Below are 72,089 nucleotides of genomic sequence, written 5' to 3' on the forward strand. Positions count from 1 at the left end.
TTTCTTAAGTGTGTGCCAAATTCGTGACTCAAGTATTCTCCCTCATGATCTGATCGCAAGAACTTGATTTTCCTATCACGTTGATTCTCAACCTCACTCTGAAATTCCTTGAACTTTTCAAAGGTCTCAGACTTGTGTTTCATTAAGTAGACATACCCACATCTACTCAAGTCATCAGTGAGGGTGAGAACATAACGATAGCCATCGCGAGCCTCAACACTCATTGGACCGCACACATCAGTATGTATGATTTCCAATAAGTTGGTTGCTCGCTCCATTGTTCCTGAGAACGGTGTCTTGGTCATTTTACCCATGAGGCATGGTTCGCACGTGTCAAATGATTCGTAATCAAGAGACTCTAAAAGTCCATCTGCATGGAGCTTCTTCATGCGTTTGACACCTATGTGACCAAGGCGGCAGTGCCACAAGTATGTGGGACTATCATTATCAACCTTACATCTTTTGGTATTCACACTATGAATATGTGTAGCATTACGCTCGAGATTCATTAAGAATAAACCATTCACCATCGGAGCATGACCATAAAACATATCTCTCATATAAATAGAACAACCATTATTCTCGGATTTAAATGAGTAGCCATCTCGTATTAAACGAGATCCTGATACAATGTTCATGCTCAAAGCTGGCACTAAATAACAATTATTGAGGTTTAAAACTAATCCCGTAGGTAAATGTAGAGGTAGCATGCCGACGGCGATCACATCGACCTTGGAACCATTCCCGACGCGCATTGTCACCTCGTCCTTCGCCAGTCTCCGTTTATTCCGCAGCTCCTGCTTTGAGTTACAAATGTGAGCAACCGCACCGGTATCAAATACCCAGGAGCTACTACGAGTACTGGTAAGGTACACATCAATTACATGTATATCACATATACCTTTCGTGATGCCGGCCTTCTTGTCCGCTAAGTATTTGGGGCAGTTCCGCTTCCAGTGACCATTTCCCTTGCAATAAAAACACTCAGTCTCGGGCTTGGGTCCATTCTTTGGCTTCTTCCCGGCAGCTTGCTTACCGGGCGCGGCAACTCCCTTGCCGTCCTTCTTGAAGTTCTTCTTACCCTTGCCTTTCTTGAACTTAGTGGTTTTATTCACCATCAACACTTGATGTTCCTTTTTGACTTCTACCTCTGCTGATTTCAGCATTGAATATACCTCAGGAATGGTCTTTTCCATCCCCTGCATATTGAAGTTCATCACAAAGCTCTTGTAGCTCGGTGGAAGCGACTGAAGGATTCTGTCAATGACCGCGTCATCCGGGAGATTAACTCCTAGTTGAGTCAAGCGGTTATGCAACCCAGACATTTTGAGTATGTGCTCACTGACAGAACTATTTTCCTCCATCTTACAGCTGAAGAACTTGTCGGAGACTTCATATCTCTCAACCCGGGCATGAGCTTGAAAACCATTTTCAGCTCTTCGAACATCTCATATGCTCCGTGTCTCTCAAAACGCTTCTGGAGCCCCGGTTCTAAGCTGTAAAGCATGCCGCACTGAACGAGGGAGTAATCATCAGCATGTGTCTGCCAAGCGTTCATAATGTCTTGGTTCTGTGGGACGGGTGCGTCACCTAGCGGTGCTTCTAGGACATAATCTTTCTTGGCAGCTATGAGGATGATCCTCAGGTTCCGGACCCAGTCCGTATAGTTGCTGTCATCGTCTTTCAGCTTGGTTTTCTCTAGGAACGCGTTGAAGTTGAGGACAACGTGGGCCATTTGATCTACAAGACATATTGTAAAGATTTTAGACTAAGTTCATGATAATTAAGTTCATCTAATCAAATTATTCAATGAACTCCCACTAAGATAGACATCCCTCCAGTCATCTAAGTATAACATGATCCGAGTTAACTAGGCCGTGTCCGATCATCACGTGAGACGGACTAGTCAACATCGGTGAACATCTTCATGTTGATCGTATCTTCTATACGACTCATGCTCGACCTTTCGGTCTTCTGTGTTCCGAGGCCATGTCTGTACATGCTAGGCTCGTCAAGTCAACCTAAGTGTATTGCGTGTGTAAATCTGGCTTACACCCGTTGTATTCGAACGTTAGAATCTATCACACCCGATCATCACGTGGTGCTTCGAAACAACGGACCTTCGCAATGGTGCGCAGTTAGGGGGAACACTTTCTTGAATTTTTTTACGAGGGATCATCTTATTTAAGCTACCGTTGTTCTAAGCAAATAAGATGTAAAACATGATAAACATCACATGCAATCAAATAGTGACATGATATGGCCAATATCATTTGCTCCTTTGATCTCCATCTTCGGGGCTCCATGATCATCGTTGTCACCGGCATGACACCATGATCTCCATCATCATGATCTCCATCATCATGTCTTCTTGAAGTTGTCTCGTCATCTATTACTTCTACTACTATGGCTAACGCTTTAGCAATAAAGTAAAGTAATTACATGACGTTTATGTTGACACGCAGGTCATAAATAAATAAAGACAACTCCTATGGCTCCTGCCGGTTGTCATACTCATCGACATGCAAGTCGTGATTCCTATTAAAAGAACATGATCATCTCATACATCACATATATCATTGATCACATCCTTTGGCCATATCATATCACAAAACACTTGCTGCAAAAACAAGTTAGACGTCCTCTAATTGTTATTGCAAGTTTTTTGCGTGGCTGCTATAGATTTCTAGCAAGAGCGTTTCTTACCTACGCCAAAACCATAACGTGAATTGCCAATTTCTATTTACCCTTCATAAGGACCCTGTTCATCGAATCCGACCCGACTAAAGTGGGAGAGACAGACACCCGCCAGCCACCTTATGCAACTAGTGCATGTCAGTCCGTGGAACCGGTCTCACATAAACGTACGTGTAAGGTTGGTCTGGGCCGCTTCATCCCACGATGCCGCCGAATCAAGATAAGACTAGTAACGACAAGTAAATTGACAATATCGACGCCCACAACTACTTTGTGTTCTACTCGTGCATAGTAACTATGCATAGACCTAGCTCTGATACCACTGTTGGGGAACGTAGCAGAATTTTTAAAAAAATTCTACGCATCACCAAGATCAATCTATGGAGTCATCTAGCAACGAGGGAGAGAGGAGTGCATCTACATACCCTTGTATATCACGAGCAGAAGCGTTCAAGAGAACAGGGTTGATGGAGTCGTACTCGACGTGATCCAAATCACCGAAGATCCTAGCGCCGAACGGACGGCACCTCCGCGTTCAACACAAGTACGGAGCGAGGACATCTCCCGCGCCTTGATCCAGCAAGGAGGAGGGAGAGGTTGAGGAAGAGGGCTCCAACAGCAGCACGACGGCATGGTGGTGATGAAGTTGCAGTACTCCGGCAGGGCTTCGCCAAACTCTTATGGAGGAGGAGAGGTGTTGGGGAGGGGAGGGGATGCGCCTTGGATGTCGTGTGCTGCCCTCCCCTCACCCCTCTATTTATAGGGGAAGGGGGAAGGGGCCCGGCCCCCTCTAGATGAGATCTAGAGGGGGGGCGGCGGCCAAGGGGAGGGGGCTTGCCCCCCAAGCAAGGGGGCGCCCCCCTTAGGGTTTCCCCCAACCCTAGGCGCATGGGACCTAGGGGGGTGTGGCGCCCCAGCCCACTTGGGCTGGTCCCTTCTCCATACAGACCATAAGGCCCTCCGGAAGAGGTGGCCCCTCCCGGTGGACCCCCGGAACCCCTCCGGTGGCCCCGGTACAATACCGATATGCCCCCGAACCTTTCCGGCGACCGTATGACAACTTCCCATATATAAATCTTTACCTCCAGACCATTCCGGAACTCCTCGTGACATCCGGGATCTCATCCGGGACGCCGAACAACATTCGATAATCACATACAAGTCTTCCTAACAACCCTAGCGTCACCGAACCTTAAGTGTGTAGACCCTACGGGTTCGGGAGACATGCAGACATGACCGAGACGACTCTCCGGTCAATAACCAACAGCGGGATCTGGATACCCATGTTGGCTCCCACATGCTCCACGATGATCTCATTGGATGAACCACGATGTCGAGGATTCAATCAATCCGTATACAATTCCCTTTGTCAATCGGTACGTTACTTGCCCGAGACTCGATCGTCGGTATCCCAATACCTTGTTCAGTCTCGTTACCGGCAAGTCACTTTACTCGTACCATAATGCATGATCTCGTGATCAACCACTTGATCACATTGAGCTCGTTATGATGATGCATTACTGAGTGGGCCCAGAGATACCTCTCCGTCATACGGAGTGACAAATCACAGTCTCGATTCGTGCCAACCCAACAGACACTTTCGGAGATACCTGTAATGTACCTTTATAGTCACCCAGTTACGTTGTGACGTTTGGCACACCTAAGGCACTCCTACGGTATCCGGGAGTTGCACAATCTCATGGTCTAAGGAAATGATACTTGACATTCAGAAAAGCTACGGCAAACGAACTACACGATCTTTGAGCTAAGCTTAGGATTGGGTCTTGTCCATCACATCATTCTCCTAATGATGTGATCCCGTTATCAATGACATCCAATGTCCATAGTCAGGAAACCATGACTATCTTTTGATCAACGAGCTAGTCAACTAGAGGCTCACTAGGGACGTGTTGTGGTCTATGTATTCACACATGTATTACAATTTTCGGATAACACGATTATAGCATGAACAATAGACAATTATCATGAACAAAGAAATATAATAATAACCATTTTATTATTGCCTCTAGGGCATATCTCCAACACCCACTTGAGCCACGCCGCAGGCAGGCAAGTCTTGGGACCCCCGTTCCCAGAACGCCGACAGTGGTGAGGTCCTCAAAGACGGCCCAAGTCTTGACGACTCGGAGCTTGACGTCGACGATTTGGGCGGGCGGAAGGCCAAGGATGCACCCATCAGGGGTGACGTGATCACTCTCAACGCGGAGGAAGGCACGCATCGCCGTGAAGTCGCCGGCATTGAGGCAGCGGTTGTCGACGCAGCAGAGCACCCCAAAGTGGTCGAACACGAAGTTGGCGCCTTAGGGGTTCCACAGCTCGAGCGGGTAGTTCTTGGCCTCGATCTCCACCAAGTGGTCATAGCACGTCGTGGCCCGATTGTCGGTCTCCTCCGGATGGAGGAGAGTGATGTTGACGCCGGCGAACTTGGCGGGGAAGTGAGCCATGGTCAGCTCACGGTCCTCATGGGAGTCGAAGACAAGATGGGCAGCACACCCCGTCGAAGCCGCGAAGTAGAAGCTTGTAACGCCGGCGTAGAACTCGACGGCGTGGCGGATGAGGTCGTACGGCTCCGACATGACGTCGTCAAGGTGGGCGAAACAGAAGTGCCCAACGTCGTGGAGGAGGCCGGAGGGGACGAAGATATCCGAATACGTAGAGTGCGCGCGGCCAGGTGAGGAGGCCGAGGACGAAGCAGACGATGGAGGGCGAACTGGCCCACGGATGCCAGAAGCCGCGTCCGGCACCGTGTCGTCCCTGCCAGCGGCAGAGACGTGGCTCGGGCGCGGGGATCCACGCTAGGACGGTGGTGCGGAGTCATCGTCTGACGTTGCAGAGCGAGGCAAACGTGGCGAGGTGGTGAGGGGTTGCAGCAGGGTGAGGCGGTGAGAGCCGATGACGAGGACGTTGGGGTTGTCGTCAGCCATGGGAGGGTTTCGGTGGAGGAGACGAAGGCGTTGGAGGGCTAGGGGAGGTTGGAGGTGCACTGGTAGCTGCGATGGCCAGAACCACCACAGCGAGAGCAGCGGATGGGATCGCGGCAAGCTTGGACTAGGTGGTCTGGAGCGAGGCAACGAAAACACAGAGGTCTAGAACGGATGCGGGGTGGAGAGGTGAGGTGAGGTCGCTGATAAAGGGCCAGGGGAACGGAGGACGCGGAGGGCGAGCGGGGGCTGGGAGCGGAGCGCCGCTGCATTTTTTGGGGAGAGAGCAGCACGTCGCGAAAGGAGGGAGCAGGTACTGGCGCCACGGCGATGGGACTTGGCTCGGGGAGCGGGGATGAGGGCGAAGAGGTGAGCGGCGAGCTCTCGAGTGGGTTTGGGATAGGGCTTTCATAGGGTGGGCAAAGCGCAGGGCAGCGGTTCACGGCGTTTCGCTTATGGGCCAAGGTCGCAATGAGGGTGAGCTCATAGGCTGGGTCTACACAGGAGGGGGAGGTAGTTTGGTTTGCCATTAATGCTAGCAGAGGTGAAGGACGGGGAGGTACATCGCATGCTTGCCTGCCAGGTAAGGAGGGGGACGCGAGCGAAGCGAGTGGCAGAGAGGCATTGGGAGGCGGGAGCGGGATCCCGCACCTGTTTTTCTTTTCAAGCCAAGAAGAAGCAACAAGCAACAGAAGGAGCGAGCGAGTACTATTTGGGCCTCGCCCATGCGTGCGATATTGGGACTATTCAGTGCTTAAAGTCTTGAAGAGACTGTAATTTCTATGCAGATCCTATTTGCCGCTCTCTCTACTGCAAATTGTCGCTCAAATGCAATGGAACTAGCGATGGACCGACCCAATTAGGCAAGCCCAGCTTGTCTAAGAGTCTGAAGCCAAGCTTTGTTCTACCTATGAGTACATGCTTAGGGGGTTACGTTGGCAGGTTTTAATTTAAGATTAGTGCACGGGCTCCCCCTGAAATTCAGGGGATTGATGCGGGTAAATTCGATCCAAGCTGCATGACGCATGGGAGTCTAAAGCGAAACTTTGTTATACCTACGGGTGTTTACGTGCTGAGAGGGGTTATGGGGTGCTTCGGCATGTTTTAATTGAAGAATTAGTGAAGCACGGGCTCACACTGAAATTTAGAGGGATATTTTCTTAGTGGGCTTTCTCCCACTCAGCTGCATTTTTTATATATTTTTCCTTTTATGGTCTTTCATTTCTATTTATAGTTGTTTTTTCTATTTTTAAATACTTTCAGTTTGTGAACATTTTATAAAATTCATAAATATATTTTAAACCCAAATAAATCTGAAATATCTGAAGAATTTTTGAACTACTTATACATTTCTACATCCGAGAATATTTATAAATTTGATAACATTATTTTTCAAATTCATGAAGATTTTCTAGTTCATGGATATTTTTAGAATTCGAGATCTTCTATAAGTACATGAACTTCTTTTAATCCAAGAATATGTTTTATATCCATGAATATTTTTTAGATACATGAACATATCTAGGAACATTACTTAAATTAGTAAATGTTTTGGAATACATGCACATTTGTAACTCAAGATTGTTTTCAAAATTCCGAAATATTTGCAAGTTTTCTTTAGATTTTTTTTATTTGTAAACTTTTGTAAAATTTCCTACACGTTTTTTAATATCACATTAATTGATTTTCATATTCTTCGAAACAAAACCTATGCAGGTTTTCTAGAGAAAATGAAAAGATTTATAAGTTTTGTTAGAATTTATTATTTGTAAAAAAATCCTATATTTTTGTTATCACATTAATATAATTTTCAAATATGTTGAAGCAAAACCCACAGTCGGGTTTTCAAGAGAAAATGACTAGAAAATTTTACGTACAATAGTCTACTAATCCAACTGAATGGATATTGTTCAGCAGGAAGGGCTCCACGACGCGTCAAAGTGGACTGGACTAGAAGTTGACTTCTAGGTGATTGCGCAACAACTGATTCTTAGTCCATTCTTGTAAGATGCTAGGACAATGCTCCTGCATTGCAATACGATATAAATATTATAGTATGTTAGCTTGTGATTTACCTGCTTTATTAATATGATTGTGTACACAAATATTTATCAAATCCAGCTCGGGATTTACCTTATATTTTAGGGAAACGCTTACTTTTGCCCGACTGTCGCGTGCGTGCCGCGCATAGAGTGGGACCAGGCACCGATGCCCTCTCTTTCTTATCCTCACGCGACCGAAGCTAGCCATCCATTCCCACGCGTTGACCTCTTTCTATCCGCATCCCTATCCCTGATGAATCTCGCTGGCAGTTATTTCTTCTCCAAATTCGGCGAGAGTCCTAGAGACTCGCAACAGCTCCTCTCCGACTGCAGCCACTGCGCCGCCATCGCAGCAGGCCCTCATCTCTGCTTCGCAGCACCGTGCAAGCAACGTTGGAGATAATTGCATCTATAGTCCTCGTACTTGCTGGCCACGTCTAACTCAGTCCTGAAACTTGCGTATTGCTTCAATACGATCCCGGTACATGAAAATACATAATCAATACGGTCCCTGAGGTTGAAACGTCCTAACTCTACACGTCACATACCTATCTCGTATTTCTGTAGTGAAGGCCACGTCTGTATGTGGCCCATATGTCAGTGGGCCGAGTGGGCCAAGAAATAAAATGAAAAAAAAACGAAGGGGCGATTCGAACCCATGAGCTCTGCCCAACCACTGCCCGAGCCAGCCACTGGCACGTAAGCATATCACTGTTTCTTTAAAAAATTATATGTGAATTTTAAAATATTCATGAGTTTTTATTTTCAAAAATGTTCATCGATTCACAAAATGTTCATGATTATAAAGTAAATCGTTGTGTCTACAACAAATGTATGTAATAAAACTTGTTGATGAGTTCCAAAAAACATGTGTGCAGTTTCAAAAAAAAATCACTAACTTGTAAAGAGTTCATGAATTTAGAAAATGTTCACAACTTCAAAAATATCGTGAATATATTGGGAGTGCATCTCCTCACATATATATAGGGAGTACAACTTAGAAAACTCCAAAAACATGTTCACAATTTGTACAGTAGACTAAATATATATGCATCTCGTCACATACCGCACACACACACACTTAGTATTCATGAATTGATTTTTCTATGTTCATTGATTCAAAAAATGCTCATGATTCGAAAGTAAAAGTTTGTATATACAAAAAATTCCTTGAATTTATGAAAATATTCAAGAAAATGCTTGGGATTTAGAAAATATATTTTGTAAATTAAAAAAATGTTCACTGGTTCAAAAAACATATTGATGAATTAAAAAAATGTTCATCACAGAAAGAATGTTTCTTAATTTCAAAAGCTATACAGGAATTAAACAAAAATGTTCACCTATGCAAAAAAACTTGATCACGAGTTCCAAAAAAATATGTAAGCCATTTATAAAAGTATTCACGAATTTGTTAAAATTTCATGAATTAAGAAAAATTTCGTAACTTCAAAAATATGGTGAACATTTTTTCAATTCGATAAACAAATTTAAATTCGAAAAACGTTCAGCCCAATTTTTAAAAAGGTGGACCGCCTTTGGAAAAATAATGAATTAAATTTTTTTCGCAATTTCAAAACTTCTGTATGCAATGGGCTCGGGGGGGGGGGGGTGGTGGTGGTTACGCACCAGGTTGCTCACGCCAATTTTTTTTTTTTGAGAAGGCGTGGGCGCGTGCTCACGCCAAATAGGAGACTGCAAAAAAATGAACAGAAACGAAAAACCAGAACACACAGAAGACAGCTGGGCCTGAGCTACAAAGCAAAAGAAACAGGCCTGTACAGCCCAAAGAAATACTGTGAATACCTAATTATATCTCTTCTAAAAAATATAAATAGATTTTTTTATAAAAGATTTGATCAAAGTCAAAGTTTATTAACTTTGACTGAGGTCTTAAAAAAATATTTTAGATGCATCGTGAAATTAATTTTCATACCATGTAGTTTTAGTATTATAGATGTTGATATTTTTTCCTACAAAATTGATCAAACTCTACAAAATTTGACTTTGATCAAATCTTATATGAAGACTAAAAAGAAACGAAGAGAGCACCCGGAGCAGTGTATATTAACTATCGGCGCGGCGCTAGTATCTTCCACTTCCCATGCAAGTACAGTGGCACTAAGATAGATAGGGACCTGGACGCGGCCGTACCGAGCCTCGACAGGCTAACATGGGACGGGAGAGCGCGCGGGACTTTTCTAAGCCAACCCATCGTCGGTCAGTCAGAGAGAGATAGAGAGAGAGGGACAGGACAGCAGCGAGCGGCAGGGGCGGCCATATGCACGCCGGTGATCGTGGGCCCAACAAACGTCGCATTAGCAGGGAGCCCCAATGATTTTGTTTGCTCGCCGCTTGGAGCCTTGTTTACGCGGCCGACGTGTGGCGGCTCCTCCGTCGTGCGCGCGTCCGTCCGGCCGGAGACTTGTGCTTGCAATTACACCTGCGTAGTATGCATGGAGACAGACGCACAGGCGCACAGCGCGAGCAGCGTTCGTGAGACCCACTCCGTGGCCACGTACGTGGTAGTAGTAGGAGTACGATGTGGGAAAGAAATGATGGTGGTGCTTTGGGTTTGGGGTACTTGAGACGCGGGGCCCGACCGGCCGGGAGGTGTGGGAATTAACAAGATCTCGTGGTGGTAGAGCACATGCCCTGACCAATCATCAGGGCCTTAATTCGATCCGCCTTGCGCTCCCTTTGTTTGTTTAGCTTCCCTGCTTTCGTGTCCTGTGCCGCGTCTTTGGTTAAACTGGCCTCACCGAGGAGTCCTGTGGGCCTGTGTGCGGTAGTACAGTACCACAAGAAAAGAAAAGGGTCGTGGGCTCCTCCAAAGTTGCAGGCAGCCGCGGTTAATTTATTACTGCGACGTCCTGTGCATGAGCAGAGCCCAGCGGGATCCATCGAGTATACTACTATTCCGTCGGGATATGCGCCGCGCCGCGCAGGATCGATGGAGACCCGACCCTTGTCGAGCACTCGGTGAAAACAAAACAGGCGTCGTCGGCAGGCCCCCAGCCCAGGCCCCGGAAAATTACCTTTTTGTCCTTGTTTTCTCTCAGGATCCGGCTGCCGGACTGGGGGGCAGATGGACCGGCGCGCCGCGGGAGAGCACGGCGGGCGTCAGCAGTACAGCCGGTGGCAACGGTGCGGCGGCCGGCACGTCACCGCCTGCTGCACGGCGCGCGCCGCTCGTTTGACCGGCCACCGACGATGGTCGCCGGCACGCGCACGTTTTGGGCGCGGCAGGGGCAGCCCGGGAAAGCACCTGCCCTGCTGCCGTCCCAGATTGTTTTTTTGGCATAGATAGAGGAAGAACCGTCCGACACGACACGTACAGTATTGTTTACGCGTGCGGCTTGTGCTGCCAAATCTCTCCCTTTTCCCACCGAACACGCTTTCTGAAATTCGCCGATGCGTTGCGTACGTACGGCCTGTGCTGCCAAAGTGGTATAGTGGTATTTTACTAAAACCTGACGAATCCAAGTTAAAATTTTGGCCGCATTCGGGTTGCCTCCGAAGGTCGTCGGTGCGCATGTCTCCTCTAGCGTTTTGCTTGCCACGACCTGGCCGTTGTGGCGAGAGGTACACGTCTTGTTTTTCTTTTCTTTTTTTGTGCTGGTCTTGTCCACCACACCCAGCAGTACGCTCACGGACGCAGCTACCGCTACCAACAGCCATGGTGTTTGACTTCGTTTTTTATTTTTATTTTTATTTTTTTGCGGGTGACTTCGTTTTTTGGTACTCCTATAATGCCATGTCTTTTGACTTACTCGAAGTCACGTTCAGTGTGCATGGACAATGTATGTACCCTGTGTTTGACTTAAAATGGATTTAAAAGATGAATACGATTACACATTCACTTCCCGTTAGTACGTTGGGATGCACTCTCTACCCACACGTCGACGCCCGGCTATGGACGCTGAAATTTTTGCAGAGACATGCGGATCCGCTTCGTTAGAGCATTTCTAGCCTTTCCTCTGTTATTATTTAATACCTCTGCGCCAAAATGTAAGAAGTTTTTGTAGTTAAATTTGAACTGGAAAATATCTTGCAATTTGGTATGGAAGGGAGTACCTTATTACAAAAATTCGTACGAAATTTACATCCATTTAGCCCTCTCGTATACCTATGATCATTAAAAAAAAACTTTTAATCACATTTGTGCATATTTTTGCTCTGAAAAGATGTAGTTTTGACATCTTCTGTTTTCTCACGCGACTCTCACTCACTCTCTCTCTCTCTCAGCCGCGTCCGTCCATCGATGCCCACCTCACCGCTAGCCACCTCCGGCCTACCTCGTCGCACGTGCCCATCTCCTAAGACCCACCTTCATCTCTCATTCTCTTCAGCTAGATTCCGGTGATTTTTTTAGTTATTCGTCTTCCCTGTCCCCTCCGGCCATGGCGGCGCTCCTCCTCGTTGTCCCCGGCCACAAGCACAACAACACAAGATGCGAAAAGAGTGCCTAACGAGGAGTAATTGGGTACAAACGAGAAACATCACAAAGAACACATGGTCATCGACTGCCATCACCAATTACCATCAATCCCTGCGTTCCAGACCACACCATCATGCCACTAGGAGAAGGAGGAGAACATGAACTCATTCAGAATAAGAAGTGTCCAAACCGTGTCCAGTAGAGGATGATTTTTGCCGATTTTCTTGACTCATTTCTCACAAGCGTATGTCGCGCTTATTGAGCATCTATCAAATTATTTTTGCATGTCATCTACCTTAGGCCCTAGTTTTATTTTTCAAAGTGAGGCAGAAACCATTTCCCTCTACATCAGTAAGATGCATACCTCCTTAATTATTAATTAGAGTACAAAACAATGGCAATGAAGGCTCTTTAATTATTAATTAGAGTACAAAACAATGGCAATGAAGGCTCCTTAATTATTAATTAGAGTACAAAACAATGGCAATGAAGGCTGAGCCATTACAAGGTATGAAAATAACACCTACAACTAGGTCAACTTCTTTCGCATCAACACCGTTAAGAAGGGATAAACATCTTCGCACCACCATCACCATGTCCGGCTGTAGATGGAATGAGCAAATATTTTCATCCTGGTTGTCGAGATCAATCAATGAAGACCAGCACACAACAAGTAGACACTGACTTCAACAAGGTAGGGCGCAAGTTTATCGTTGCTGAGCCTGAGTAACATGAAGTGGTGTCTCAATCAACTTCTTGATGATAGATCGTTAAATAGTCGCATCCGCCATTACTCCACGCCAGGCCAAAAAGATACTAGCAGATTGGTGGGGCATCTTCCCACCTTGGACCACCGTCATGGATGTCAATGGGCGCCAATTTTTTTGCGTGCATCTAGTCGATGCCACTCCACACCGGTTTGAGTTGCACTGTAGAATCCACCATACCATTGGAGCCTTGCCCCGGTACTAGATGATAACAAGGAACTGTCATTGCACCCCTCACTCATTAGCGTCAGACATTTCTGTTGATGCCACCAACCTTGAAGTGCCCCTTCTCAAGGCACCTGAAGTGCTTGTCCTTCTTCTCCAGCGAGACCTCCTTGCAAGCGGTGGAACGCGGTGCGGTGCGTGCGCCTGCCAGATCCAACCCATGTCGATGGCTCCACACGGTCTTCCTCACGGCTCGTCCGTTTATCCCCACCCCAACCCCGCCAGGATTGTGCCAAAACCCCGCCGATCCACGTGGGTTTCGCCCTTGCCGGGGTTGGATCCCGGTCAGTCATATAGGTGTGTTCGGTTAAAGTCGGCGGAGGTCTAACCCCGGCCTATACCCTCCGAAACCACTGGGTTTTCGCCGGGGAAAAAACGTCTCCTCCCATCCCGTGGAACCAAAACTTGCCCGACGAACAAAACGATACAGACAAGAAAAGGAGTCCTATATGAATTTGTAGGACTAGGGATTTTGGGGATTAACCGAATAAATCTAAAGTGACAGGGATTAGAAGGAAATGGAATAATGGGGATTGGGTGAGGGGGTGGGTGTCACCAAACCCCTGCGTGGATTGAATCCACTAGGGGGTTGAATCTCCATCAACCGAACAAGGCCTCAAGGGGTGGGGCTGCTCCGAGTCCGTCGCCCGACGGACAGACTCGACCTCCTGAAGCGGCGCCGACGACCCCTCCATGCGTGCCCGCACTTCGGGCTCGTCTGAATCCGCAGACAAGCCCTTGCTCATGTGGTGGGACGACGAGGTGACTGATCGGGGGCTAGCGACCATGGAGGCAAACAGAAGAGGTAGGGGGTGGACAAGGGTGGCCGCCGCTACCGTAGTGACAAGGGCGGGGAAGGTGGACGCCGGCATCGGATTGACACACGAGGAGGGAGGTGGGCAAAGGGAGAAGAGTGTGCGATGAAACGAGCTCCGAGCCTCTGACTGCGCAATTTTTTGTTATATACAAGAAAAAAAAGATGAACCGTACCTCCCTCCTTCCTACCGACACGCCCCCACGGCATGACGCGCACCGAGGGACGGCCGGCCGCCACGTCTTGCCCACATTTATTCCCTCCCCCGGTCGTCCCGTCCCGGCTTCCCACCCCCAAAATAAGACGGTGTTCAAACCCCCAAATCCCACACCGGCCGCCACCAAAAGCTCCGCCATTCCCATTCCCATTCCCAGCCTCTCCCCCTAAACCTTCCCTCCCGAGTCCGACCCGTCGATCCGCTTCTCCCGCCCCGGTTCCGCCCCTGTCGCGCGCGCCGGCGGGGATTTCGAGGCCGGTGCGGCGGCGGCGCTGGCCCTCGGCTGCGAATCCGGTGTCGGCGCGGCGAAGGCGCGTCGTGCGCGGGCGCCTGCTGCTGCAATGAGGCGGCGCTCCGTGCTGCCGTCCCACCACGACGACGCGGAGAAGGGCGGCGGGAAGCCGCCGCAGTCGCGCCTCTGCTTCCTCGCCACGCTCTGCGTCATGTTCTGGGTCCTCATCTTCTACTTCCACTTCTCCGTCCTCGCCCCCGACCCCGACGCGCGGCCCGTCGCCGTCGCCACCCAGGCCCGCATTGCCCACGACCACCTCCCGGACCGCGTCTCCAACCACGACGGCCTTCTCCGCGCCCCGCCCGCCGTCGTCGGCATGGAGGAGGCGCCCGCGGCCGTCGTCGAGAAGGAGGATGTGCCTGTGGCTGTCGTCGGCAAGGAGGAGGTGCCCGCGGCCGTCGTCGGCGAGGAGGAGGTGCCCGCGGCCGTCGTCGGCATGGAGGAGGCGCCCGCGGCCGTCGCCGAGAAGGAGGAGGCGCCCCCGAAGGAGTACCCGTTCCAGCGGGCGCTCAAGACGGCGGAGAACGCGAGCGACCCGTGCGGCGGCCGGTACATCTACGTGCACGAGCTGCCGCCGCGCTTCAACGAGGACATGCTCCGGGAGTGCCACAGCCTCAGCGTCTGGACCAACATGTGCAAGTTCATGAGCAACGACGGTCTCGGCCCGCCGCTGAGCAACGAGGACGGTGTTTTCTCCAACACCGGCTGGTATGCCACCAACCAGTTCGCCGTCGATGTCATCTTTGGCAACCGGATGAAGCAGTACGAGTGCCTCACCAAGGACTCGTCCATCGCCGCGGCGGTGTTCGTGCCCTTCTATGCCGGGTTCGATGTCTCAAGGTATCTCTGGGGGTATAACACTACGATGAGGGACGCCGGGCCGCATGATCTGGTGGATTGGTTGAGGAAGAGGCCTGAGTGGAATGTGATGGGTGGGCGTGACCATTTCTTGGTTGGGGGAAGGATCGCATGGGATTTCAGGCGGTTGACGGACGAAGAATCTGACTGGGGCAACAAGCTGCTGTTCATGCCGGCTGCGAAGAATATGTCAATGCTGGTGGTGGAGTCAAGCCCATGGAATGCCAATGATTTTGCGGTGCCATATCCGACTTATTTCCACCCTGCCAAAGACGAAGATGTTTTCCTTTGGCAAGACCGAATGAGGAGCCTGGAGAGGCCGTGGCTGTTCTCATTCGCAGGGGCTCCTCGTCCTGGTGATCCAATGTCTATCAGAGGGCAGCTCATTGATCAGTGCAGGACATCAAGTTTCTGTAAACTGTTGGAGTGTGACCTTGGAGAGAGCAAGTGCCACTCCCCAAGCGCAATCATGAAGATGTTCCAGAGCTCTTTGTTCTGTTTGCAGCCCCAGGGTGATTCCTATACTAGAAGATCTGCCTTCGACTCAATGTTGGCTGGCTGCATACCTGTTTTCTTCCATCCTGGTTCAGCATATGTCCAGTATACATGGCATCTTCCGAAGAATTATACGAGTTACTCTGTCTTCATCCCTGAAGGTGGCGTCCGTGATGGAAATGTCAGTGTTGAGGAGATCCTAAGAAGTATCCATCCAGATGTTGTCAAGCAGATGAGGGAAGAGGTTATCAATCTCATACCAAAGGTGATATATGCTGATCCAAGGTCGAAACTGGAAACGCTGAAGGACGCGTTTGATGTTTCGGTTTCGGCAATCATCAACAAAGTGACGCAATTGAGAAAAGATATCATCTCAGATAGCGAAGATAAAGATTTTATTGAAGAGAATAGCTGGAAGTATGAACTGTTAGAAGGAGGACAGCGGACAATCGGACCTCACGAGTGGGATCCATTCTTCTCGAAGCCCAAGCCCAAAGACATGGGTGCAGATTCTGGTAATTCATCAGCTGAAGCGGCCAAGAATTCTTGGAAAATCGAACGAGGAGACCAGAATTAGACCGCACAACTGACTGCTCCTAGAGATGAGCAAAACAGCTATCCTAGCTGACGGTGCTCTGATGCAAATCCGCGGTAAAGAATCCTTAGATGCTGTAGCCTTGGTGATCATGTATCTTGTTGATGATCCAGCCCCTGCAGCCGGTGTAAGAAACGTTACCACCAAAAGTCCTTGAGAAAATATGGCACATGGCCTTTGCTTTGCCTCTACAGATATACTTTCTCATACTAGAATTTTCATTTGTTTTGTTTGCCCAATAACGCTATGTAAATCCTTGCAAGATCTAGTGGTATATCAAATTTTGTTGCTGTCCTGTTTTCAGCATTCTGTTTGTTTTATCACTCTGGCCGCATGACTTGGAATTTACTGCATACACCATCTTTTTACATGCCCAATTTAGCAAGGAACTGGGACTCTCGGGCTGACAAGTGGCCGGATCGAGCCTAGCTCCATCATTGTCAATGTGTTCCTGTTCATGGTGATGTAACCTGTCTGCCTGGATCATGTGAGAAGTAAATGTGGCCATGTGGGACTAGTTTCCTCTTCACCTGTTTGCAAACCAAGGAAGAGCTCTGCCATTGTTGTGATCTCACTGTCCTGTTTCCTCATATCGTGATTTCATTTCATCAGGCTGTGGAAATCAGAGCTCCTGTGCCATTATTGAGAGAAGAGGGAGCTGATTTCACCAAGATACAGTAATGTGGCAGTCGGCAGCGTCTTCCTGAAACAACAAGATGAGCATACATGTGGTGGATTGATGATTCTCCAGAGTCCGAAGGATGAGACGAAACAGAACCGGCTGCTCCTTAATACCAGGTATATGCTTGCTCTCTGAAGCCCCTCCTTGCTGCTAAAAGTTAGAATTGACGATTGAAAATACCAGTAACGCGCCTTTTAGTCTGAAAGTCTATTTATATAATGCAGTTTTCCTTCCCCCTTGTCTCTTGTTCTGCATAGTACTACTACTGTGTATTTTTTGACGGCGTGGAGAGTGGTCCTTGCTGACATAAATGGGGAACAGATTTGATATTAGGTCAGCATATGGTACCACGGGCTATGCTACCGAACTAACCATGACCTATACTCAATTTTCAAAAGAAAAAGAAAAACCCATGACTTGGAACTGGCAGGAAATCCGGGTGTCCTTGTCTTTGGAGCGGAAATTGAGGCCTTCGTCATGTGGAAAACAATCCAAGTTGCTGTCAAAGTCCCCCAAGGCCAGCCACGTCCATCTCCGCGACAGCAGCAACAGGGAGCGAAAGCGGGTGGTACTGCGCTGCACGTCCGCGGATGAACTTGGGCAGTCTGGCGTGAAAAAGCGCGGCACCGTCCCGGCCTTTGGGATCTCGGAGTTGGGTCCATTTTGCAAGCAAAGCGACGGTGGTGTCGCCTCCAAGCAGGGAATCCAATCCGTTCCAATCATGGGTGGGAGGTCGTGGCATGGAAGCGCGGGGTTTATTTATTATACTCGGTGGCGAAGCTTTTGAGCCGTAATCTTCTTTTGTTTTAAGCTTCCGAGCCTGATGAGATGATTATGACAAAGCTGCTGATGCTACTCATGTCGTTTTGGAACAGTCATATGGGACGGAGGGAGTAACGTTTAGCTGATATGAAATCGTAAGCTTGGATCTACTACCTCCGTCCATGCAAAAATAAATAAATAAATTCTACTACCTCTGTCTGGGGTTTGTTAGTCATCATCATATTTTGGATCAAAATTTTACCAGATATAGTATTTGGCTATCAAAATGTTAATGCATGTCACCAGAAATTATATTGTTTGATTCGTGTTTGAACGTAAATTTTGAGTGCTATTACTTTTGTTATGTATAACTTGTATTTTTATTACTTCCTCTGTTCACTTTTATAAGACCTTGAAGACATTTCAGACAATGTGCAAAACAGACTATTTTGAGTTGTCTGAAATGACTTACAAAAGTGAACGGAGGGAGTAGTTAAAATCATGATCTAAACTACGAGGGGTCTAGTAAACTAGGACGGAGGTAGTTATAGATCTAATCCCTTTCAGCTCCGTCGGCCAGCCCACGGAATCTCCTCCCCTCTGCCTGACGCTCTGGCGTGCCTTGGTTCTGGCTTTTGGTTTAGGTTAGCTTATTTTCTTGCAAGGGCGATGTTCAGGCAGATGGTGGCGTCTCACCTTCAAGTTAGTCTTTCGGGTTTCGATCCTTCTCGAGGTTGTCCGTCAGAACAGATTTGATGGAGCTTTGACGTAGTTTTCTGTCGTCTCTTTGGAGCGGTGAGGTTAGTATATCGCCTTGCATTCACGATGACGACATATGCTGTAAGGCGCTCCAGAACGATTCAAGGGTTCAACAACAACGACTGCGGCTCCAGGACGTTGGGACATGTCACATGTGCACGAAGACTTTTTGGCTGTCATCGACAAGGCCATAGTTTAGGAAAATGTGGACCCAAAAAGCTCTTCAACAATTTCATAAACATGTAAAAAAGATTATAGGATCCCGTATAATCTTGGCAACTTCTCCTGTATAATCTTCGAAACTTCTCCTCTATAAAATTTACGGGATTCAGTACAATCTCCAAAACTTCCCCTTCATCTACAGGAACATGGCCAATGTGTGGTGGGGCGGGACGCCCCTGGTTTTTCTATTTCGCATTTTTGCCTTTTGTTTTTCCTTTTCTCTTCTTTAAAATAATCTAGGATTTCAGAAAAGTTCCAAACTTTTAAAAATGGTAATTTAAAAAAATATTTGAGAAATCATGAAATTTTTGTGAATTCAACAAATGTAATGATTTTGAAAATAATGGGAAAATCATAAAATGTTCATAGATTCAAAAATATGTTTGTGTTTTTTTGCATATTTGAAAAATGATCATGAATTTGGAAAATGTTTGTGAGTTCAAAAATTGTTCATGAATTTTTGAAAATGTTCACAAGTTCAGATTTTTTTCAGAATTTCCAGGAAAGTTCATTGATTAAAAAAATTGTTCTTCATAAAAACAGAAAAATATTTGTCAATTTTTAATAATTGTTTCCATATTAAAAAAATTCACGAGTTTCAGAAAAATGTTTACAATTTCAAAAATTATTCATGAATTTGTATGTTTTTTGGTGAATTCGAAAACTGTACATGATTCGTAAAAAAAATCTCGCCGCATGTTTATTCATTTTTTCTAGGGCTTGTTGAGTTGTTCCCTCACCACAACCCCTTTGGACCAGTTTGTGCTATGTATGTGTGTGTGTGTGTGCGGTGAGAACCTTGTTGGACCTTGTGGGCGAAAGTCTTTTCCGGTAAATCTTCATGAATTTAAAAAACGTCCATGTTATCATAAATAATGTTTGAGAATTCTAAAACTGTTCATGATTTGAAAAAATGCTCACAAATTCATAAGATATACACAAAATGAATAAAAAATAAAATAAATAAAAGAAGAAAAAACTAACATGAAATAAAACGAAAATACTAAAAGAAAGAAAGAAGGAATATGAAAAAAAAGGAGAAAACGAAGATGAAAAGGCAGAAAACCCACGAAAGAAAGCACAAAAGAAGGGTCTCTAAAACCATCCCAAAACCGAAAAGCTAGTTGGACCGGCTACGCAACGAAGGAGGAGAGGGTACTCGTTTGGTGGTGGCTGGCCTATTTGACGCATGCACGCGTTTTTTTCTGCGGGTTGTTTTGATTTGGTTTTTCTTTTTTTCCTTCTTTCGTTTTTCTTTTTCTTCTTTGAGATTTTGGTTCCCTTTTTTTCGTCTCCACATGTATTAATTTTTATTTATGTTTTTGCAATATAGAGTGAACATTTGTCTAATATACGATGAACATTATTTCAAATATGGCGAACATTTTACGTTTTTTGTGTACATTGATCACTTTTTAATGTACGGTGAACTTTTTTCAATTATAAGGAACATTTTAATAACACACCAAAATATTTTATTATACATTGAACTTTTTATATACACCAAACATAAAATAACACATACGTAACAAATTTTGTTTAAAATACTTTTTTCTATTTTTTAATAGGTTATAAAAATATCTAGCTCCTAAAAAATATCAACCGGGTTTTTAAGCTAAGACTCCCCTGTTTGACGCCCACGGGCGTCATACATAAGCTCTCGTCCGAGAGCAGTGTCTGAAAGTAGACCATAAATCGCCCACAAAAACTTTTCGAGCAATTCATACAAAAGGATTCCTAAGAAATTATTTTGGTTCAAAAAGCAAATTTCGGTCTATTTGATGGTACGGCGGCACGATGGTGGTGGTTCGACTAACTCAAAACTAACATAGCCTCTATCAGGAAGTCACTGACGCCGTGCATTCATATCACGCGTGGTTACTTGGGGTCGGATAGTTTCTGCTTCTTTCTAGGGCGTGATACGTACAGCTCGTTTGTTCTCACATTTTCTTGCGGCCCACTACTTCTTTGCCTTCTTCTGCAAACAGAGCAGATTCACAATCATGAGAAGACCATCCTACTTTCTTCAGTATACAGCAGCAGCAGCCCACACTCGAAAATAGGAATTTCATAGGAATTCTAGAGGATAGGATTTCTTATAGGATTTTTTCCTTTAGAGCCCTTTGGTTCATAGGAATGGATTCTTATTCCTACATAGGATTGGTTCCTATCCTCCACATTTTATAGGAAAATAAAAATGAGCCTAGACTCAGGCCTCTTTTGGTTCATAGGATAGGATTATCATAGGAATAGGAATTTTGTAGGAAATGAGATGGTATGTATCTCAAATCCTATGAATAGGAATAGGAAACGAGATGTCATTTGGTTGACACCAAAGGAATTTTTCCATTGAGTCTAGGCTCATTTTTATTTTCCTATGAAATGTGGAGGATAGGAACCAATCCTATGTAGGAATAGGAATCTATTCCTATGAACCAAAGGGCTCTAAAGGAAAAAATTCTATAAGAATCCTATCCTCTAAAATTCCTATGAAATTCCTCCAAACCAAAGGAGGCCTTAATGGAAAAATTCCTTTGGTGTCAACCAAATGACATCTCGTTTCCTATTCCTACTTATAGGATTTGAGATATATATCATCTCATTTTCTACAAAATTCCTATTCCTACGATAATCCTATCCTATGAACCAAAAGAGGCCTAAAAATGGTTGGACAAGATTTTGTAGCAAAGGTAGAACGAAAGTGGTGCTACCTTTGAGGGCATGGCCACCATATCAGCAACCTCGTTATCGCCACTGGTGGCCATGGCAGACTCAGATGAACCTGCAGTGCTCCCCTGAAACAAAAACAACCAGTGCTTAGTAACTAATACTACAAGAAAAGGTGGATCATACTGACAGAAAGAAAACACAAAAGGGAAACCTAACCTTTGGGGGAATAGATGCAGCTTCTCTCGTTCTTTTGTTTCCATCCACTTTCTTCGATTGCTTGTCCGGCTTCTCTTGAAGTTTCTTTGTCGACTTCTTTTTGTCACTTAGAGAATGCTTGCCATTCTCAAGTTCAATATCAGTCTACAGTATACATAATGACAAGATATTATTAATCAAACAGTAGGTAAAGAAGCCAACATTTTCAGTTGCAACTGCTACAATACAATACCCACACAGTACAAGGAAAAATCTACATAGCACGTGGGTTGTTGATTCTACTAATTCAAGTAGCACGTTGTGAACTGCACTGATCTTAGAAATTAACATGGAATGAATTATATGGCCAGCTGCACTGCTGTAGGATGGCCAGCTCGAATGAAATCATGAAGACTGCTAACCACCATAGCAGTTCATGAATTGGTGAAAAATCAGCATACCAAAAACTGTAAAACAACTGCAATAGCATGCTCTAGAAACCAAAAATAGATTGAGTCACACCTTGCTAGGCTGCTGTGGAGATGGAAAGGGTGTGTACGGCTTCTTCAGTTTGATATTCTCCCTAGAAAACAGCAAGCAACGCGCAGGCATAAGACGCAACACCAACTTTTCAGTATGAAATACGGTGCAAAATTCCTTACTTCTCATACTCTGGTAGAATCCTGCCCCAGCTTTCATTAGTCAGGGCAGGTGTTTTAGCCGGCTCACGTTCTTTTTTGAGTTCCTGATTAGTTAACAAAAACTGGTAAGTAATTTTAGGCAACAGGCATACACCTTATAACAAAACACATGTGGTAAAACCAAATCAGTCACCTGAATGTGATCCAGTGGACCCTTTATGTTATTCATGCAATCCTCTGCAATCTTTCTGACTTGTTTTAGTCCCCTTCCGTCGAGGGAACCCATGGCAGCAACAGTATTTCCCTTTCATGATAGTCAATATTTAAGCATAAAGAGTAAAAGGTAGTACACCTATAAATCTGTACTGTAACTTTGATGAAGTACTAAGGTTGAAATTATGGAAAAACCTGAACTAAGATGTAGCAGCCAGTCAAATTCTCTATGGCCTGTAGTGCACAAAACAAACATGTGAACACAGGAGTACATTAAAGGAGACACAACCACAGGACAAGAACCATATGAGAGTGATACCTTAAGGGTAGACATATTAGGTCCTAACAGACGCTCTCTCCGTTCAGAAAACCTTTTCTGTACATGGCACATTATTATTGGACTGAGTAAAAGCTAAATTCATCAAGAGCGGCAAAAGAGAATGATCTAAGGTGTAATTTAAGAAATCACCATAATCTAAATCACACTAAAAACAGAAATATTACTCCCTCCATCCCATAATGTAAAAAGTTTTCGCAAACTATGTTAGCTTGCAAAAACATCTTATATTATTGGACGGAGGGAGTAGATTGTAGAATACAAAACGAGTATTTTTATATTTGGATTCATGAAACTGTTATCGAGGAAACAGAGTATACAACACATGCAATTATGCAACTAGGTGGAACACAGTATTATCTCCAGTAAATCTATAAAATGTGAGAGCATATGTGAAAAAGACAACACTGACCTTGTAAATTACCCTAAGTAATGTAATTTAGGGGTGTCATCATAAAAATGGACAAAACAAAGTAAAAAATAAATACAACACACAGTGCATATAAGAGATGAAAAACTTCCTAACACAATTACATTGTACTCCCTCTGTTCAAAAATATTAGATTGTAGAATATCTTATAATAGTGAATGGAAGGAGTAGTAGGTAATTCTGAAACAACAAAATGCAATTAAGCATCCAGAGTCAGGAGAAAAGGGAATAGCTAAAGGTTATCTAATGTCTAATATATAATTATTTGATTAGTTCTACAACCTACTTTGACAATTAAAAATTTCTTTACATTGTTCTTCTTGTTGAAATATTTGATAGCTAGCAGAGAACCACAGCAGCAATAATCATGGTAAAGTCAAAGCATTCTGTGCAACTGCACAGAGCTGAAGTTCAAGAATGAAAGAGCCTTACCCTATTCCGTACGAGGTCACCAATCTTAATAATATCGCAGGTCATATCATCATTGAGTATTTTAATCGCCTGCAAAAAATTAGTACAGGTTTAATTTGGGATGAACAACTCCCGGAAAAAATATGATCAAGGTGTCGGTGTCAGGGACTCTAGAATAAGAATGGCACATTTAATACATATAAGGGAATGTTCTTTTTTTCATTATAGGGTACTCAAATTCTCATCCGTTAGATATTTGCCCAATGATGCCGCCCGCGAGTTAAACAAAAACCTCCATAATACATATATACATTGACACATGTCAGACAGAGTTGCACAGAAGCTGAAGGGCTCGATCGATGAGCAACAAAGGATATGCTTGTGTACCTGATGTACAGGGACACTCCGCGACAGGAGTCTGGTCAGGTCCCTGGCCTTGACAACAATGTAGGGGTCCCTGGTCTTCCTGGTGGTCGAAACCGTCATGGATCCCTCACTCTGCACACGCACGTATGTACAACATCATGGGACTGACTGATCCCAAAATTTGGATATTAATTATCTATCTATTGCTTGAGAAAAAGGCCCAAACAAGTGATCAGCGTACCAAACTGAGCTTGCAGGAGACCCCTTGCTCCTTGAGCGCGCCCTTGACGACCGGCCACGCCTCCAGCAGAGACTCCTCTGCACCCGAACAAACAAACAAACAAACAGGGCACCTCAGCGATCAAATACGCTTCAATTCCATTGAATCGCAGGAGGGGGAAGGGGGGAGAGGGTCGATCGGTCGCATGCCTCTGTCTTTGGCGAAGGTGGTGGAGAAGGAGGTGGTTTCGAGCAGGGGGCCCTCGTTCGGGGAGGGCTCGAGCTTCTCCGCCTTCAAGCGGTCGGTGCTGCCGGGGCCATCCTCGTCCCAAGGCTTCCCCTTCCGACGCTGATTCTCCTCCTCCGTCGCCGCCGCCGCCGCATTGGTTCCGCCCTCCGACGCCATACCGGAGATGCTAGATTAGCTAGGGTTTAGCTGGATCTCGAGGGATTGGAGCGCGAGGAGGCGGTGTGGGTTTGGCAAGCCAGGACGAATTTGAGGCGGTGTGCGTGTTTTTTTCTTCTTCTTTTCATCATTGAGATCAAGCGTGTTTGTTTTTGGTGTGCTGGGCTGGGCAAATGTGATGGATTGGGCCTTTCGGCTCACAAGTTCGGTGGACAGTGCTGATTTTGGGTTTGTTTGGTTTATACCTAGAGGGCATATGGGCCGGGGTCAGTAATCTGTTTTTTCTTCCTTTTTTTTCCTTTTCCCCTTTTCTGTGGGGTGCCCTCGACACAAATATCCCCTCAAGTAAGATGTTTTAACCTTTTTTTTTCGAATTGGATGTACATATATAAACATGATTTAGTGTGCTTGTTTTCTTATTTCGGTCCGTATGTAGTCCATATTTAAATATCCAAAACAATTATGATATTGAATGAAGGGAGTAGTTTTTATGAGACACATGAACACTTTTTTTTAATATGTGAACATTGATTTTAAAACATTACCGTCAGTTCAAGATGTATGTACACTTCTTTTTATATAGCAGTTTTTAAATATGTAAACATTTTTTAAAATACACATCAATGTTTATCTTCGTATGCGTGAGTATGCTTAGTTCAACACATGGACATTTTTTCACATACAGAGAATTTTTTAAATGAATATTTTTTATGAACATGAGAACTTTTTTAAAAAAACGAACAGTTTTATAAAACTAATATATTTTCAAAAACTATTTTATAAAAGATGCACCTTAATCAGCTCATTAAAAACTGAGGCGGTGTGCGTGTTTTTTTCTTCTTCTTTTCATTGAGATCTTTTTTAGGGAATTTTTCATTGAGATCAAGCGTGTTTGTTTTTGGTGTGCTGGGCAAATGTGATGGATTGGGCCTTTCGGCTCACAAGTTCGGTGGACAGTGCTGATTTTGGGTTTGTTTGGTTTATACCTAGAGGGCATATGGGCCGGGGTCAGTAATCTGTTTTTTCTTCCTTTTTTTTTCCTTTTCCCCTTTTCTGTGGGGTGCCCTCGACACAAATATCCCCTCAAGTAAGATGTTTTAACCTTTTTTTTCGAATTGGATGTACGTATATAACATGATTTAGTGTGCTTGTTTTCTTATTTCGGTCCGTATGTAGTCCATATTAAAATATCCAAAACAATTATGATAGTGAATGAAGGGAGTAGTTTTTATGAGACACATGAACACTTTTTTTTAATATGTGAACATTGATTTTAAAACATTACCGTCAGTTCAACATGTATGGACACTTATTTTTATATAGCAGTTTTTAAATATGTAAACATTTTTTAAAATACACATCAATGTTTATCTTCATATGCGTGAGTATGCTTAGTTCAACACATGGACATTTTTTCACGTACAGAGCATTTTTTAAATGAACATTTTTATGAACATGGGAACTTTTTTTTAAATGAACAGTTTTATAAATATATTTTCAAAAACTATTTTATAAAAGATGCACCTTAACCAGCGCATTAAAAGCCGAGGCACAAGGGAATGAGAGCACCAACGCGTGTGCGGTAGGGTAGCCAACATGCAGGTGGGGAAACTGCGATAGTGCACGGGTGAAAACGAGGTAGTGACGCGTTTGCACACTGTTTATGTTTATCCACCCATATGTGATAGTACATATACATCACAGACGGTCATTTCTTTGGAATCATGTGAACAACACCGCACACGACTTTTAAAAACCCGTGTGTGATGGACCCAATCATTGGGCATTGTGAATTTCTGTTAGCTATGCACAAGACATGGCACACAGTTATTCTTCATATTGCGCGAGATGAGTTAGCCATCGTGGGGGGTTTGTTTTTGAGGCACACGGTTCTATTTTCCAACTATGTGTGATGTCGTCATCCCACACAGTTTCACGTTGTCATGTGCAACTGGGAGGCTGAATGATACTAATCTACACTAGTGATTGGGATGTAGTTTGGCAAAATGAAATGCACATAAGAACAACATCATGCGAAATATAAATGTGCCCCATAGAAATATAAAGACCCATAAAATCCTTTATGGAGATTGTTATAGCCGAAAGGGGCAGATTGTTTGGAACAAAACAATAACTTGTGTTGATTATAGGGTCTAAGATTCTGCCAATATGCACAACAAAAATCTATAAAAAGTATAGTCTGGTTTAGAACTGAACATATGTTCCAATGGAGAGACAAGGTTTATCTCTTTAAACACACACACACACACACACACACACACACACGAGAAAAGCCATGTCTAAACTTTAAAGGGCATGGACGCATGTACAAGAAGTGATAACCCAACTTCAACAATGAGGTAATGTTAACGTTTATTTGAACCATTTTGTTGGTATATGGACAAGAGATGTGATATGAGCAATATCAAAACGTTGAAAGAAAGGATCAAGTTTTTGATTACCCCCGACAATTAGTTTGCAGAGAGAGATTTTTTCGGTCATAGATTCTCCCATCATACTCCCTATGTCTCATAATGTAAGACATTTTTTTGACACTAATGTAGTGTCAAAAAAATTTCCTAGATTATGGGACATAGGGAGTAGTTTCCAAACTCTTGAAATTTCTTAAAAGCAAAAAAGGAGGCAAATCCAATAGAATTTTCTATAGTCATAGTTGAGACTCACGTAATGTTTATTTCCATTAATAGATTTAATGGTCGGAACCCAAACATTGATATGCAAGTTCTAAAGGAGCATTCGAACAATTTGAAGAATTTCCATAAGGGAGTTGATGACTTTCAGCCTTTTGACAAACATCACAAACCAAATATTCATTCCAATTTTGATGAAAACTCTAAACTGCTAGTCCTAATCACTTTCTGAACATGCCAATGTGACATGGAAGGCTTGGTGACACCATAGGCAATCTTGTGAGGGGTGCTCAGTGAGATTCTAGAGGATAGAGATCACTCCTAGTGTTGGAAATATGCCCTAGAGGCAATAATAAAATGGTTATTATTATATTTCTTTGTTCATGATAATTGTCTATTGTTCATGCTATAATTGTGTTATCCGGAAATCGTAATACATGTGTGAATACATAGACCACAACACGTCCCTAGTGAGCCTCTAGTTGACTAGCTTGTTGATCAAAAGATAGTCATGGTTTCCTGACTATGGACATTGGATGTCATTGATAACGGGATCACATCATTAGGAGAATGATGTGATGGACAAGACCCAATCCTAAGCATAGCTCAAAGATCGTGTAGTTCGTTTGCTATAGCTTTTCCGAATGTCAAGTATCATTTCCTTAGACCATGAGATTGTGCAACTCCCGGATACCGTAGGAGTGCTTTGGGTGTGCCAAACGTCACAACGTAACTGGGTGACTATAAAGGTACACTACAGGTATCTCCGAAAGTGTCTGTTGGGTTGGCACAAATCGAGACTGGGATTTGTCACTCTGTATGACGGAGAGGTATCTCTAGGCCCACTCGGTAATGCATCATCATAATGAGCTCAATGCGATCAAGTGGTTGATCACGGGATCATGCATTACGGTACGAGTAAAGTGACTTGCTGGTAACGAGATTGAACGAGGTATTGGGATACCGACGATCGAGTCTCGGGCAAGTAACGTACCGATTGACAAAGGGAATTGTATACGGATTGATTGAATCCTCGACATCGTGGTTCATCCGATGAGATCATCGAGGAGCATGTGGGAGCCAACATGGGTATCCAGATCCCGCTATTAGTTATTGACCGGAGAGTCGTCTCGGTCATGTCTGCGTGTCTCCCGAACCCGTAGGGTCTACACACTTAAGGTTCGGTGATGCTAGGGTTGTTGATATATTAGTATACGGTAACCCAAAAGTTGTTCGGAGTCCCGGATGAGATCCCGAACGTCACGAGGAGTTCCGGAATGGTACGAAGGTGAAGATTTATATATAAGAAGTCAAGTTTCGGCCATCGGGAAAGTTTCGGGGGTACTCGGTATTGTACCGGGACCATCGGAAGGGTCCCGGGGGTCCACCGGGTGGGGCCACCTATCCCGGAGGGCCCCATGGGCGGAAGTGGGAGGGGAACCAGCCCCTAGTGGGCTGGTGCGCCCCCCTTGGGCCTCTCCCTGCGCCTAGGGTTGGAAACCCTAGGGGTGGGGGCGCCCCACTTGGCTTGGGGGCAAGCCACCCCCTTGGCCGCCGCCCCCCCTTGGAGATTGGATCTCCTAGGGCCGGCGCCCCCCCTAGGGACCCTATATATAGTGGGGGGAGGGAGGGCAGCCGCACCCTAGCCCCTGGCCTCTCCCTCTCCCTCCCGTGACACTCCTCCCTCTCCCTGTGCTTGGCGAAGCCCTGCCGAGATCACCGTTGCTTCCACCACCACGCCGTCGTGCTGCTGGATCTTCATCAACCTCTCCTTCCCCCTTGCTGGATCAAGTTGGAGGAGACGTCTTCCCAACCGTACGTGTGTTGAACGCGGAGGTGTCGTCCGTTCGGCGCTAGGTCATCGGTGATTTGGATCACACGAGTACGACTCCATCAACCCCGTTCTCTTGAACGCTTCCGCGCGCGATCTACAAGGGTATGTAGATGCACTCCTTTCTCCCTCGTTGCTAGATGACTCCATAGATTGATCTTGGTGATGCGTAGAAAATTTTAAAATTCTGCTACGTTCCCCAACACCTAGCCCTTCCCTTGAGAAGAACTTTCCCCGACTCCTCATCCTTAAGACAAAATAATTTCGTGTAAAGTTCAAGAAAGAAATTATTGTGTGTGACAAAGCGATTTGTGGATAGGATATTTTTTGGTTGCACAAGGAAAATAAGAGAACATTTTAAGACGCGATGTTTAGCAAGATGAAGGAATCATAGAGTTGTTGGGGAACGTAGTAATTTCAAAAAAAATTCTACGCACACGCAAGATCATGGTGATGCATAGCAACGAGGGGAGAGTATGATCTACGTACCCTTTGTAGATCGCAACGGAAGCGTTGACACAACGTAGAGGAAGTAGTCGTACGTCTTCTTCCCGATCCGACCGATCCAAGCACCGTTACTCCGGCACCTCCGAGTTCTTAGCACACGTACAGCTCGATGACGATCCCCGGGCTCCGATCCAGCAAAGCGTCGGGGAAGAGTTTCGTTAGCACGACGGCGTGGTGACGATCTTGATGTTCTACCGACGCAGGGCTTCGCCTAAGCACTACAACGATATTATCGAGGTGGAATATGGTGGCAGGGGGCACCGCACACGGCTAAGGAACGATCTCAATGATCAACTTGTGTGTCTAGAGGTGCCCCCTGCCTCTGTATATAAAGGAGCCAAGGGGGAGGGGTGCGTCCAGCCCTATGGAGGCGCAGGAGGAGTCCCACTCGTACCGGGAGTAGGACTCCCCCCCCAATCCTATTCCAACTAGGACTCCCAAGGGGGAAAGAGGGAGAGGGGTGGCCGGCCACCTCTCCTAGTCCTAATAGGACTAGGGGAGGGGGGAGGCGCGCAGCCCTTATGGGAAGCCCTTTCACCTTTCCACTAAGGCCCATTAAGGCCCATATGACTCCCGGGGGGTTCCGGTAACCTCCCGGTAATCCGGTAAAATCCTGATTTCACCCGGAACACTTTCGATGTCCAAACATAGGCTTCCAATATATCAATCTTTATGTCTCGACCATTTCGAGACTCCTCGTCATGTCCGTGATCACATCCGGGACTCCGAAACAACCTTCGGTACATCAAAATGCATAAACTCATAACAATTGTCATCATAACGTTAAGCGTGCGGACCCTACGGTTCGAGAACAATGTAGACATGACCGAGACACGTCTCCGGTCAATAACCAATAGCGGGACCTGGATGCCCATATTGGCTCCTACATATTCTACGAAGATCTTTATCGGTCAGACCGCATAACAACATACGTTGTTCCCTTTGTCATCGGTATGTTACTTGCCCGAGATTCGATCGTCGGTATCCAATACCTAGTTCAATCTCGTTACCGGCAAGTCTCTTTACTCGTTCCGTAATACATCATCTCACAACTACCATATTAGTTGTAATGCTTGCAAGGCTTATGTGATGTGCATTACCGAGAGGGCCCAGAGATACCCCTCCGACAATCGGAGTGACAAAACCTAATCTCGAAATACGCCAACCCAACATGTACCATTGGAGACACCTGTAGTACTCCTTTATAATCACCCAGTTACGTTGTGACGTTTGGTAGTACCCAAAGTGTTCCTCCGGTAAACGGGAGTTGCATAATCTCATAGTTATAGGAACATGTATAAGTCATGAAGAAAGCAATAGCAACATACTAAACGATCGGGTGCTAAGCTAATGGAATGGGTCATGTCAATCAGATCATTCAACTAATGATGTGACCTCGTTAATCAAATAACAACTCATTGTTCATGGTTAGGAAACATAACTATCTTTGATTAACGAGCTAGTCAAGTAGAGGCATACTAGTGACACTTTGTTTGTCTATGTATTCACACATGTATTATGTTTCCGGTTAATACAATTCTAGCATGAATAATAAACATTTATCATGATTATAAGGAAATAAATAATAACTTTATTATTGCCTCTAGGGCATATTTCCTTCAGTCTCCCACTTGCACTAGAGTCAATAATCTAGATTACACTGTAATGATTCTAACACCCATGGAGTCTTGGTGCTGATCATGTTTTGCTCGTGGAAGAGGCTTAGTCAACGGGTCTGCAACATTCAGATCCGTATGTATCTTGCATATCTCTATGTCTCCCACCTGGACTAGATCCCAGATGGAGTTGAAGCGTCTCTTGATGTGCTTGGTCCTTTTGTGAAATCTGGATTCCTTTGCCAAGGCAATTGCACCAGTATTGTCACAAAAGATTTTCATTGGACCCGATGTACTAGGTATGACACCTAGATCGGATATGAACTCCTTCATCCAGACTCCTTCGTTCGCTGCTTCCGAAGCAGCTATGAACTCCGCTTCACATGTAGATCCCGCTACGAAGCTTTGTTTAGAACTGCACCAACTGACAGCTCCACCGTTCAATGTAAACACGTATCCGGTTTGCGATTTAGAATCCTCCGGATCAGTGTCAAAGCTTGCATCAACGTAACCTTTTACGGTGAGCTCTTTGTCACCTCCATATACGAGAAACATATCCTTAGTCCTTTTCAGGTATTTCAGGATGTTCTTGACCGCTGTCCAGTGATCCACTCCTGGATTACTTTGGTACCTCCCTGCTAAACTTATAGCAAGGCACACATCAGGTCTGGTACACAGCATTGCATACATGATAGATCCTATGGCTGAAGCATAGGGAACATCTTTCATTTTCTCTCTATCTTCTGCAGTGGTCGGGCATTGAGTCTTACTCAACTTCATACCTTGTAACACAGGCAAGAACCCTTTCTTTGCTTGATCCATTTTGAACTTCTTCAAAATCTTGTCAAGGTATGTGCTTTGTGAAAGTCCAATTAAGCGTCTTGATCTATCTCTATAGATCTTTATGCCTAATATGTAAGCAGCTTCACCGAGGTCTTTCATTGAAAAACTCTTATTCAAGTATCCCTTTATGCTATCCAGAAATTCTATATCATTTCCAATCAATAATATGTCATCCACATATAATATCAGAAATTCTACAGAGCTCCCACTCATTTTCTTATAAATACAGGCTTCTCCGAAAGTCTGTATAAACCCAAATGCTTTGATCACACTATCAAAACGTTTATTCCAACTCCGAGAAGCTTGCACCAGTCCATAAATGGATCGCTGGAGCTTGCACACTTTGTTAGCTCCCTTTGGATCGACAAAACCTTCCGGTTGCATCATATACAACTCTTCTTCCAGAAATCCATTCAGGAATGCAGTTTTGACATCCATCTGCCAAATTTCATAATCATAAAATGCGGCAATTGCTAACATGATTCGGACAGACTTAAGCATCGCTACAGGTGAGAAGGTCTCATCGTAGTCAATCCCTTGAACTTGCCGAAACCCTTTTGCGACAAGTCGAGCTTTGTAGACAGTAATATTACCGTCGACGTCAGTCTTCTTCTTGAAGATCCATTTATTCTCAATTGCTTGCCGATCATTGGGCAAGTCAACCAAAGTCCATACTTTGTTCTCATGCATGGATCCCATCTCGGATTTCATGGCTTCAAGCCATTTTGCGGAATCTGGGCTCACCATCGCTTCTTCATAGTTCGTAGGTTCATCATGATCTAGTAGCATGACTTCCAGAACAGGATTACCGTACCACTCTGGTGCGGATCTCACTCTGGTTGATCTACGAGGTTCAGTAGTATCTTGTTCTGAAGTTTCATGATCATTATCATTAGCTTCCTCACTAATTGGTGTAGGTGTCACAGAAATAGTTTTCTGTGATGCACTACTTTCCAATAAGGGAGCAGGTACAGTTACCTCGTCAAGTTCTACTTTCCTCCCACTCACTTCTTTCGAGAGAAACTCCTTCTCTAGAAAGGATCCATTCTTAGCAACGAATGTCTTGCCTTCGGATCTGTGATAGAAGGTGTACCCAACAGTCTCCTTTGGGTATCCTATGAAGACACATTTCTCCGATTTGGGTTCGAGCTTATCAGGTTGAAGCTTTTTCACATAAGCATCGCAGCCCCAAACTTTAAGAAACGACAACTTTGGTTTCTTGCCAAACCATAGTTCATACGGCGTCGTCTCAACGGATGTTGACGATGCCCTATTTAACGTGAATGCGGCCGTCTCTAAAGCATAACCCCAAAACGATAGCGGTAAATCTGTAAGAGACATCATAGATCGCACCATATCTAGTAAAGTATGATTACGACGTTCGGACACACCATTACGCTGTGGTGTTCCGGGTGGCGTGAGTTGCGAAACTATTCCACAGTTTTTCAAATACACCAAACTCGTAACTCAAATATTCTCCTCCACGATCAGATCGTAGAAACTTTATTTTCTTGTTACGATGATTTTCAACTTCACTCTGAAATTCTTTGAACTTTTCAAATGTTTTAGACTTATGTTTCATTAAGTAGATATACCCATATCTGCTTAAATCATCTGTGAAGGTGAGAAAATAACGATATCCGCCACGAGCCTCAATATTCATCGGACCACATACATCGGTATGTATGATTTCCAACAAATATGTTGCTCTCTCCATAGTACCGGAGAACGGTGTTTTAGTCATCTTGCCCATGAGGCACGGTTCACAAGTACCAAGTGATTCATAATCAAGTGGTTCCAAAAGTCCATCAGTATGGAGTTTCTTCATGCGCTTTACACCGATATGACCTAAACGACAGTGCCACAAATAAGTTGCACTTTCATTATCAACTCTGCATCTTTTGGCTTCAACATTATGAATATGTGTATTACTACTATCGAGATTCAATAAGAATAGACCACTCTTCAAGGGTGCATGACCATAAAAGATATTACTCATATAAATAGAACAACCATTATTCTCTGATTTAAATGAATAACCGTCTCACATTAAACAAGATCCAGATATAATGTTCATGCTCAACGCTGGCACCAAATAACAATTATTTAGGTCTAATATTAATCCCGAAGGTAGATGTAGAGGTAGCGTGCCGACCGCGATCACATCGACTTTGGAACCGTTTCCCACGCGCATCGTCACCTCGTCCTTTGCCAGTGCCCGCTTATCCCGTAGTCCCTGTTTCGAGTTGCAAATATTAGCAACAGAACCAGTATCAAATACCCAGGTGCTACTGCGAGCTCTAGTAAGGTACACATCAATAACATGTATATCACATATACCTTTGTTCACCTTGCCATCCTTCTTATCCGCCAAATACTTGGGGCAGTTCCGCTTCCAGTGACCAGTCTGCTTGCAGTAGAAGCACTCAGTTTCAGGCTTAGGTCCAGACTTGGGTTTCTTCTCCTGAGTAGCAACTTGCTTGTTGTTCTTCTTGAAGTTCCCCTTTTTCTTCCCTTTGCCCTTTTTCTTGAAACTAGTGGTCTTGTTAACCATCAACACTTGATGCTCCTTCTTGATTTCTACCTCCGCAGCTTTTAGCATTGCGAAGAGCTCGGGAATAGTCTTGTTCATCCCTTGCATATTATAGTTCATCACGAAGCTCTTGTAGCTTGGTGGAGTGATTGGAGAATTCTGTCAATGACGCAATCATCTGGAAGATTAACTCCCAATTGAATCAAGTGATTATTATACCCAGACATTTTGAGTATATGCTCACTGACAGAACTGTTCTCCTCCATCTTGCAGCTATAGAACTTATTGGAGATTTCATATCTCTCAATCCGGGCATTTGCTTGAAATATTAACTTCAACTCCTGGAACATCTCATATGCTCCATGACGTTCAAAACGTCGTTGAAGTCCCGATTCTAAGCCGTAAAGCATGGCACACTGAACTATCGAGTAGTCATCAGCTTTGCTCTGCCAGACGTTCATAACATCTGGAGTTGCTCCTGCAGCAGGCCTGGCACCCAGCGGTGCTTCCAGGACGTAATTCTTCTGAGCAGCAATGAGGATAATCCTCAAGTTACGGACCCAGTCCGTATAATTGCTACCATCATCTTTCAACTTTGCTTTCTCAAGAAACACATTAAAATTCAACGGAACAACAGCACGAGCCATCTATCTACAATCAACATAAACAAGCAAGATACTATCAGGTACTAAGTTCATGATAAGTTTAAGTTCAATTAATCAAATTACTTAAGAACTCCCACTTAGATAGACATCCCTCTAATCTTCTAAGTGATTACGTGATCCAAATCAACTAAACCATAACCGATCATCACGTGAGATGGAGTAGTTTTCAATGGTGAACATCGTTATGTTGATCATATCTACTATATGATTCACGCTCGACCTTTCGGTCTCCGTGTTCCGAGGCCATATCTGCATATGCTAGGCTCGTCAAGTTTAACCTGAGTATTCTGCGTGTGCAAAACTGGCTTGCACCCGTTGTAGATGGACGTAGAGCTTATCACACCCGATCATCACGTGGTGTCTGGGCATGACGAACTTTGGCAACGGTGCATACTCAGGGAGAACACTTCTTGATAATTTAGTGAGAGATCATCTTATAATGCTACCGTCAATCAAAGCAAGATAAGATGCATAAAAAGATAAACATCACATGCAATCAATATAAGTGATATGATATGGCCATCATCATCTTGTGCTTGTGATCTCCATCTCCGAAGCACCGTCATGATCACCATCGTCACCGGCGCGACACCTTGATCTCCATCGTAGCATCGTTGTCGTCTCGCCAATCTTATGCTTCCACGACTATCACTACCGTTTAGTAATAAAGTAAAGCATTACATCGTGATTGCATTGCATACAATAAAGCGACAACCATATGGCTCCTGCCAGTTGCCGATAACTTGGTTACAAAACATGATCATCTCATACAATAAAATTCAGCATCATGCCTTGACCATATCACATCACAACATGCCCTGCAAAAACAAGTTAGACGTCCTCTACTTTGTTGTTGCATGTTTTACGTGGCTGCTACGGGCTTAAGCAAGAACCAATCTCACCTACGCATCAAAACCACAACGATAGTTTGTCAAATAGACTCCGTTTTAACCTTCGCAAGGACCGAGCGTAGCCATACTCGGTTCAACTAAAGTTGGAGAGACAGTCGCCCGCAAGCCATCTATGTGCAAAGCACGTCGAGGGAACCGGTCTCGCGTAAGCGTACGCGTAAGGTTGGTCCGGGTCGTCTCGTCCAACAATACCGCCGAACCAAAGTATGACATGCTGGTAGGCGGTATGACTTGTATCGTCCACAACTCACTTGTGTTCTACTCGTGCAAATAACATCAAACCATAAACATGAGGCTCGGATGCCACTGTTGGGGAACGTAGTAATTTCAAAAAATTTCCTACGCACACGCAAGATCATGGTGATGCATAGTAACGAGGGGATAGTATGATCTACTACCCTTTGTAGATCGCAACGGAAGCGTTGACACAACGTAGAGGAAGTAGTCGTACGTCTTCTTCCCGATCCGACCGATCCAAGCACCGTTACTCCGGCACCTCCGAGTTCTTAGCACACGTACAGCTCGATGACGATCCCCGGGCTCCGATCCAGCAAAGCGTCGGGGAAGAGTTTCGTCAGCACGACGGCGTGGTGACGATCTTGATGTTCTACCGACGCAGGGCTTCGCCTAAGCACTACAACGATATTATCGAGGTGGAATATGGTGGCAGGGGGCACCGCACACGGCTAAGGAACGATCTCAATGATCAACTTGTGTGTCTAGAGGTGCCCCCTGCCTCCGTATATAAAGGAGCCAAGGGGGAGGGGTGCGGCCAGCCCTATGGAGGCGCAGGAGGAGTCCTACTCCTACCGGGAGTAGGACTCCCCCCCCAATCCTATTCCAACTAGGACTCCCAAGGGGGAAAGAGGGAGAGGGGTGGCCGGCCACCTCTCCTAGTCCTAATAGGACTAGGGGAGGGGGGAGGCGCGCAGCCCTTATGGGCAGCCCTTTCACCTTTCCACTAAGGCCCATTAAGGCCCATATGACTCCCGGGGGGTTCCGGTAACCTCCCGGTAATCCGGTAAAATCCTGATTTCACCCGGAACACTTCCGATGTCCAAACATAGGCTTCCAATATATCAATCTTTATGTCTCGACCATTTCGAGACTCCTCGTCATGTCCGTGATCACATCCGGGACTCCGAAACAACCTTCGGTACATCAAAATGCATAAACTCATAACAATTGTCATCGTAACGTTAAGCGTGCGGACCCTACGGTTCGAGAACAATGTAGACATGACCGAGACACGTCTCCGGTCAATAACCAATAGCGGGACCTGGATGCCCATATTGGCTCCTACATATTCTACGAAGATCTTTATCGGTCAGACCGCATAACAACATACGTTGTTCCCTTTGTCATCGGTATGTTACTTGCCCGAGATTCGATCGTCGGTATCCAATACCTAGTTCAATCTCGTTACCGGCAAGTCTCTTTACTTGTTCCGTAATACATCATCTCACAACTACCATATTAGTTGTAATGCTTGCAAGGCTTATGTGATGTGCATTACCGAGAGGGCCCAGAGATACCTCTCCGACAATCGGAGTGACAAAACCTAATCTCGAAATACGCCAACCCAACATGTACCATTGGAGACACCTGTAGTACTCCTTTATAATCACCCAGTTACGTTGTGACGTTTGGTAGTAACCAAAGTGTTCCTCCGGTAAACGGGAGTTGCATAATCTCATAGTTATAGGAACATGTATAAGTCATGAAGAAAGCAATAGCAACATACTAAACGATCGGGTGCTAAGCTAATGGAATGGGTCATGTCAATCAGATCATTCAACTAATGATGTGACCTCGTTAATCAAATAACAACTCATTGTTCATGGTTAGGAAACATAACCATCTTTGATTAACGAGCTAGTCAAGTAGAGGCATACTAGTGACACTTTGTTTGTCTATGTATTCACACATGTATTATGTTTCCGGTTAATACAATTCTAGCATGAGTAATAAACATTTATCATGATTATAAGGAAATAAATAATAACTTTATTATTGCCTCTAGGGCATATTTCCTTCAAGAGTGACTAATATGCTTGATTTTCATATGTGGACGACTGATGCCATGAACTTGATCATTTGATGGTACTTGTTTCAGGTGGCCAACTTGTCGACCTCTCTAGTAATATGATATGTGGCACCACTGTCCATGTACCAGTTCGTGTCCACCTCGTAGGTGGAGGCAAATCCAACAACACTCTCTCCAGGATTGATTTACTCACGCTCAAAGCACTTCCAACAGTCCACTACTTATTGTCCATCCTCCTGACACAGTTGGCAATTAGAGACATTGAAGAAGCATACATTCAACCTATTAAAAGGACCGATATGTCCCTAGAGGGGGTTGAATAGGGAGAAATACAGTTTTTAGTTAATTATCAGCAAGCTTAGGCTATGTGGAATATAAAGGTGTGCCTAAACAATTGTCACAGTGAGATAAATAGTCGTATATGATGAATGCAACAAGATATAGTGAATGCAATGCCAAGTGGCCAAAGAAACCACAAGTAAGGAGCTATGATTAGAGATAAGAAAAGACACATATACAAGGATGTATCCCGATGTTCACTTCCTTGGAAGGAAGTTAGTCATCATTGGAGGAATGAGTGTTACCATGAAGGCTCATCCTATTATCCTTGATATATCATGACAAATACGATTATCAACCACTAGTGGTAGACCTTGAGTTGGACTCCAAACATTCAAAAAAAATGGGGGTAAATCACAAGTTGATTGCTCATGGAAGACTCCTACAATCTAGGAGTCCCTAACATGCAAGAGTAACAAGATCAAGGGGCAAATGCTCAACACTTCCTCAAATCACGAATTGCTTTGGGCAAAGAGACGTGACGACTGGATCTATGCTTCTGTGAAATCTCTCTCAAGAACTCTCACAAATTTCCAACTCCAAGGAACCTTCGATTTGGTGTGGGCATAATGAGAGGGAATTTTTCTCAAATCTAAGATTCTTTTTTGTTGGTCAACCCCTCCACGAAGTGGTGAAGGGGTATATATAGTGGGAAGAAAGCTAGAAGTTTGGTGCAGAAAATCTATGGTCGGATAGTCAGGGCACTGGCACTAGTTCAGCTCAACACAAACAACACAGAAAAGGGTCCATCCGCTGTATAGTCCCACTACGTTGTGGCTGGAAAATTCGGCTTAGCCCGGATGGAAAGCCCTTCTAATGGTTTGTCCTGTGGAACACCCAACTTCGAAATATGGCTTGTTTTATCTTGGCGCAATTAGCCGACAAAATGACTCATGAGTATTTTTTGGTCAGATGTTTTGGCTACTAGTATTGTGGAAAGGCAAGCCTTACAGTCCGACAGATTCTGTCCACATAGTCCGACAACTGATAAATGTGTTCCTTCTGCTATGTTGACTCTAGGACTCGATTAGGCTTTTGGCATTGGACTTTTTGGATAGGAATAGAATGTTGTGATGATAATGAGATGAGCAAATCTTTCGCCAACCCATATGATGCCCTTTTGATAGTGCGGGATACCTATAACTCAAGAAAAAACGAAAAACTTTGTTTTTCTTTGTTGTCGCACATGTCTTGAGTCACTTAACATGGGGGGGGGGGGGGTTCTATGATCCTCACACGAAGTACTAACGGGACAAAAACAAAAACATGTGTATTACTTGGCAAACATATTAGTACCCAATAATTATACTGTCATCAATATCAAAATATGATTAATGACATGATTGCACTTTCATCTACTTCTCTCACAGATTGATAAATCTTAAGTCATTCACTTAAGAAAAGTTGTTGGTGTCCTACAAACTTGCGTGCTTGGAGGCTCAACAAAGTCTACAAAATTAGAAATGTGTGTTAGACATCATACCCCGTGGCTAGATGCGTGTGAAGAGTTTGTATTTGACCATGTGAAGAAGAAGATTGTAAAGCATGCTACCCTTTCCAAGGCCGCCATGTGTGTTGAAATAGGTCACCGACCGACCATGTTTTTATAATCCGTGTACAGAGATGTATAGTGCTCCTAAATACTAACCACCAAGATAATTTTGTGTGTGAAAGAACTACCAAGAGATTAAGTGCCAATAGGTAGAGCGATATGAAGAAGTCTACCCTATATAATGTACACAATGATTACAACAAAACAAGCATCTAGAAAGTCTACCACAACCTATAACCTTTAGAAAAGTAACTTACATTAATCTGAAGGGACCAATTTCTTTACATGCCAAAATTGTAGCAGTGATAAATAAATATATTTTAATCAAATATAGACAAGGGTGAATCAAATTGGGCTCAAATGATGCTACCATGGACAACTATCCCTCTCCAATCTCCGAGATTATGGGAGAAATCAATTTAGTTCATGATAAAGCCACTATAATGGCAATCTATAAGATCTTTAGAAAACTTGTTATTTCAATTTGAGGGACCAATAGCTTTACATCCTAAAGCTGTGATAGTGAAGAAATGGAGTTTTTAAGACAAGTGCAGACGAGGGTAAAGCAAAGAGGGCCCAAACAACGCTAACAATGAACAACTATCTCTCCTTGGTCCATGCCCATGTCGAAGACAGTCGCGAGACCAAGGAATTAGATGTGTTTTCACGAAAAAAATGAGTTAGACGTGACTTATTTAATTCTCATCTAGATGAGAGTTTGCTACATCCATTCCTTTACATCCTAATCTCTAAAAAGTATGTGATTTGAATTGGAAGAGACCAATTCCTTTACACACATCCTAAAATTGTAGTAAGTATAAACATTGTTTACATTGGTTGCCCGTCCCCCCAGCTAAACCAAATATAATCCCAAATTCAAAACTATGTGAAAAAGTAGTGTAGGTGTAGTAGTAAAGTGCGGACGACGACGAGGGTAAAGCAAAGAGGGCCCAAACAACGCTAACAATGAACAACTATCTCTGGATCATGGAAGGAAACAACTTTGTTCTTCGTCCATGTCAAAGACAGTGGCAACACCAATGAGTTAGATCCGACTTATTTAAATCTCATCTAGATGATCAATTCCTTTACATCCTTAATAATCTCTAAAAGAATGTGATTTGAATTTGAAGAGACCAATTCCTTTACATCCTAAAATTAAGTATAAACATTGTTTACATTGGTTCCTCGTCGCCCCCAACTAAACCAAATATAACCCCAAATTCAAAACTATGTGAAAAAAGTAGCGTTGTAGTAGATTACATGAGCTAGGATATACGTATACAAAACATACACGTCGCTGAATCTTGGTCACGTCTCCGAGCCTCCGGTACGTGATAACACGTAATTAACTACAGGTAACCGGAGTCCGGCGACGTGCTAAACACCGGCTTGTCCTTGTCGACGACGGTGGCGACCACGGTGGCGCTGCTGCTCTTCCGGCGCGGCTTGGCCTCCGCGAGCATGGTCACCACGTCGCGCATGGTCGGCCTGTCCTTGGGGGACTTGGCCGTGCACAGCACCGCGATCCGCAGCACCAGCAGCATCTCCTCCCGGACGTGGTCGACGCGCCCCCCGACGCCGGCGTCGAGCAGCTCCTCCACGCCGGTGTTGGTGCGCAGCCGCTCCCTGATCCACCCGACGATGTCGATGTTGCTCTCGCCGTACTCCGGCTCGATGGGCCGCCGCCCCGTCAGCAGCTCCATGAGCACCACTCCGAAGCTGTAGATGTCGCTCTTCTGGTCCACCTTCAGCGTGTACCCGTACTCCGGCGCGATGTAGCCGTAGGAGCCGGCGACGACGGAGACGGTCTCGTTGGGCCGCGCCATGACGCGGGCCAGCCCGAAGTCGGCGATCTTGGCCTCCATGTTGGGGTCCAGGAGCACGTTGCTGGACTTGACGTCGCGGTGGATCACCGCCGGCCGGCAGTCGTGGTGCAGGTAGGCGAGCCCGGCGGCAACGCCCGCCGCCACGTTGTACCGGGACACCCAGTCCACCAGCTGCTTCCCCTTCCCTCGCCCGTGCAGCGCCTCCCACAGGCTGCCGTTCACCATGTACTCGTACAGCACCATCGTGTCGACGTCGTTGCTCACGTACCCCAGCATGCGCACCACGTTCCGGTGTCGGAGCCGGCCGAGGAGCTTTACCTCCGCGGCAAACTCGCCTCCGGCCGCCGACTCCACGTCCACCGTGCCCTCCTGATCGGGGCATCCCGCCGCGCGCCACAGCTTCTTCACAGCGACCACGGCGTGGTGGCGCGGCATCTCGGCGCGGTACACCACCCCCATGCCGCCCATGCCGACGATGTTGTCCTCCTTGATGCAGGCGAGTACCTCTGCGCTGGTGAAGCTCAGCCGCTGGAATGCCGTGAGTCGCCACGGCCACGAGCCGCTCCCGTCTTCGTCCACGTTATCGTCGCAGCATCCATGGACGTACCATCGCTGGTACAGCAGCTTTCCAAGGAAGACAACACCACATGCCAGGAGCGCGATCGAGATGCCGATCGCCCACCCGGCGGCAATGTGCTTTACGTGCGAACGCCGGAGGCCCGAGGCTTCCGACGACGAAGCTCGCAGAGCGTTGGCTGAGCACGCTGGCAGGACGCCGCCGCAGAGGCCCGGGTTCCCGGCAAGGTCGTCAGGGTTAATTGTCCTCAGCAGCCCCGTTGCCGGCACGGGACCGGTGAGGTTGTTGTACGCCACGCTGAGCATCTCGAGCGCCGGCGAGCTGCCGAAGTTGCTCGGTATCTCGCCGGAGAGGAAGTTGTTGGAGAGATCGAGGATGGACAATGTCGGCATCATGGCGACTGCCCCGGGGATTTGGCCGGTGAAGCGGTTGCCTCGAAGGCTCAGCGATACGAGCCGCTGGCACGACGCGAGGCTGGTGGGTATCGCGCCGGAAAGCCGGTTGCTCGATAGGTCGAGGGCGGAGAGTGACCGGCAATCGCCGAGCTCATCAGGCACACCCCCGATCAGCTCGTTGTCCGCGGCGGCGAACGTCTGCAGCGTCGGGATGGAGAGAATGTTCGATGGCAGCGCCGACCGCAGCTGGTTGTGCGAGAGGTCGATGAAGGAGAGCGACGTCGAGAGCGCCAGGTCTTCTGGGATCTCGCCGGAGAGCTCGTTGCCCGCGAGCTCCAGGCGCTGCAGATGCGGCAGCCGCCCGAGCCCTGCCGGCACTGTGCCGTTAAGCCGATTGTTGTGCGCGCGCACACGGACCAGCGACGAGCACTTGGTGAGGCTCGCCGGGATCGGGCCCGTGAAGACATTGTTGAACAATATCAGCTTGGTCAGGTTGCCGCTGTCGCAGAGGCCGGCGGGCACCGGCCCGGATAGCGCGTTTGTCGAGACGTCCAGCCACTGCAGAGGCTGCGCGGCACCGAGCGACGGCGGCAGAGGGCCGGTGAGGGAGTTGTTCCACAGCTCCAGCACCTCCAGCTTGGGGAGCTCGCCGACGCCCGCCGGGACGCCGCCCTTGAGCCGGTTGCACATGAGGTTGAGCAGCTGCAGGTTGGTGAGCTGCGCCAGCTCTGGCGGGATCGCGCCGGTGAGCGCGTTGTCGGAGAGGTCGAGCATGACGAGGGACGACAGGTGGCCAAGCTCCTTGGGTATCTTGCCGCCGATGTTGTTCTTGTAAAGGAACACCGTGTCGAGCTCCTGCAGCCGGCCGAGCTCAGGCGGGATGGGGCCTTCCAGGCCGCCGATCGCCATGTCAAGGTACTGGAGGTTCTTGAGCTTGCCAATGGCTGCCGGGATCGGGCCGGTGAACTCGTTGTAGCCGATGATGATCTGCTCCAATGCCGTGAGCTCGAATAGCTCAACCGGGAGAGCGCCGTTGAGGTTGTTGCCCGAGAGCCCCAAGAACTTGAGCTTCTGGAGCTTGCCGTAGCTCTTGGGGATCGTGCCGGAGAAGAAGCCGCCCCTGACGTCGAGCGTCTCGAGCTCGGTGGCATTGCCGATGTCGGCCGGGAGCGGGCCGACGAAGTTATTGCCCGACGCATTGAAGTTAGTCAGTGAGGCACACGCGCCGAGGCCAGCAGGGAACCGGCCGGTGAAGCCGTTGTCACTGACGTCGAACTCCCGGAGCGTCGGGATTGACACCAGCGCCACGGGCAGGTCGCCGACGAACGCGTTGCTCTGAAGGACGATCGAGGTGAGGGCGGTGAGGCCGAGGACGTCGTCCGGGATGGTGCCGCTCAGGTTCATGCCGGCGAGGTTGAGGCCGGTGACCGCGCCCCGGGCGCCGCAGCTCACGCCCTTCCAGCCGCAATGCGGCGCAGAGCCCCACCCGCGGAGCTCCCCCAGCGGGTCCACGAGCGAGGCCCTGATGGCCAGCAGCGCCGCGGCCTCGTCGCCGGCGGCATTGGACACCGCGACGCAGCACAGGAGCGACAAGGAGAAGGACAGGGAGAAGAAGAACCGCGCAGTGCTACTCAGCCCAGTAGCACTCGCCGCCATGCTCGGCTCTCCTCTGCTCCCCTTCTCCTCCTCCACTCCTTGGCGCCGCTCAGCTGGTCTCTGCGACGGATGATCACTTAGCTACGTCCTAGTTGCGGGCTTCCATTGATTGCCTTGGTTTGAAGCAATAGAGAAATGGAGGGAAACTCCCAGGAAAGTATATAAGCGAGTGTGTCTATGATTAGGATGGAATTAGGCCATTAGTTTAAGCGCCATGATAACGAATAATGTACTCCTTTTTTGACATGAATAATTTAGCATTACTTGGTAGCATAGCATTGGTGATGCTACCAGCTAGTGTGTGTTGGTGGGTGCATGTGTTGCAGTGTTAGGTATACACATGGCCAGTGATTAGTGAGCTCATTAGGTAGCTAGCACAAGAACAGCTCGGCATGAGAGTGTAAAGGTTGGGAGGCGGCATGGACATGGGCTGGAAAATGCTCTTGGAATTATTGGGGGATTGGGGAGACATGGCCCATGTGGTGAAGGGGAATGTGGGGAGAAGAAGGCTTTGGTTATTGGAGAGAGGATTTTGTCTTGATGGTTTAAACTAAGCTCAGCTGCAATCATTTCTTGACACACAGAACATGGCGGCCTAAGCCCTAAGATGGATGGGGTTGATTCCCTATTGATTTCTATGTGTTAATTAGTGTGGACAGACTTGTTTTTGCAGTTAAGAAAGGTTATTGTACTGAAGGGGGGATTATGGTAAATGCATATGGAATAATGGAAACACCTACTTGTCCTGCACTAGATGAACATACTGAATTTCCAGCAAATATGATTAGTGTTAAACATGACAGATGGCCTCCTTTTGCCATAAAGTTTGTTCTTAAAAAAGAAAGGGTTTTACAAGCTGAAAAGAAATCATGAACAATCTTGAGCTCATTAATGATTCAGTACAGTTTGGGACTGTTATGTTGAGTGTCATTCTGAACAATCTGAAGTTTACTAGAGTTGACATGCATGGTTAGCAACAGGATTACTTTAGTTGCCAGGTACTAAAAGAGAGGTTAGAGGAAGAGTAGCAAGCGTGCTGTTGGGGGGTCTTAAACAACGATTGGTTCTGAAACTAATCCAACCTTGCAGGTTACAAGGGAGCTTTTGTCAGTGATCCCTGACAGAGGCAAATCTACATGGACTGTAAGATTCTGTTCCAGGTTTGATAGATAGCTCATATTTTAGTGCCTAATACCAGGAGTAAAAAGTTACATAAGACTACTTTATCCCTCTGATTTCATTAGTCTTGACTCAGGAAGAATCTTATGCTTAGTGTCTGAACAATAATCCATTGTAAGCACTTAAGCAGTGCTTTACATTTTGAGTTAGTAAATGTGCCCTTTATCGAAGATGCTTCTGGATACTGAGAAGAAAATTCCTAATAAATGCACCATAGCAAAATAAAGAGCGGCCAACATTTACAAAGAACTCTGTTGGTCTGCTTCTGTTGGTATGTGATATTTGAACCGTTAAATTTCTTTTAGATTGCAGCACTGTTATCTTTTCCATAAAAAGATAGGGATGTAAACAGTGAAGGAACATGCATATGGATTTTGTTGTTGGACATGACATTTTTATAGGGGTGGAAAAGCGTATACACAACTTGGCCAGGGCACATTATTCCCAACACATGGAAGCCATATTCTTCTCCTTGATTAAGATTCCTGATGACAATCATGCTTTATCTTCCTGTAGCTGCACATTGATGGTACGACATTGTCAAATGCAAGATAATACTTTTTTAAAGTAATGCACTGTTCATTTGGGAAACATTTTTTTTACATCGCTTGCTTTAGAAAAAAAAAGGTGAGAACATCTACTTTAAAATGATTGAAGAAGAAGAAGAAGCACAATCTACTGCAATTATGCCAAACAAAGTTCAGACTTCTGGGAAGCTTGATGAATATGAAGGGCGACTCGGGGAAACCTAGCCGCCGGCAGCTCGCCGCCCCTACTCTGCGTCGCTGTCGCCGGAGGGCCGACCGGAGAAGCCGCGCCGGGCCCTGGGATGGCGGCGGCGGGGCTGTTCCCCTTCCCTTGCCCACCTGCCCTCTAGCCCGCCACGCCCCCAGTTCCGTTCCTGGCGGCACCGGCAACCCACAGTGGGATGATGATCTTCCTGTAGCGCGCCGGCCGAGAATGTGGCTGCGTGCGAACCTTCTTCATCCTTCACCCACCTTGCAGGGGCTGCTTCGACCCTACAGCCAAGGACCCGCGCCCCCTTCCTGCGTCCATGGCCAGCTGATGTGGCTTCGGATCCGGCGCAACCCAGGAGCTGCGCTATTTCCGGCTCCTATGGCTCGCTGACTCCTTGGCATCTCCGCACCCAACACCCTGCGGTGCCCTTGGTTGGCCGTCCATCCTGGTGCATCCTTGGGTCCGACTCGCTCTGGGAGCTGCGTCCCCTTCCAGCTCCTTTGGCCCGTTGGTGCCCCTGCTGCTCCGGTCCTAGTGGCCTGGATCTGCGCTCCCTTCCAGATCCCGGCTTGTCCGGGGCTCCGGTCACCGTCGCATTGACATTGCATCCCATTTCGCTCAGCCACGCAACCTTGTCCTCCTCCAAAGCTCGCACGTCCGGCGATGACCGGTGCCTTCTTTGGCATTGGACGTGGCTCTCCTTCATGTAGTCGCAGTTCCAGCCTATGCTTGATTTCCTCTTCTCCGACTTGTGCTTCGACGGCATGGGATTGCTCAGAATTTGGCTGGGAAGAAATCCCTGCATCTTGTGCTGGCAGCGGCGACACTCGTGGGTGTCGTTCCCTTCTTGGAGGCGCTGTTTTGGCCATTATCTCTGCCCCTCTTCGAGCATCAGGGGAAACCCTAGGTCCGTTTTTCCGGATCGGACGACGACGGTGTCTTGGTGTCGTTCTCCTTCGTGAAGGCGTTGTCTTGTTTGCTCGCGGCGTCCTTGATGCTGTCTTTGGAGATGTCGGTCGTCTAGTTGTTGGTTGGATTGCTTCTTCGGTTGGAGAGTTTAGCTGTGTTTTTTTATGTTTGGGTCGAGTTTCTCATGTCTCTGTGTTTCGTGCACCATGTTCACGCCTCTTGCGTCCGTGTCATGTGTTGTACCATCTTCTGTACCCATTCTTTTTTTTGCGGTGCCTTCTATCAATGAAATGATACGCAAGTTTTGTTGGGGAACGTAGCATAAATTCAAAATTTTCCTACGTGTCACCAAGATCTATCTATGGAGTCATCTAGCAACGAGGGAGGAGTGGATCTACATACCCTTGTAGATCGCGCGCGGAAGCGTTCAAGAGAACGGGGTTGATGGAGTCGTACTCGTCGTGATCCAAATCACCGATGATCCTAGCGCCGAACGGACGGCACCTCCGCGTTCAACACACGTACGGAGCAGCGACGTCTCCTCCTTCTTGATCCAGCAAGGGGGGAGGAGAGGTTGATGGAGATCCATCAGCACGACGATGTGGTGGTGGAAGCAGCGGGATTCCAACAGGGCTTCGCCAAGCGCTGCGGGAGGTGGGAGATGTGTCATGGGAGGGAGAGGGAGGCGCCAGGGCTCAGGTATGGTTGCCCTCCCTTCCCCCACTATATATAGGGCCAAGGGAGAGGGGGAGGGCGCAGCCTTGCCCCTTCCTCCAAGGAAGGGTGCGGCCAAGGGAGGAGTCCCTCCTCCCCAAGGCACCTCGGAGGTGCCTTCCCCCTTTAGGACTCTCCCTTTTCCTCTTATCTTGGCGCATGTGCCTCTTGGGGCTGGTGCCCTTGGCCCATATAGGCCAAGGCGCACCCCCTACAGCCCATGTGGCCCCCCGGGGCAGGTGGCCCCACCCGGTGGACCCCCGGGACCCTTCCGGTGGTCCCGGTACAATACCGGTGACCCCGAAACTTGTCTCGATGGCCGAAATAGCACTTCCTATATATAATTCTTTACCTCCGGACCATTCCGGAACTCCTCGTGACGTTCGGGATCTCATCCGGGACTCCGAACAACTTTCGGGTTACCGCATACTAATATCTCTATAACCCTAGCGTCACCGAACCTTAAGTGTGTAGACCCTACGGGTTCGGGAGACATGCAGACATGACCGAGATGACTCTCTGGTCAATAACCAACAGCGGGATCTGGATACCCATGTTGGCTCCCACATGTTCCACGATGATCTCATCGGATGAACCACGATGTCAAGGACTTAATCAATCTTGTATACAATTCCCTTTGTCTAGCGGTACGATACTTGGCCAAGATTCGATCGTCGGTATCCCGATACCTTGTTCAATCTCGTTACCGGCAAGTCTCTTTACTCGTTCCGTAACACATCATCCCGTGATCAACTCCTTGATCACATTGTGCACATTATGATGATGTCCTACCGAGTGGGCCCAGAGATACCTCTCCGTTTACACGGAGTGACAAATCCCAGTCTCGATTCGTGCCAACCCAACAGACACTTTCGGAGATACCCGTAGTGTACCTTTATAGCCACCCAGTTACGTTGTGACGTTTGGCACACCCAAAGTACTCCTACGGTATCCGGGAGTTGCACAATCTCATGGTCTAAGGAAATGATACTTGACATTAGAAAAGCTTTAGCATACGAACTACATGATCTTTGTGCTAGGCTTAGGATTGGGTATTGTCCATCACATCATTCTCCTAATGATGTGATCCCGTTATCAACGACATCCAATGTCCATGGTCAGAAAACCGTAACCATCTATTGATCAACGAGCTAGTCAACTAGAGGCTTACTAGGGACATGGTGTTGTCTATGTATCCACACATGTATCTGAGTTTCCTATCAGTACAATTCTAGCATGGATAATAAACGATTATCATGAACAAGGAAATATAATAATAACTTATTTATTATTGCCTCTAGGGCATATTTCCAACAGTCTCCCACTTGCACTAGAGTCAATAATCTAGTTCACATCGTCATGTGATTAACACTCACAGGTCACATCGCCATGTGACCAACATCCAAAGAGTTTACTAGTGTCACTAAACTAGTTCACATCATCATGTGATTAAGACTCAATGAGTTCTGGGTTTGATCATGTTTTGCTTGTGAGAGAGGTTTTAGTCAACGGGTCTGCAACATTCAGATCCGTATGTACTTCGCAAATTTCTTATGTCATCTTGTAGATGCAACTACTACGCTACATTTGGAGCCATTTCAAATAACTGTTCTACTATACGAATCCAGTTTACTACTCAGAATAATCTGGATTAGTGTCAAAGTTTGCATCGGCGTAACCCTTTACGACAAACTCTTTTACCACCTCCATAATCGAGAAAATTCCTTAGTCCACTAGTTACTAAGGATAACTTTGACCGCTGTCCTGTGATCCATTCTTGGATCACTCTTGTACCCCTTGACTGACTCATGGCAAGGCACACTGCAGGTGCGGTACACAGCATAGCATACTGTAGAGAGCCTATGATAAAAGCATAGGGGACGACCTTCGTCCTTCCTCTTTCTTCTGCTGTGGTCGAGCTTTAAGTCTTAACTTCATACCTTACAACTCAGGCAAGAACTCCTTCTTTGATTGGTCCATCTTGAACACCTTCAAGATCATGTCAAGGTATGTGCTCATTTGAAAGTGTTGGGGAACGTTGCAGAAAACAAAAATTTTCCTACGGTTTCACCAAGATCCATCTATGAGTTCATCTAGCAACGAGTGATCGGATGCATCTACATACCTTTGTAGATCGCGAGCGGAAGCGTTCAAAGAACGGGGATGAGGTAGTCGAACACGACGTGATCCAAATCACCGGAGATCCTAGCACCGAACGGACGGCACCTCCGCGTTCAACACACGTACGGTCAGCGTAACGTCTCCTTCTTCTTAATCCAGCAAGGAGGAAGGAGAGGTTGAGGAAGATGGCTCCAGCAGCAGCACGACGGCGTGGTGATGATGGAGCTGCAGTACTCCGGCAGGGCTTCGCTAAGCGCTATGGAGGAGGAGGAGGAGTTGGAGAGGGAGAAGGAGGCAACCAAAGGCGTGGAAGAAAAGCCCTCCTTCCCCCACTATATATAGGAGGGCCAAGGGGGGGAAGCCGGCCCTAGGAGATCCAATCTCCTAGCGGGGTGCGGCCAAGGGGAGGAATCCCTCCTCCCCAAGGCACCTAGGAGGTGCCTTCCCCTCCTAGGACTCTTCCTCCTTGAAACCCTAGGCGCATGGGCTTCTTGGGGCTGGTGCCCTTGGCCCATGTAGGCCAAGGCGCACCCCCTACAGCCCATGTGGCCCCCCGGGACAGGTGGCCCCACCCGGTGGACCCCCGGGACCCTTCCGGTGGTCCCGGTACAATACCGATGACCCCGAAACTTGTCCCGATGGCCGAAACAGGACTTCCCATATATAAATCTTTACCTCCGGACCATTCCGAAACTCCTCGTGACGTCCGAGATCTCATCCGGGACTCCGAACAACATTTGGGTTACTGCATATACATATCCCTACAACCCTAGCATCACCGAACCTTAAGTGTGTGGACCCTACGGGTTCGGGAGACATGCAGACATGACCGAGACGACTCTCCGGTCAATAACCAACAGCGGGATCTGGATACCCATGTTGGCTCCCACATGCTCCTCGATGATCTCATCGGATGAACCACGATGTCGAGGATTCAAGTAACCCCGTATACAATTCCCTTTGTCAATCGATATGTTACTTGCCCGAGATTCGATCGTCAGTATCCCAATACCTCGTTCAATCTCGTTACCGGCAAGTCACTTTACTCGTACCGTAATGCATGATCCCGTGACCAGACACTTGGTCACTTTGAGCTCATTATGATGATGCATTACCGAGTGGGCCCAGTGATACCTCTCCGTCATACGGAGTGACAAATCCCAGTCTTGATCCGTGTCAACCCAACAGACACTTTCGGAGATACCCGTAGTATACCTTTATAGTCACCCAGTTACGTTGTGACGTTTGGCACACCCAAAGCACTCCTACGGTATCCGGGAGTTACACGATCTCATGGTCTAAGGAAAAGATACTTGACATTGGAAAACTCTAGCAAACGAACTATACGATCTTATGCTATGTTTAGGATTGGGTCTTGTCCATCACATCATTCTCCTAATGATGTGATCTCGTTATCAATGACATCCAATGTCCATAGTCAGGAAACCATGACTATCTGTTGATCAACGAGCTAGTCAACTAGAGGCTTACTAGGGACATGTTGGTGTCTTTTATTCACACATGTATTACGATTTCCGGATAACACAATTATAGCATGAATAAAGACAATTATCATGAACAAGGAAATATAATAATAATGCTTTTATTATTGCCTCTAGGGCATATTTCCAATAGTCTCCCACTTGCACTAGAGTCAATAATCTAGTTACATTGTGATGAATCGAACACCCATGGAATTCTGGTGTTGATCATGTTTTGCCCTAGGGAGAGGTTTAGTCAACGGATCTGCTACATTCAGGTCCGTATGCACTTTACAAATATCTATGTCTCCATCTTGAACATTTTCACGAATGGAGTTGAAGCGACGCTTGATGTGCCTTGTCTTCTTGTGAAACCTGGGCTCCTTGGCAAGTGCAATAGCTCCAGTGTTGTCACAGAAGAGTTTGATTGGCCCCGACGCATTGGGTATGACTCCTAGGTCGGTGATGAACTCCTTCACCCATATTGCTTTATGTGCTGCCTCCGAGGCTGCCATGTATTCCGCTTCACATGTAGATCCCGCCACGACGCTCTGCTTGCAACTGCACCAGCTTACTGCCCCACCATTCAAAATATACACGTATCCGGTCTGTGACTTAGAGTCATCCAGATCTGTGTCGAAGCTAGCGTCGACGTAACCCTTTACGACGAGCTCTTCGTCACCTCCATAAATGAGAAACATTTCCTTAGTCCTTTTCAGGTACTTCAGGATATTCTTGACCGCTGTCCAGTGTTCCTTGCCGAGATTACTTTGGTACCTTCCTACCAAACTTACGGCAAGGTTTACATCAGGTCTGGTACACAGCATGGCATACATAATAGAACCTATGGCTGAGGCATAGGGGATGACACTCATCTCTTCTATATCTTCTGCCGTGGTCGGACATTGAGCTGAGCTCAATTTCACACCTTGCAACACAGGCAAGAACCCCTTCTTAGACTGATCCATATTGAACTTCTTCAATATCTTATCAAGGTATGTGCTTTGTGAAAGACCTATGAGGCGTCTTGATCTATCTCTGTAGATCTTGATGCCTAATATATAAGCAGCTTCTCCAAGGTCCTTCATTGAAAAACTCTTATTCAAGTAGGCCTTGATGCTGTCCAAGATTTCTATATCATTTCCCATCAAAAGTATGTCATCTACATATAGTATGAGAAATGCTACAGAGCTCCCACTCACTTTCTTGTAAACGCAGGCTTCTCCATAAGTCTGCGTAAACCCAAACGCTTTGATCATCTCATCAAAGCGAATGTTCCAACTCCGAGATGCTTGCACCAGCCCATAAATCGAGCGTTGGAGCTTGCACACCTTGTCAGCATTCTTAGGATCGACAAAAACTTCCGGCTGCATCATATACAATTCTTCCTTAAGGAAACCATTAAGGAATGCCGTTTTGACGTCCATTTGCCATATCTCATAATCGTAGAAAGCGGCAATTTCTAACATGATTTGGACGGACTTTAGCTTCACTACCGGTGAGAAAGTCTCATCATAGTCAACCCCTTGAACTTGTCGATAACCCTTAGCGACAAGCCGAGCTTTATAGATGGTCACATTACCATCCGCGTCTGTCTTCTTCTTAAAGATCCATTTATTTTCTATGGCTCGCCGTTCAATGGGCAAGTCAGTCAAAGTCCATACTTTGTTTTCATACATGGATCCTATCTCGGATTTCATGGCTTCCAGCCATTTGTCGGAATCCGGGCCCGCCATCGCTTCTTCATAGTTCGAAGGTTCACCGTTGTCTAACAACATGATTTCCAAGACAGGGTTGCCGTACCACTCTGGTGCGGAACGTGTCCTTGTGGACCTTTGAATTTCAGTAGGAGCTTGATCAGAAGTATCTTGATCATTGTCATTAACTTCCTCTCTAGTCGGTGCAGGCACCTCAGGAACATTTTCTTGAGTTGCGCCATTTTCCGGTTCAAGAGGTAATACTTCATCAAGTTCTACTTTCCTCCCACTTACTTCTTTCGAGAGAAACTCTTTCTCTAGAAAGGACCCATTCTTGGCAACAAAGATCTTGCCTTCGGATCTGAGGTAGAAGGTATACCCAATAGTTTCTTTAGGGTATCCTATGAAGACGCATTTTTCCGACTTGGGTTCGAGCTTTTCAGGTTGAAGTTTCCTGACATAAGCATCGCATCCCCAAACCTTTAGAAACGACAACTTAGGTTTCTTCCGAAACCATAATTCAAACGGTGTCGTCTCAACGGATTTCGACGGAGCCCTATTTAAAGTGAATGCGGTAGTCTCTAAAGCATAGCCCCAAAAAGATAGCGGTAAATCGGTAAGAGACATCATAGATCGTACCATATCTAATAGAGTGCGATTATGACGTTCGGACACACCATTACGCTGAGGTGTTCCAGGCGGCGTGAGTTGTGAAACTATTCCACATTTTCTTAAGTGTGTGCCAAATTCGTGACTCAAGTATTCTCCTCCACGATCTGATCGTAGAAACTTGATTTTCCTGTCACGTTGATTCTCAACCTCACTCTGAAATTCCTTGAACTTTTCAAAGGTTTCAGACTTGTGTTTCATTAAGTAGATATACCCATATCTACTCAAATCATCAGTGAGGGTGAGAACATAACGATAGCCACCGCGAGCCTCAACACTCATTGGACCGCACACATCAGTATGTATGATTTCCAATAAGTTGGTTGCTCGCTCCATTGTTCCTGAGAACGGAGTCTTGGTCATCTTACCCATGAGGCATGGTTCGCACGTGTCAAATGATTCGTAATCAAGAGACTCTAAAAGTCCATCTGCATGGAGCTTCTTCATGCGTTTGACACCTATGTGACCAAGGCGGCAGTGCCACAAGTATGTGGGACTATCATTATCAACTTTACATCTTTTGGTACTCACACTATGAATATGTGTAGCATTACGCTCGAGATTCATTAAGAATAAACCATTCACCATAGGAGCATGACCACAAAACATATCTCTCATATAAATAGAACAACCATTATTCTCGGATTTAAATGAGTAGCCATCTCGAATTAAACGAGATCCCGATACAATGTTCATGCTCAAAGCTGGCACTAAATAACAATTATTAAGGTTTAAAACTAACCCCGAAGGTAAATGTAGAGGTAGCGTGCTGACGGCGATCACATTGACCTTGGAACCATTCCCGACGCGCATCGTCACCTCGTCCTTTGCCAGTCTCCGCTTATTCCGCAGCTCCTGCTTTGAGTTACAAATGTGAGCAACTGCACCGGTATCAAATACCCAGGAGCTACTACGAGTACTGGTAAGGTACACATCAATTACATGTATATCACATATACCTTTTGTTTTGCCGGCCTTCTTGTCCGCTAAGTATTTGGGGCAGTTCCGCTTCCAGTGACCACTTTCCTTGCAATAAAAGCACTCAGTCTCGGGCTTGGGTCCATTCTTTGGCTTCTTCCCGACAGCTTGCTTGCCGGGCGCGGCAACTCCCTTGCCGTCCTTCTTGAAGTTCTTTTTACCCTTGTCCTTCTTGAACTTAGTGTTTTTATTCACCATCAACACTTGATGTTCCTTCTTGACTTCTACCTCTGCTGATTTCAGCATAGCAAATACTTCAGGAATGGTCTTTTCCATCCCCTGCATATTGAAGTTCATCACAAAGCTCTTGTAGCTTGGTGGAAGCGACTGGAGGATTCTGTCAGTGACCGCGTCATCTGGGAGATTAACTCCCAGCTGAGTCAAGCGGTTATGTAACCCAGACATGGTGAGTATGTGCTCACTAACAGAACTATTTTCCTCCATCTTACAGCTGAAGAATTTATCGGAGACTTCATATCTCTCGACCCGGGCATGAGCTTGAAAAACCATTTTCAGCTCTTCGAACATCTCATATGCTCCATGTCTCTCAAAACGCTTTTGGAGCCCCGGCTCTAAGCTGTAAAGCATGCCGCACTGAACGAGGGAGTAGTCATCGGTACGTGCCTGCCAAGCGTTCATAACGTCTTGTTCTGCAGGGAGAACAGGTGCGTCACCCAGCGGTGCTTGTAGGACATAATCTTTCTTGGCAGCTATGAGGATGATCCTCAGGTTCCGGACCCAGTCCGTGTAGTTGCTGCCATCGTCTTTCAGCTTGGTTTTCTCTAGGAACGCGTTGAAGTTGAGGACTACGTTGGCCATTTGATCTACAAGACATATTGTAAATATTTTAGACTAAGTTCATGATAATTAAGTTCATCTAATCAAATTATTCAATGAACTCCCACTTAGATAGACATCCCTCTTCTAGTCATCTAAGTATAACATGATCCGAGTCAACTAGGCCGTGTCCGATCATCACGTGAGACGGACTAGTCAACGTCGGTGAACATCTTCATGTTGATCGTATCTTCTATACGACTCATGCTCGACCTTTCGGTCTTCTGTGTTCCGAGGCCATGTCTATACACATGCTAGGCTCATCAAGTCAACCTAAGTGTTTGCACGTGTAAATCTGTCTTACACCCGTTGTATGTGAACGTTTGAATCAAACACCCGATCATCACGTGGTGCATTGAAACAACGAACTGTCGCAACGGTGCACAGTTAGGGGGAACACTTTCTTGAAATTATTATGAGGGATCATCTTATTTACTACCGTCGTTCTAAGTAAACAAGATGCAAAAACATGATAAACATCACATGCAATCAAATAATAATAGTGACATGATATGGCCAATATCACATAGCTCCTTTGATCTCCATCTTGGGGCTCCATGATCATCTTGTCACCGGCTTGACACCATGATCTCCATCATCATGATCTCCATCGTTGTGTCTCCATGAAGTTGCTCGCCAACTATTACTTCTACTACTATGGCTAACGCGTTTAGCAATAAAGTAAAGTAATTTACATGGCGTTTCTCAATGACACGCAGGTCATACAAAAATTAAAGACAACTCCTATGGCTCCTGCCGGTTGTCATACTCATCGACATGCAAGTCGTGATTCCTATTACAATAGCATGAACATCTCATACATCACATATAGATCATTCATCATTCATCACAACTTTGGCCATATCATATCACAAAGCACTTGCTGCAAAAACAAGTTAGACGTCCTCTAATTGTTGTTGCAAGTTTTACGTGGCTGAAGTAGGGTTCTAGAAAGAACGTTTTCTTACCTACGTGAAAGGCACAACGCAATTTGTCAACTTCTATTTACCCTTCATAAGGACCCTTTTCATCGAATCCGCTCCAACTAAAGTAGGAGAGACAGACACCCGCCAGCCACCTTATGCAACTTGTGCATGTTAGTCGGTGGAACCGGTCTCACGTAAGCGTACGTGTAAGGTTGGTCCGGGCCGCTTCATCCCACAATACCGTTGAAGCAAGATAAGACTAGTAACGGCAAGAAAGTTGACAACATCTACGCCCACAACAAATTGTGTTCTACTCGCGCAAGAAGAACTACGCATAGACCTAGCTCATGATGCCACTGTTGGGGAACGTTGCAGAAAACAAAAATTTTCCTACGGTTTCACCAAGATCCATCTATGAGTTCATCTAGCAACGAGTGATCGGATGCATCTACATACCTTTGTAGATCACGAGCGGAAGCGTTCAAAGAACGGGGATGAGGTAGTCGAACACGACGTGATCCAAATCACCGGAGATCCTAGCACCGAACGGACGGCACCTTCGCGTTCAACACACGTACGGTCAGCGTAACATCTCCTTCTTCTTGATCCAGCAAGGGGGAAGGAGAGGTTGAGGAAGATGGCTCCAGCAGCAGCACGACGGCGTGGTGATGATGGAGCTGCAGTACTCCGGCAGGGCTTCGCTAAGCGCAATGGAGGAGGAGGAGGAGTTGGAGAGGGAGAAGGAGGCAACCAAAGGCGTGGAAGAAAAGCCCTCCTTCCCCCACTATATATAGGAGGGCCAAGGGGGGAAGCCGGCCCTAGGAGATCCAATCTCCTAGGGGGGTGCGGCCAAGGGGAGGAATCCCTCCTCCCCAAGGCACCTAGGAGGTGCCTTCCCCTCCTAGGACTCTTCCTCCTTGAAACCCTAGGCGCATGGGCTTCTTGGGGCGGGTGCCCTTGGCCCATGTAGGCCAAGGCGCACCCCCTACAGCCCATGTGGCCCCCCGGGACAGGTGGCCCCACCCGGTGGACCCCCGGGACCCTTCCGGTGGTCTCGGTACAATACCGATGACCCCGAAACTTGTCCCGATGGCCGAAACAGGACTTCCCATATATAAATCTTTACCTTCGGACCATTCCGGAACTCCTTGTGACGTCCGGGATCTCATCCGGGACTCCGAACAACATTCGGGTTACTGCATATACATATCCCTACAACCCTAGCGTCACCAAACCTTAAGTGTGTGGACCCTACGGGTTCGGGAGACATGCAGACATGACCGAGACGACTCTCCGGTCAATAACCAACAGCGGGATCTAGATACCCATGTTGGCTCCCACATGCTCCTCGATGATCTCACCGGATGAACCACGATGTCGAGGATTCAAGTAACCCCGTATACAATTCCCTTTGTCAATCGATATGTTACTTGCCCTAGATTCGATCGTCGGTATCCCAATACCTCGTTCAATCTCGTTACCGGCAAGTCACTTTACTCGTACCGTAATGCATGATCCCGTGACCAGACACTTGGTCACTTTGAGCTCATTATGATGATGCATTACCGAGTGGGCCCAGTGATACCTCTCCGTCATACGGAGTGACAAATCCCAGTCTTGATCCGTGTCAACCCAACAGACACTTTCGGAGATACCCGTAGTATACCTTTATAGTCACCCAGTTACGTTGTGACGTTTGGCACACCCAAAGCACTCCTACGGTATCCGGGAGTTACACGATCTCATGGTCTAAGGAAAAGATACTTGACATTGGAAAACTCTAGCAAACGAACTATACGATCTTATGCTATGTTTAGGATTGGGTCTTGTCCATCACATCATTCTCCTAATGATGTGATCTCGTTATCAATGACATCCAATGTCCATAGTCAGGAAACCATGACTATCTGTTGATCAACGAGCTAGTCAACTAGAGGCTTACTAGGGACATGTTGGTGTCTTTTATTCACACATGTATTATGATTTCCGGATAACACAATTATAGCATGAATAAAGACAATTATCATGAACAAGGAAATATAATAATAATGCTTTTATTATTGCCTCTAGGGCATATTTCCAACAGAAAGTACCATTAAGCGTTTTGATCTATCCTTATAGATCTTGATGCTCAATGTTTAAGTAGCTTAATCCAGGCTTTCCATTAAAAAACACTTTCCAAATAACCCTATATGCTTTCCAGAAATTCTACATCATTTCTGATCCATAATATGTCAACAACGTATACTCATCAGAAATTCTATAGTGCTCCCACTCACTTCTTTGGAAATACAAGTTTCTCATAAACTTTGTATACACCCAAAACTTTGATCATCACATCAAAGCATACATTCCAACTCCGAGATGCTTACTCCAGTCCTTAGAAGGATTGCTGGAGCTTTGCATAATTATTAGCATCTTTCAGGATTGACAAAACCTTCCGATTATATCACATACAACCTTTCCTCAAGAAAATCGTCAAGGAAACAATGTTTTGACATCCTATCTGCAAGATTTAATAAATAATGCAGTAATCGCTAACATAATTCCAACAGACTCTTAGCATCGCTACGAGTGAGAAAGTCTCATCGTAGTCAACTCCTTGAACTTGTCGGAAAACATCCTAACGACAAGTCGAGCTTTCTTAATGGTGACATTTACCATCATTGTCCGTCTTCCTTTTAAAATCCATCTACACTCAACAGCCTTACGACCATCGAGATATTCTGGCAAAGTCTACACTTTGATTTCATACATGGATCCTCTCTCGGATTTTATGGCCTCGAGCCATTTATCAGAATCCAGGCCCACCATCGCTTCTCCATAGCTCGTAGGTTCATTGTTGTCTAGCAACATGACTTCCAAGACAGGATTACGTACCACTCTGAAGTAGTACGCATCCTTGTCATCCCACGAGGTTTGGTAGTGACTTGATCTGAAGTTTCATGATCACTATCATGAGCTTCCACTTCAATTGGTGTAGGTGCCACAGGAACAACTTCCTGTGCCCTGCCACACACTAGTTGAAGAGACGGTTCAATAAACTCATCAAGTCTCCACCATCCTCCCACTCAATTCTTTCGAGAGAAACTTTTCCTCGAGAAAGGACCCGATTCTAGAAACAATCCCTTATTGCTTTCGGATCTGAGACAGGAGGTATACCCAACTGTTTTTGGGTGTCCTATGAAGATGCACTTATCCGCTTTGGGTTCGAGCTTATCAGCCTGAAACCTTTTCGCATAAGCGTCGCAGCCCCAAACTTTTAAGAAATGACAGCTTAGGTTTCTCTAAACCATAGTTCATATGGTGTCATCTCATCGGAATTACGTGGTGCCCTATTTAAAGTGAATGTGGTTGTCTTTAATGCCTAACCCATAAACTATCGTGGTAATTCGATAAGAGACATCATGGTATGCATCATATCCAATAGGGTGCAGTTATGATGTTCGGACACACCATCACACTACGGTGTTCCAGGCTGTATTAGTTGTGAAACAATTTCCACAATGTCGTAATTCTGTGCTAAACTCGTAATTCAGATATTCATCTCTATGATCATATCATAGATATTTTATCCTCTTGTCACGATGATCTTTCAACTTCACCCTGAAATTACTTGAACCTTTCAATAATTCAGACTCGTGATTCATCAAGTAAATATACTCAACATCTACTCAAATCATCTGTGAAGTAAGAACATAACGATATCCACTACATGCCTCAGCACTCATTGGACTGCACACATCAAAATGTATTACTTCCAACAAGTTGCTTTCTAGTTCCATTTTACTGAAAACGAGGCTTTCAGTCATCTTGCCCATGTGGTATAATTTGCATGTCTCAAGTGATTCAAAATCAAGTGAGTCCAAACGATCCATCTGCATGGAGTTTCTTCATGCATATACACCAATAGACATGGTTCGCATGCCTCAAACTTTTCAAAAATGAGTGAGCCCAAAGATCCATCAACATGGAGCTTCTTCATGCGTTTTATACCGATATGACTTACGTGGCAGTGCCACAAGTAGGTGGTACTATCATTACTATCTTTTGGCATGAACATGTGTATCACTACGATCGAGATTCAATAAACCATTCATTTCAGGTGTAAGACCATTGAAGGTATTATTCAAATAAACAGAGTAACCATTACTCTCCTTAAATGAATGACCGCATTGCGATAGACATAATCAAACCATGTCTATGCTCAACGCAAACACCAATCTCGATGGTAGAGGGAGCGTACTATATTTGATCAACCTTGGAAATACTTCCAACACATATCGTCATCTCACCTTTAGCTAGTCTCCGTTTATTCCGTAGCTTTTATTTCGAGTTACTAACACTTAGCAACCGAACCGGTATCTAATACCCTGGTGCTACTAGGAGTACTAGTAAAGTACACATCAACACAATGTATATCCAATATACTTCTATCGACCTTGCCAGGCTTCTTATCTACCAAGTATCTAGGGTAATTCTGCTCCAGTGGCTGTTCCCTTTATTACAGAAGCACTTAGTCTCGGGTTTGGGTTCAACCTTGGGTTTCTTCACTAGAGCAGCAGCTGATTTGCCGTTTCATGAAGCATCCCTTTTGCCCTTGTTGAAACTAGTGGTTTCACAAACCATCAACAATTGATGATCCTTCTTGATCTCTACTTTTGTGGTGTCTAACATCGCGAATATCTCAAGGATCATCATATATGTCCCTGATATATTATAGTTCATCACGAAGCTCAAGTAGCTTGGTGGTAATGACTTTGGAGAACCATCACTATTTCATCTGGAAGATCAACTCCCACTCGATTCAAGCGATTGTTGTACTCAGACAATCTGAGCACAAGTTCAACAATTGAGCTTTTCTCCCTTAGTTTGCAGGCTAAGAAAATCGTCGGAGGTCTTATACCTCTTGACGTGGGCACGAGCCTGAAATCCCAATTTCAGCCCTCGAAACATCTCATATGTTTCGCGACGTTCCAAAACGTCTTCGGTGCCTCAACTCTAAACCGTTTAACTGAACTATCATGTAGTTATCAAAATGTGTATGTCAGATGTTCGCAACATCCACAGACTGTTGGGGAACGTTGCAGAAAACAAAAATTTTCCTATGGTTTCACCAAGATCCATCTATGAGTTCATCTAGCAACGAGTAATCAGATACATCTACATACCTTTGTAGATCACGAGCGGAAGCGTTCAAAGAAAGGGGATGAGGTAGTCGTACACGACGTGATCCAAATCACCGGAGATCTTAGCACCGAACGGACGGCACCTCCGCGTTCAACACACGTACGGAACAGCCACGTCTCCTCCTTCTTGATCTAGCAAGGGTAGAGGAGAGGTTGAGGGAGATGGCACCAGCAGCAGCACGACGGCGTGGTGTTGATGGAGCTGCAGTACTCCGGCAAGGCTTCGCCAAGCGCTATGGAGGAGGAGGAGGTGTTGGAGAGGGAGAAGGAGGCAACCAAAGGCGTGGATGAAAAGCCCTCCTTCCCCCACTATATATAGGAGGGCCAAGGGGGGGCGCCGGCCCTAGGAGATCCAATCTCCTAGGGGGGTGCGGCCAAGGGGAAGGAATCCCTCCTCCCCAAGGCACCTAGGAGGTGCCTTCCCCTCCTAGGACTCTTCCTCCCTTGAAACCCTAGGCGCATGGGCCTCTTGGGGCTGGTGCCCTTGGCCCATGTAGGCCAAGGCGCACCCCCTACAGCCCATGTGGCCCCCCGGGACAGGTGGTCCCACCCGGTGGACCCCCGGGACCCTTCCGGTGGTCCCGATACAATACCGATAACCCCGAAACTTGTCCCGATGCCCGAAACAGGACTTCCCATATATAAATCTTTACCTCCGGACCATTCCGGAACTCCTTGTGACGTCCGGGATCTCATCCGGGACTCCGAACAACATTCGGGTTACTGCATATACATATCCCTACAACCCTAGCGTCACCGAACCTTAAGTGTGTAGACCCTACGGGTTCGGGAGACATGTAGACATGACCGAGATCGCTCTCCGGTCAATAACCAACAGTGGGATCTGGATACCCATGTTGGCTCCCACATGCTCCACGATGATCTCATCGAATGAACCACGACGTCGAGGATTCAAGCAACCCCGTATACAATTCCCTTTGTCAATCGGTATGTTACTTGCCCGAGATTCGATCGTCGGTATCCCAATACCTCGTTCAATATCGTTACCGGCAAGTCACTTTACTCGTACCGTAATGCATGATCCCGTGACCAGACACTTGGTCACTTTGAGCTCATTATGATGATGCATTACCGAGTGGGCCCGGTGATACCTCTCCGTCATACGGAGTGACAAATCCCAGTCTCGATCCGTGTCAACCCAACAGACACTTTCGAAGATACCTGTAGTGCACCTTTATAGTCACCCAGTTACGTTGTGACGTTTGGTACACCCAAAGCACTCCTACGGTATCCGGGAGTTACACGATCTCATGGTCAAAGGAAAAGATACTTGACATTGGAAAAACTCTAGCAAACGAACTATACGATCTTGTGCTATGTTTAGGATTGGGTCTTGTCCATCACATCATTCTCCTAATGATGTGGTCTTGTTATCAATGACATCCAATGTCCATAGTCAAGAAATCATGACTATCTGTTGATCAACGAGCTAGTCAACTAGAGGCTTACTAGGGACATGTTGGTGTCTATTATTCACACATGTATTACGATTTCTGGATAATACAATTATAGCATGAATAAAGACAATTATCATGAACAAGGAAATATAATAATAATGCTTTTATTATTGCCTCTAGGGCATATTTCCAACACAGACAACGTTCGAGGTTCAGCACACCGAGCGGTGCATTAAGGACATAAGCCTTCTATGAAGCAATGAGGACAATCCTCAGTTTACGGACCTAGTCCACATAATTGCTACTATCAACTTTCAACTAAATTTTCTCTAGGAACATATCTAAACAGTAGAACTGAAGCGCGATCTACGACATAATTTGCAAAGACCTTTTGACTATGTTCAAGATAATTAAGTTCATCTTATGAACTCCCACTCAGATAGACATCCCTCTAGTCATCTAAGTGATTACATGATCCGAGTCAACTAGGCCGTGTCCGATCATCACGTGAGACGGACTAGTCAACATCGGTGAACATCTTCATGTTGATCGTATCTTCTATACGACTCATGCTCGACCTTTCGGTCTTCTGTGTTCCGAGGCCATGTCTGTACACATGCTAGGCTCGTCAAGTCAACCTAAGTGTTTCGCGTGTGTAAATCTGTCTTACACCCGTTGTATGTGAACGTCAGAATCTAACACCCGATCATCACGTGGTGCTTCGAAACAACGGACTGTCGCAACGGTGCACAGTTAGGGGGAACACTTTCTTGAAATTATTATGAGGGATCATCTTATTTACTACCGTCGTTCTAAGTAAACAAGATGCATAAACATGATAAACATCACATGCAATCAAATAGTGACACACTAGTAGAAAATGGGGCTATGGTCCAGGCCGGCTCAGCCCATTAGTCCCGGTTCAGTGTAGAACCGGGACTAATGTGGGCATTGGTCCCGGTTCGTGAGCCCAGGGGGCCGGCCGTACCACGTGGGCCATTGGTCCCGGTTCGTCTGGACCTTTTGGTCCCGGTTGGTGGGACGAACCGGGACCAATGGGCCTCGCTCCTGGCCCACCACCATTGGTCCCGGTTGGTGGCCTGAACCGGGACCAAAGGCTCCCCTTTAGTCCCGGTTCTTGCCACAAACCGGGACCAATGAGGTGCCTATATATACCCTCGCCCGTGAGCAGAGCACTGGAGTGCTCTGTTTTTCTCTGGCCGGCGAGGGGAGGGGTTTGTGGTGCTCTAGCTCACCTCCTATGCACATGAGGTGTTCGATGGAATGCCCGAGCCACACTACTTAAACTTTCTCCTCTCGAAGCTCGACCTCCAAGCTCCATTTTCCTCGAGATTTGTCTAGATTTAGCGGTCCGTCACGCCCCGTCCCCGTCTTCACCGCCGTCGATCACCCGCGCTGATCTCATCACCGACACCACCGTGGTGAGCCTCTTGTTCTTATCTTCTTTCTGAAAGGAAAAATATTCTTACTTTTCTGTTTAGATAGATACTTGTATCATTTTCTTACATTTATTATTGCATCTTATATAGTGCGATGGTTTTGGTATCCGCCCCAGTCGGCCCTCGTCCTGTCTATGATTCGGATTTGGTATGTATATTATCTTCATAACTATTGGTTCATTTATTGTTTATGAAAATTATGCCGACCAACGTGACATAGATTTTATTTATCTAGGATGTATGTGAATCGGAAATGTCAACCGACCCTATTGTCGAGAGGTTAAATTTAGTTGAAGAAGAAAACAATTTGTTGAAGGAAAAAATAAAAAAATTGAGGAGGAGAAGATGATATTGGAGTTGCATGTTGCGGATGTCGTCGATGATCACAAGATCAAGATGGATGCAATGCGCTTGAAGATTAGAAAGATTAGAAAATATGCCATTCATACCGAGGCTTGGTATCATTATGCCGTTGGATCAATTGTTACCTTGGTTGCGATTATGATCGCATTTGTTTTCGCATTGAAATGTTTTACATAGTTTCAATGTATGGTTTAATTAATTAGATGCTCTGGAGAGCTATATGTTGTTAGATGAGAACTATGTATGCACTTTGGTTTTAATGTGATGATGAACTTCTATTAATTTGGACACTTAATTATATATAATGCACGCAGATGAACTGGCAATGGATGTACGGTGACAGACACACCCGCGAGTACATTAAGGGCGTGCATGAGTTTCTCGATGCGGCTGAGGCAAACAAGCAGAATGGTTTTATGTGTTGTCCATGCACTGAATGTGGGAATACGAGGTCTTACTCTAACCGGAAAATCCTTCACTCCCACCTGCTTTACAAGGGTTTCATGCCACACTATAATGTTTGGACGAGGCACGGAGAAATAGGGGTTATGATGGAAGACGGCGAAGAAGAAGAGTACGATGACAACTATGTGCCCCCTGAATACGGTGATGCTGCAACGGGGGGAGCTGGTGAAGATCAAGAGGAACCAGACGATGTGCCCAATGATGCTGCCACGGGTGAAGCTGCTGAAGATAAAGAGGAACCAGACGATGTGCCCGATGATGATGATCTCCGCCGGGTCATTGTCGATGCAAGGATGCAATGCATTAGTCAAAAGGAGAAGCTGAAGTTCGATCGCATGTTAGAGGATCACAAAAAAGGGTTATACCCCAATTGCGAAGATGGCAACACAAAGCTCGGTACCGTACTGGAATTGCTGCAGTGGAAGGCAGAGAATGCTGTGGCTGACAAAGGATTTCAGAAGCTACTAAAAATATTGAAGAAGAAGCTTCCAAACGATAACGAATTGCCCGACAGTACATACGCAGCAAAGAAGGTCGTATGCCCTCTAGGATTGGAGGTGGAGAAGATACATGCATGCCCTGATGACTGCATCCTCTACCGCGGTGCCTACAAGGATCTGAACGAATGCCCGGTATGCGGTGCGTTGCGGTATAAGATCAGACGAGATGACCCTGGTGATGTTGATGGCGAGCCCCTCAGGAAGAGGGTTCCTGCGAAGGTGATGTGGTATGCTCCTATAATACCACGGTTGAAACGTCTGTTCAGAAACGAAGAGCATGCCAAGTTGATGCGATGGCACAGTGAGAACCGAAAGAAAGATGGGAAGTTGAGAGCACCCGCTGACGGGTCGCAGTGGAGAAAAATCGAGAGAAAGTACTGGGATGAGTTTGCAAAGGACCCAAGGAATGTATGGTTTGCTTTAAGCGCGGATGGCATTAATCCTTTCGGGGAGCAGAGCAGCAATCACAGCACCTGGCCCGTGACTCTATGTATGTATAACCTTCCTCCTTGGATGTGCATGAAGCGGAAGTTCATTATGATGCCAGTTCTCATCCAAGGCCCTAAGCAACCCGGCAACGAAATTGATGTGTACCTAAGGCCATTAGTTGAAGAACTTTTACAGCTGTGGAATGGAAACGGTGTACGTACGTGGGATGAGCACAGACAGGAGGAATTTAACCTTAAGGCGTTGCTGTTCGTGACCATCAACGATTGGCCCGCTCTCAGTAACCTTTCAGGACAGACAAACAAAGGATACCACGCATGCACGCACTGTTTAGATGACACTGAAAGTATATACCTGGACAAATGCAGGAAAAATGTGTACCTGGGCCATCGTCGATTTCTTCCGACCAACCATCAATGTCGAAAGAAAGGCAAGCATTTCAAAGGCGAGGCAGATCACCGGAAGAAGCCCGCCATGCGCACCGGTGATCACGTGCTTGCTATGGTCAATGATTTACACTACGTAATCTTTGGAAAGGGTCCCGGTGGACTAGCTGTTCCGAATGACGCTGAGGGACACGCACCCATGTGGAAGAAGAAATCTATATTTTGGGACCTACCCTACTGGAAAGACCTAGAGGTCCGCTCCTCAATCGACGTGATGCACGTGACGAAGAACCTTTGCGTGAACCTGCTAGGCTTCTTGGGCGTGTATGGGAAGACAAAAGATACACCTGAGGCACGAGAGGACCTGCAACGTTTGCACGAAAGAGACGGCATGCCTCCGAAGCAGTATAAAGGTCCTGCCAGCTACGCTCTTACGAAAGAAGAGAAAGAAATCTTCTTTGAATGCCTGCTCAGTATGAAGGTCACGACTGGCTTCTCGTCGAATATAAAGGGAATAATAAATATGCCAGAGAAAAAGTTTCAGAACCTAAAGTCTCATGACTGCCACGTGATTATGACGCAACTGCTTCCGGTTGCATTGAGGGGGCTTCTACCGGAAAACGTCTGATTAGCCATTGTGAAGCTATGTGCATTCCTCAATGCAATCTCTCAGAAGGTGATCGATCCAGAAATCGTACCAAGGCTAAGGAGTGATGTGGCGCAATGTCTTGTCAGTTTCGAGCTGGTGTTCCCACCATCCTTCTTCAATATCATGACACACGTCCTAGTTCATCTAGTCGACGAGATTGTCATCCTGGGGCCCGTATTTCTACACAATATGTTCCCCTTTGAGAGGTTCATGGGAGTCCTAAAGAAATATGTCCGTAACCGCGCTAGGCCAGAAGGAAGCATCTCCATGGGCCATCAAACAGAGGATGTTATCGGGTTTTGTGTTGACTTCATTCCTGGCCTTAACAAGATAGGTCTCCCTAAATCGCGGTATGAGGGGACACTGACTGGAAAAGGCACTCTTGGAAGAGACTCAATAATATGCAGGGACGGATATTCTTGGTCTCAAGCACACTACACAGTTCTACAGAACTCTACCTTGGTGACCCCGTATGTCGATGAACACAAGAACAGTCTGCGCTCCAAACACCCGGAGCAGTGCGACGACTGGATTACATGTGAACACATCACGACTTTCAGCAGTTGGTTGGAAACACGTCTCAGAGGTGACAACACTGTTTGTGATGAGTTGTACTTGTTGTCCAGGGGACCATCTTTGACTGTATTGACTTACAAAGGATACGAGATAAATGGGAATACATTTTACACGATCGCCCAAGATCAAAAGAGCACCAACCAAAACAGCGGTGTCCGCTTTGATGCAGCAACCGAGAGCAGAAAGGACACATATTATGGTTACATAGTGGACATATGGGAACTTGACTACGGACCTGATTTTAAGGTCCCTTTGTTTAAGTGCAAATGGGTCAATCTGTTAGGCGGCGGGGTACAGGTAGACCCACAGTACGGAATGACAACAGTGGATCTGAAAAATCTTGGGTACACTGATGAACCATTCGTCCTAGCCAATGATGTGGCACAGGTTATCTATGTGAAGGACATGTCTACCAAACCGAGAAAAAGAAAAGATAAGGAAGCGAATACATCATACGATGAGCCAAAGCGCCACATAGTTCTTTCAGGAAAAAGGGACATCCTGGGAGTGGACGGCAAGACAAACATGTCTGAAGATTATGAAAAGTTTCATGAAATTCCTCCCTTCAATGTCAAGGCTGACCCAAGCATCCTGATAAACAATGAAGATTATCCATGGTTACGGCGCAATAAGCAAATGACACAAGCAAATAAAAAGTGAAGACTTTCTCCCGCAATAAGCAAATGTTATGTGGGTGAAATTATGATACCATCCCAACTTTCAACTTTTTCAGAGTTCATTTGAAATGCTTTCATGTCTTATGGTTTGAAACTTTGATACTTCGAAAGTGATTGTCCATTTTGTACACGAAGTGCATCAAGTTTTTGTCGTAACCCTCTCTACTTTTTGGAACATGCTATGTGGGTGAAATGATGATACCATGCCAACTTTCAACCTTTTCAGAGTTCATTTTGAAATGCTTTCCAATTTCAGAGTCATTTAGCTCAAAGAATGAATTAATAGCAAATAGAATGAACTACAAAACTTTTATGAAAATAAAAACAATCAATTAAAATATTATGTTATGATCAACTAAAATAAAACTATAATATTCTTCAATAGCAAAAAGAATATAATTTGTGTGACCTAAAATCAATAGTAAAGTTATTCTAATTTTAAATAGAAATAAACTAGTGATTCATAAAAATAAATAGCAAACAAGAAAAAAATTTCTAATTTTATAGTAAAGTTATTCATAAACTAGTGATTCACACAAATTTTTAAAAATTCAAATTTAAACTATTTAAAATTTAAAACTAATGGCACTAACAGAAAGCTTATAATTTTTGTGACCTAAAAGCAAAAAGAAATCACTAAAAAACTGTAAGTATTTAGTTTTAAGTAGAAATAAAAAATAAATAGAAAAAATTCTAATTTTATAGTAAAGTTATTCATAAACTAGTGATTCACACAAATTTTTTAAAATTCAAATTTAAACTATTTAAAATTTAAAACTAATGGCACTAACAGAAAATTTATAATTTTTGTGACCTAAAAGCAAAAAGAAATCACTAAAAAACTGTAAGTATTTAGTTTTAAGTAGAAATAAAAAAATAAAAAACCAAAAAAATATAGAAATAAAAAAGAAAAAACCAAAAAAAATGCCACCTACTGGGCCTCCACGGCCTGAATACGACTAGAAACCCTACATGGGCCAGGATTCAGGCCCGCAGAAGGCCCAATAGGCCCACAGGCAAAGCAGTGTCAAATTAGGCCCATAGGCCTGCTATTCAGAGGATTTCGGGAGGGAAGAGGCAGCAGACCTTATAAACCAGTGCCGGCCGCTCTCAACTTGTGATGTGGGACTAAACTTATGGGCGCGGGCAGCACAAGGGCATTGGTCCCGGTTGGTGGCTTCAACCGGGACTAAAGGGGGCATTGGTCCCGGTTCGTGGCACCAACCGGGACCAATGCCCCCCTTTAGTCCCGGTTGGTGCCACGAACCGGGACCAAAGGCCGCCGCTTCCCGCCCTTTGGGCTGCTGAAAATTGGCCTTTGGTCCCGGTTCGTGGCACCAACCGGGACTAAAGGGTGGCATTGGTCCCAGTTGGTGCCACGAACCGGGACCAATGCCCTTGCTATATAACCAGGACTTGTGAACATTTCACATCTCCCTCGCCTCCCGTCGCCAGTTGCCCCCGCCGCCAGGCTGCCCAAATCACTCGCGCGCTCCTCGTCGCCGTCGCTGCCGCTCGCGCGCTCCTTGTCGCCGTCGCCGCCGCCGGCCGCCGCCATCCTCGCGCCCGAGCCCACGCCGGCCGCCTCCCCGTGCCCCTACCCCGTCCCCGAGCACGCACGGCCGCGCCCCTGCGCCCCGGCCCGCCCCCACCATTGTCGTCGTCGCCGACGCCCGCCCCCACTGCCGCCCCTGCCTCGACGCCGCCCCTCCTCCCCGTTTGGTCCGGCTCCGGCGACCCCCTTTCCTCCCTGTCCCCTCGATCCTTTTCATATAATTTTTTTTCATATGCATATGTTGATTATATGGATGGATATGGATGATGTATATGTTCATTATATGGATGGATGGATGATGTATGCTTTTTTTCATATAATTTTTTTAGGCAGATTTTTAGATTTTTTTGGCAGATTTTTAGAATTTTTTGTTTATGTATGTTATGTATGTATGTTCATATGTATGTATGTTTATGTTCAGATTTTTAGAAAATGTATGTATGTATGTTTATATGTATGTATGTTCAGATTTTTAGAAAATGTATGTATGTATGTTCATATGAAAGAAAAATGTATGTATGTATGTTCATATGCATATGCAAAGAAAATGTATGTTAATATATATGATGATATGTTCAAATGTTTGTATATTCATATGAACAATGAATTAGGCAAGGAAGAAGGGGAAGAAGAGGGAGAAGAAGAGGAGAGGAAGAAGAGGAAGTCTTCTCCTCTATTCTTTCTTCTCTTCTTTTTTCTTCTTCTTCTTCCTCTTTATTTTATCGGGAACGAGGGTCGTCGAGAGGTCGAGGAGCGGTAGAGGAGAAACCCTAAATAGAAAGTATCGTCGTTGTGAGATACATGTACCGTCGGTGTCGGACACTACACCCACATCCCACAAGTGGCGCGGGCTTCGACGCCCATGTCACTTGTGGGACGTGGATGTAGTGTCCGACACCGAAGGCCACATGTATCTCACACCCACGAAACTTGCTAGCTATTTAGGGTTTCCTCTACAGAAAAGAAGAGGAGAAATAAATAAGAAGAAGAAAAAAAAAGAAAAAGAAGAGGAGAAGAAGAAAGGAATAGTGGAGAAGAATATTCTATTTTATCTTTTCTCCACTATTCCTTTCTTCTTCTCCTCTTTTTTTTCTTCTTTTCTTCTTCTTCTTCTTCTTCTTCTTCTTATTAGCCGGAAGTAGAGAGAGGTTTCCTAGTGTCAAAGTATTGAAGAAATCCATGCCTTCATCATTAGCCGAAAGTAACCAGGGCATGTTGGTACGAAGTTCTGCAAAGTTATTCTGGAATGGAGTCCCGGATAGAATAATCCGCTTTTTGGTACGAATTCAGCAAAGGCCTTCCAAATAGCGATATTCGGAAGGCTCTTGCTGAACTTTGTACCAAAAAGCGAATTATCCTATCTGGGACTCCGTTCCAGAACAACTTTGAAGAGCTTCGTATCATCATGCACATGTTACTTTCGCCTAATGATGAAGACATGGTTTTGTTGAATCCTTTGACACTAGGCAACCTCCCGACCCCTCTGCGATCCTCTCGAACATGAG

At 45.9% G+C, this 72,089-nt stretch overlaps 3 protein-coding genes and 1 pseudogene across 3 annotated transcripts; 1 reads left to right on the plus strand and 3 right to left on the minus strand.

The window, feature by feature from the left end:
- Nucleotides 1–2,676: 2,676 nt before the first annotated feature.
- LOC147976750 (uncharacterized) lies at nt 2,677–6,169 on the minus strand (annotated as a pseudogene).
- Nucleotides 6,170–14,207: 8,038 nt separating this feature from the next.
- On the plus strand, nt 14,208–16,688 carry MUR3 (Exostosin family protein). The gene has a single exon (XM_048716577.2). It carries the CDS (start codon nt 14,487–14,489, stop codon nt 16,365–16,367), a length of 1,881 nt encoding a protein of 626 aa, XP_048572534.2. The 5' UTR covers nt 14,208–14,486; the 3' UTR covers nt 16,368–16,688.
- Nucleotides 16,689–19,905: 3,217 nt separating this feature from the next.
- On the minus strand, nt 19,906–24,807 carry LOC125554889 (KRR1 small subunit processome component-like). Its single transcript, XM_048718273.2, has 12 exons — nt 24,503–24,807; nt 24,315–24,391; nt 24,095–24,205; nt 23,729–23,797; nt 22,849–22,905; nt 22,725–22,763; nt 22,510–22,620; nt 22,338–22,420; nt 22,198–22,258; nt 21,697–21,840; nt 21,522–21,605; nt 19,906–20,788 (listed from the first exon to the last, which is right to left on the minus strand). Exons 1-12 carry the CDS (start codon nt 24,696–24,698, stop codon nt 20,771–20,773), a joined length of 1,050 nt encoding a protein of 349 aa, XP_048574230.2. The 5' UTR covers nt 24,699–24,807; the 3' UTR covers nt 19,906–20,770.
- A 16,493-nt stretch (nt 24,808–41,300) lies between these two features.
- Nucleotides 41,301–44,789, minus strand: LOC125552876 (uncharacterized). The gene has a single exon (XM_048716578.2). It carries the CDS (start codon nt 44,648–44,650, stop codon nt 41,546–41,548), a length of 3,105 nt encoding a protein of 1,034 aa, XP_048572535.2. The 5' UTR covers nt 44,651–44,789; the 3' UTR covers nt 41,301–41,545.
- Nucleotides 44,790–72,089: the final 27,300 nt, after the last annotated feature.

The sequence above is a fragment of the Triticum urartu genome, chromosome 4A, assembly GCF_056163025.1.
Source record: "Triticum urartu cultivar PI428250 chromosome 4A, HENAU_Tu73, whole genome shotgun sequence".
Lineage (NCBI taxonomy): Eukaryota > Viridiplantae > Streptophyta > Magnoliopsida > Poales > Poaceae > Triticum > Triticum urartu.

Bases quoted from the DNA above. Each gene is read 5' to 3' on its own strand.
- MUR3 (XM_048716577.2), top strand. From the start codon at position 14,487: ATGAGGCGGCGCTCCGTGCTGCCGTCCCACCACGACGACGCGGAGAAG.
- LOC125554889 (XM_048718273.2), bottom strand. From the start codon at position 24,698: ATGGCGTCGGAGGGCGGAACCAATGCGGCGGCGGCGGCGACGGAGGAG. The intron at 23,798-24,094 runs GTACACAAGCAT...AATTTTTTGCAG, and splicing joins GGAGTGTCCCTGTACATCAG to GCGATTAAAATACTCAATGA. The intron at 22,421-22,509 runs GTGACTGATTTG...TTAACTAATCAG, and splicing joins GTCCACTGGATCACATTCAG to GAACTCAAAAAAGAACGTGA.
- LOC125552876 (XM_048716578.2), bottom strand. From the start codon at position 44,650: ATGGCGGCGAGTGCTACTGGGCTGAGTAGCACTGCGCGGTTCTTCTTC.